Source organism: Loxodonta africana, unplaced genomic scaffold (assembly GCF_030014295.1).
Source record: "Loxodonta africana isolate mLoxAfr1 unplaced genomic scaffold, mLoxAfr1.hap2 scaffold_272, whole genome shotgun sequence".
Taxonomy (NCBI): domain Eukaryota; kingdom Metazoa; phylum Chordata; class Mammalia; order Proboscidea; family Elephantidae; genus Loxodonta; species Loxodonta africana.
In genome coordinates this window covers 75801-147889 of record NW_026974995.1, presented here as the reverse complement: position 1 = coordinate 147889, position 72089 = coordinate 75801, and the positions used below count along the sequence as shown (strand labels likewise).

Sequence of the window (72089 nt, the reverse complement as noted above, 5' to 3'; positions counted from 1 at the left end):
CTTCCTTGACATTTATGGATGCTTTCTCTCACAGAAGGTTATGGAGAGTGGGGAGTTTATGGGGACAGGGAACTCTGCATAGGGAGACTTTACCTGGTTTCTCCTCAGAAGCAGTAGCTTAGACAAAACAAGTGGGTCGATGATACATGTGGAGCGGTGCAGTTAAAAAAAAATAGCAAAAGTTTATTAATCTGGTGCTTGACAACACTTTTATATATATATATATATATAAAAAACTATTTTGGCACACTGAAAGAGAAATGCCTCTGAGGCCAGTCCCCTTATTACAGGTTCTTTTTGGAAAACATGAGTTAATGTTTCTCTTTTTACCGCATTGAGTATTTATAGTAATTCACATAAAAATTTCCAGAAGCCTATGACAGGCTTTCAGCCTCAGGAGCTCCAAAGAAACCATTTCTCCCAGCCTAGTCCCTAAAGATGGTCCAGTGAGCTACCCAGCTCAGAGAGTCCTAGAGCGAAAGCAAACCTTGGGGCCAATTAGTTAAACTCCAACTCACTGTGAATGCATGTGAGAAAACCTCAATCCCTTCTCCATAGAATTGTGTAAACCCATCTCTTCTAGTAGCATGGAAGTCTTGAAGCCAATTAAAGGCTCAGAGAAGTGAAATATGTGTGGTAGACATGAATTCTGGCTTCACCACTTATGTGTTCTGTGAATTTAAACAAGTTTCCTAACTTCTTTAATTTCAATTTCTTCTTTTGTAAGTGGTAACTGGTAATTATTATTTATTAATTTTAACATTATTACTAATGTTACATTCTCCTGTTTCTAACTCCACCTGTGTTTAAGTTGGTTCATAAAAAAGAAGGGAGAGAGAAAGAAAAGGGAAAGGAAATATTGAATGCTTATGTGTTTTCTTTTCATTTTTGAAAATGTATGCTTTTCAACTCATAGGGAAGAAAGTTGGATTTTTGCTTTTTTAATGGGGTTGGAAGTTATTAAAAATGGGACAGATTGCATTGCAAAATTACTTTCCTATTTGGAAGACCATGTTACTACCCAGAACTCTGACCTCAGAATTGGCTAGTGTCTGTCAGGTACCTTCAATGAGGATGACATGAGAAGTCTGTAGTGGGGAAAAGGGAAAGAGATGAGAGATAGAAACGAAGGCAGGATGCCATTAACATACATTGCAACATGCTTTCCAATTTTGCTGAAAGGCCTAGTGGCAACCAGCATGCCCAATCTCGGAGAAAGGCAAGCCCAACATCTGGATTTTTTTGTTATAAAGGGACAGACTCATGAGGAAGGTATTTGGTGAGTTATTTAGGGCACACAAGCCTCAGATTCCCCATCAATTAAATGGGAACAAGCAGATTGAAGTTAAAAAAGTTTCTGTAAAAAGTAAAAGATATATGAAAAGAAAGCATCCTGACTCAGAAAAGTGCAGAAGAAACGTGCATGTGTTCTTATTAATCCTCCCTAAATTTGTAGACCTCAGGCCCAGAGAAGGGACATAGCTCACATAAGGTCACAGTTAGTTAGTGACAGTACTGAGTCTAGAATCCAAGTCTCTTAATTACAAATCTAAAACTGTTTTCTTGTAATAAGTTCTGTACAGTAATGCCATAAACATTCTTGGCCTGGGAAATGACACTAGCCAATGGAGGAGCCCCTGAGTGGCACAAATGGTTAAGCAGCAGCCTACTAATTGGAAGGTTGGTGGTTTGAACCCACCCAGAGGCCTGGGAAGGAATGCCTGGCAAGATGCTTTCAAAAAGCCCCAGCCTTGAAAATCCTCGTTGCTGTTCTTGTTAGGTGGCGTTGAGTGGGTTCCCACTCATAGTGGCCCCAAGTACAAGAGAACCAAGAATTACCTGTGCCATTCTCACAATTTTTGTGCTTGAATCCATTGTTGCGGCCACTGTGTCAATTCATCTCCCTAAGCATCTTCCTCTTTGTCACTGACCCTCTATTTTACCAAGCATGACGTCCTTCTCCAGGGAGTGATCCCCCCTGATAACATGTCCAAAGTATATGAGAGGTAGTCTCTCCATCCTTGCTTCTAAGGAGCTTTCTGGCTGTATTTCTTCCAAGACAGATTTGTTTGTTCTTCTGGGAGTCCACAGCATATTCAATATTCTTTGCCAACAGCATAATTCAAAGGTGTCAATTCTTCTTCGGTCTTCTTTATTCATTGTCCAGCTTTCACATGTATATGAGGTGATTGAAAACAACAGACTCGGTTAAAAGTCCTATGGAGTGCTATTCTACTCTGTACACATGCGAACACCAGAAGTCAAAATCCACTAGATATCAAACAAAAAAATAAAAAGTTTCAAAGGAGACCATTAAACTGCCAAAAGGTGAGAAGATTGGTAAACGATACCTTAATGTTCTTTTAAGATCTGAGGTAAACTTACCATGAGTGTTCGTTAAATATTCATTGTAGACTGAATGACTGGTTTATCTAACTGGACTTCAGTTTCTGCCTTAACAATGCCAGGGTGCTATTGAATCCAGTTGATCATGGGCAAGTTCACTTATGGGAGGTGAGAAGAGATGACAACCGAGGTATTTTGGGTTTTGATCCAAGTGTTTCTCAAGTGTAGTTTTAGGATGAATTAGTGTCCTAGTTTAAACCTTATTCATTTTCGTCTTATTAAGAGGAGGTTTCAAGTGAAAAATTCAGAAACTCCAGCAAGATTTGAACCAGATTAATAAAATGGAAAATTGCTTTCAGAATAAAATTCAAATCATTAATAAAAGTATTAATTTTGTAAGGGATTGGAGAATGAGAAAAAGAGTAGGTAGAGGATAATACCTTTATATACTAGCTTAATTTTTATATACATATGGGAAAATAACTAGAATACAGAAATTTTTTTGAAATATTCTTCTCTGTGTTATATTAAACTATGATCTGTGGTTATTTTCAAGATCAAGGAACTAATCTCAGCAATAACTACATTCATTTGCCAAACTCAACGTTCTAATGTATTAATAATGTAAATACATTTAAATATGTTTTTAACCCAAAAACCCACTGCTGTCGAGTCAAATCGGACTCATACTGACCCTATAGGACAGCATAGAACTGCCCCACAGGGTTTCCAAGGAGCACCTGCGGGATTCAAACTGCTGACCTTTTGGTTAGCAGCTGTCACTCTTAACCACTATGCCACCAGGGTTTCCTAAATATGTTGTTACGTCAGATTTATTGCCATCCAGTCAATTCCAACTCATGTGGTTGTTGTTGTTAGGTGCCATCATGTCAGTTCCAACTCATAGGGACACTGTATACAACAGAATGAAACATTGCCTGGTCCTACTTCATCCTCGCATTCGTTGTTATGTTGCAGCCACTATGTCAGTCCATCTTGACAAGAGTCTTCCTCTTTTTCACTGACCCCCTACTTTACCAAGCATGTTGTCTTTCTCCAGGGACTGAATTCTCCTGATAACATGTCCGAAGTATGTGAGACATAGTCTCACCATCCTTGCTGCTAAGGAGCATTCTGGTTTCATTCTTCCAAGACAGATTTGTTCCTTCTTTTGGCAGTCCACGGTATATCAATTTTCTTCACCAACACCACAATTCAAAGGCATCAATTCTCCTTCAATCTTCATTATTCATTGTCCAGCTTTCACATGCACATGAGGCAATTGAAAGCACCATGGCTGGGTCAGGTGCACCTTAGTTTTCAAGGTGACATCTTTGCTTTTTAACACTTTAAAGCAACCCTAAAGGACAGAGTAGAACTGTACCGTAGAGTTTCCAGAACATCCTGCTGGTGTAGTGGTTAAGAGCTACAGCTGCTGATCAAGAGGTTGGCAGTTTGAATCTACCAGGCTCTCCTTGGAAATTCTATGGGGCACTTCTTCCTTGTCCTATAGGGTCGCTATGGGCTGGAATTGACTGGACTGCAATGTTTTTTGTTTTGTTTTGTTTTTTTTGGTATAGAGTTTTCTAGACTATAATCTTGATGGAAGCGGACTGCCATATCTTCCTCCAGCACAGTATCTGGTGGGTTCCAACTGCTACCCTGTCAATTAGCAGGGAAGTGCTAAACACTGTGTTGCCAGGACTCCTTAACTGGGATCAGTGTCCTAAAAATAAACTTTATTATCAATTTAAATGGTTTCAGGAAGCTCCTGTACCTAATCTCTAAGACATTTTTTGTCTTCCCTCTATGAATGTTTTTCAAAGCATAGTGTGAATAGCAATGACTTTAATAGAAAATCTGATCCCTCTCTTCTAGTGTTTTCATTATTATAATCTAAGCATGTATAAAATTCAACTCTCTTTACTTTACATATAAGTTTACTGAGCTCCATCTCTGAAATGATGAGTGACCTGAGGGTGGAAATAGCATTTCCCAATCTCCACATTAGTGTTTTACAGTTGCATTACATTACCTTCTGTTTTACAAGGTCCATCCCCTATAAAGTTCTTGGCTAAGCCCGTTTTGATTTCTTTCCTCTTGAAGTTTTATCTGGTACACAACTTCCATTTTTCTGGAGAAGGATTCCAGAGAGAGGGAATAGTGAATTTATTTACCTTCCCTATGGCAAGAAAATAACTGGTCAATAAAAGAAACAGAAAGGGGCTACATGGACAGAGGAGTCAGTGAGGGATCAGCCAGGAGAGAGGAGTTCAGAGAGGTGGGAGGGTAACAAGATTACTGTTACTTATTATTTAACATTTGCGTTGTGTCGGCTTTTGCCCTGGGTTACATGGAGAGCTATTGCAGTAGAGTAGATTTATGATATGATCCAACTTATGAGTTTAAATGGTAACAGTAGCTGCCTTGCTCAGGGTAGGCTACTGAGGAAGGGAATGCAAAGATAAAAGCAGGGAGACTAGGTAAAATTCAATTGCAATAACCTAGGTGAAAGATGACGGTGGCTAGGAATTAGGTGACAACTTTAAAAATGATAAGAAGCCTTTGAATTTGGTAAATGCATTGGAGTTAAAGCCAACATGATTTCCTGGTAGAGTGAAAGTAGGGAGTTAGAAAACCAAATAGACCAAATGCACCATCAGTCAAGTTGGAGGATGACGTGAGTGGAGTCAGTTTGGGCATGGAAGGAGAACCAGGAATACAGCTTTGGGTTTGTTCAGTTTAAGAATTCTATTTGTCATTTAGATGGAAATATCATGAAGTAGTTGGATTTTCAGGTCTTCACCTCAAGAAAGAAGTCTGGTCTGAGATACTTATTTGGAAATCTTGGTCATGTAAAGAGAGTATGTGAAGGAAGGATAGATCAACTGAGTTAAATGCAAATAATGGATTTAAAAAAATGAGAAATGAGCAATTGCTGTTAGATTTAATGATGCAGAGGCCAAAGGTGACCTTGAGAAGAGGATTTTTAGAAAGCATTAGGTATTTATGTGTAAGTGAAGGGGGTTTAAAAAGAATGGAAGGAGAGAAACGGGAGATAAGCATTATTGTGTTTTGCTGCAAAAGAGGGAGAATGAAATGGGATATTAGATAATGAAGTGGAGTCAAGGAAAAAAAAAATTTTTTAAAGATGAGAAAGTTAATGAATTGCTTCTTTGCTAATGTAACTGATCCAGTAGAGAGGAAAACACAGATGAAATAAAAGACAGAAGAGATTCTTAGGCAAGTGTCCTTTGTAAGCAGTGAAGAGATGAGTTCCCATGCAAAAGAGAGTTTAGTTGCCTTAGGTAAGGGTCACAGATACTTCATTTATAGTAGCAGTTAAGAAGGCAGCATATAAGTGAATGGAGGCTGGAATAGTAGTGAATTTTTCAAATTCTAGTACAGAGGTAATCATATAATTTGCAAGCTAATATTAGTAACAGCAAGTCATTAGTAACAGCAAGTCCTTATAACAACATTAAGATCACTATTTCTTTCAGAAGTCAGAACATCAAAAAAAAAAAGGTTAGGGGTTGAGCTGTTAAATAATATGCTTAATACTAACGACTTTCATGTGAATTAATTTGGGGATTCCATAGAACAGATAAAGAATTTGTAATAGTACAGCAGAAATGTTCAAAACAGCTCATATATGTAATAGAAGATGCAGATTCTGAGCCTACTTTTTTTTAAAAAGTGACTTAAACAAGATAGAAATTTATTCCCCTCTTTCATAAAGGAAGCCCAAGGCAAGTTGTACGGGGATAGTTTATACAGCTAAACAACATCAGGGTTATAGGCTCCTCAGTCTTGCATATTCAGCAACCTTAATACACACTCTCATGGTCCAACATGGCTGCTTGAGTTCAAACCACAATTCAACATTCAAAGAATTACCATTTACGTTACAACTTTCATTTATATTTTACTGGCCAGAATTTAGTCATGCAGTCACAGCTAGCTACACGATGTGCTGGGAAATGCAGCCTTTTAGTTAGCAGTAATGAGTTTAAAAAAAAAAAAAAATGCTACCCAGTCGATTCTGACTCATAGTGACCCTATAGGACAGAGTAGAACTGCCTCGTTGGGTTTCCAGGATTGTGATCTTTATGAAAACCAACTGCCATACCTTTCTGCTATGGCGAAGATGGTGGGTTCAAATCATTGCCCTTTTGGTTAGCAGCCAAGTTTCTTAGCCACTGCACCAACAGGGCTCTTTAGCTGGGATCAGCATCCAAAATATAAACATTTTTTCAGCTGAAAGTGTTTCAGGAAGCTCCTGCTCCTAATCACTGAGGTATTTTTGTCTTCCCTCCATGAAACTTCTTCAAAGCATGGTGTGAATGGCAATAAGTTAAGTAGATAATTTGATTTCTCTTTTTAGTGATTTCCTTTGATTATTATATTCTAAATAAGAATAAAATTCAGCTCTCTTATGTTCACTTATAAGGATACTGAGCTGCCAACTCTCAGATGATGAGTAACCTAAGGGCAGAAGTAGCATTTCCGGACCTCCATTGTAGTGTTTTATGCTGCATTACATTCCTTTCTGTCTTACAAGGACATCTTCTGTAAAGTTCTTGGCTAAGTCTATTTTTCCCCCTCTTGAAGTTTTTTTTTTTTTTTTTTTTTTGTATTATGTTTTATTTTTCATCAGAAACCACCCCCAATCTGGTCCACAATTTCCTCATGGCATTTTTCACTTCCTTATTTCTAAAAGTGTAAATCACAGGATTGAGCAGGGGAGTTAGCATTGTGTAAAATATGGCCACCATCTTGTCGAAGGTGAAAGCAGATGGAGATCGTGCATACTCAAATATACAAGGGATGAAAAACAAAACCACGACAGCAATGTGAGATCAACAGGTGGAGAGAGCTTTCCACCGACCTTCAGAGCTATGAGTTCTCAGCAAGAGCAAGATGACACAATAGGAGATAAGCAACAATGAGAAGTTTATGATGCAGAAAAACCCACTATTGGCAACCACCAAAAGGCCAAGGATGTATCAGTACAGGCAAGCTCCAATAATGGATACAAATCACACATGAAGTGATCGAAGACATTGGGGCCACAGAAGGGCAGCTGGAAAGTAAAGACAATTTGTATCACAGAATGCAGGAAGCTCCCTGCCCAGGCTACCCCCATCAGAATGCCACAGAGCCTCCAGTTCATGATAGAGGGATAGTGCAAGGGCTTGCAAATGGCCACATAGCGGTCATAGGCCATTGCAGTGAGAACAATCATCTCCACTCCACCAAAGAATTGTTCAGCAAAGACCTCGGTCATGCAGCCCTCTAAGGAGATGGGTTTCCTCTCATAAAGGGAGTCCACAATCATCTTTGGGGCTATGACGGAGGAGAAGCATGCATCCAGGAAGGACAGGAAGCCTAGAAAGAAGTACATGGGGGAGCCCAGGAGTGCCGGGCTGCTGATGATGGTCACTACAATTTGTAAATTGCCCCCAATGGTTGCAATGTAGATAAACAAAAATAAAACAAATACTATTTTTTGAACGTTTGGATTCTGTGAAAGCCCCAAGAGGATGAACTCGGTAACAAAGCTTTGGTTTTGCGTCATTTCAGAGAAAAGATGAAACCTACCACAGTGACCAAGTAGAATCTGATATTATAAGAAAAGAAATTTTCCCCAAAGCAGCTTATAGTATTAGCACAGTCTTCAACGCATTGGGGCATCAGATGTCAAGTTATTTTAAGTGCTTCTGTTGTTGTTAAGAATACAAAATTAGAAATTTGTTGAAGATGGTAGTGAGACATCGGGCAAAATTGAGGTCAAATACTTTAAAATAGTCAGAGTTTCAGTTGGGAGGTGGAATATTCTATGTGGTAGGGATGACAAATAGTGTTTATCTTAGGTGCCAACTCCGATTAGTTCACAGTGGCTAATTAGAGTGAATTGATGTGAAGAATTCTGTCACACATCCAAGCTCTGAGGAAAGGAGGACTGTAATGTATTTCTTACACCTGTCATTGACCATGGCGTGGGAATCAGAATGACTTGCATGGGAAAAGTCTCTCTCACCAGGGAACTGCCTTACCTACGAAGAGAAGAGATAGCATGCAGTTTAAGAGGCACTTGGAAATCATGCCTACTCCCTCAAATGTTTCTTTAAAAGTCTGAGCTGAATGGGGCCTTCAAGATGAATGAATTCATTCCTTAAAAAAAAGAAAGGCCTATGAAAACATCTAGCTATATGCTTAGCAAATAATAAGTATACTTATTATATTAAGTGTTGGGGGTTTTTTTTCATCATTTTAAATGAAAACAGAAGGCAATAAAAATAATAATACCTACTTGAGAGTGTTGTGTTGATAACTAAGTGAAATAATGCAAGGAAAGCAATCGCTCAGTGTCTTATGTTTAGGATACAGTCCATGCGAGGTCTCATTATCTCTATGTTACTGGTAACAAACTCATGCTTTGAGAGGTTAAGTTAAAAAAAAATCAACAGAAGATGGATCTGGGATTTTCTTGCTCCAAAACCAGAGTTTCTGCCACTGGATCAATAAGAAAAGTGGTGAGAATGTTTCTTTTCAGGGAGAACTTCAGAGCAAGGATGCCCTTTCTACAGTCTCCACCCACCTCTCAAGATTAAAACCTTCAGATTCCTTTTTTTATGTATAAATGAGACACCTCAGTGAAAGAAATTACAAATGTTTTATAATCGGAAGGTAACGGCCCAACCATATACATACATATCATATACATATAAATGACAACAACCAGATAGATTAAGGAAAAAAAGCAACATATTGAATATAAACTAGTCTTGAAGCTTTATCAATTATTAACCAATTATTTATAGGATGTGGCCCAATATGATCAAGTACAATCCTCAAGGTCCATCTGATTCAAAATTATATAGCCTTGTTGTAAGACAGTTCATACATAGCTTATCTGATCATCTCACAGGACTATGAGGGCCAATTTTGAAAACATGAAAACGTTGCTTGTGATAAAGAACTGTTGCAAGTTGTGGTTATTGTTATCCCACTTAATAAGCCAGCTGCTTTACCCATTGAAAGCATTTCCATGAGTCAACGCGGTAATTACTTCAACTTTTGACTTCATTTCCCGTAGGCAGACAGGGCTTTGAAGAATGAGGATGTCTTTCCTTACACGTATAGCAGAAATTTATCAGTCAATTTACATAAACATGTTTGCTAATAAGATAAATAAAAGAACAGTGTAGCTTATTGTGAGAATTATTAATAAACTAACTTCGTTGAATGTAACGTAGAATTTAACAAATATACAATTGTGTGTATTAATGTCTTCTGTTTGCTTTCTTTAAAAACAACCATTTCCTCTTATTCTCAGGGTTTAGGGAATCCTAAATTGTGCTATCACTGTTAACCCCATGTCCAGCTACAAGCTTTCACTCAGAAAACAAGAGTATTAACTAAACCCAGTAAGGTCCTTGGGTCTGTCAGCAACCACTTATTAAAAATTAAAGAATATCAGTATGTGATCCAACAGTAGTCAGTTTAGCCTAGAACCAAAGCAAGAGAGACAATAAAGTTAAATGAATAAGAATATCAACTCCAGGCTCATACAGGCCTGGGTTCAAATCCAAGCTTTTCTATGTAGTTATTTGTCAAAGCACAAGTTATTGAAATCCTTGGTTCCCACGTCTGGAAAGTGAGTATAATAAGAATGCTTATTGATAGAATCAGATAACACATGAAAATGTTCGATAGGAGATAAAGCCCCAGACCATTGACACAGAAAATTGTCAACATTTTTATTAATTCCTGTTTTACAATGAACAGGACTGATAAGTACTTTTACTGATAAGCTCTTTGAGTCATTCTCTTATTAAGATAAGTATGTAAATTTTTATTTGGTCACAGTGTAGGTATGCTTATTTTTTAATGCATAGCACTTTAAATGCCTTTTATAATCCCTCAGTAGCTCTCAGACCCATAGGAGTCCACTTCTACTTCAGGCAGCTTCTTTATGCAAAGAAAATCTAATAAACTCTATATTGTTCTATACTAATCTATATTAATGATTAAATTATTCTTAAACATTCCACTTTTTTTTTTTTTTTTTTTTGGAATTCTAACAGCAATACACTTTTAGAATTAAAATGCTCATTAGATACAAACAAACCAGCCCTTTCTGGTTTCAGATAAAAGGATTTTCCAAAATTAGCATTAAAATGTTGACAGTGGAGAATACAATGTCTTCAAGGTTTACGATTTTAAGTTATTTAAAAGGCAATTGTCCTGAACTGGGCCCTAGAACAGGAAAAGGGCAGTAACGGAAGAACTAGGGAATTATGAATAAAGCCTGGAGTTTCATTAATAGTAATATTCCAATGTTCATTTCACAGATTTTACAAATGTGTTCAGGGTTACATAGGATGTAACCATTAGGGGGAGCTAGGTGAGGAGTATGCAAGAACTCCCTATGCCATCTGTGCAACTTCTCTGCAAATCTAAGGTTAGGCAAAATTAAAACTTTATTTAAAAATAATAATAATTGTTCTGTTTCTGCTACCAAAAAGACAGCCATCCCAGCTTCATCACTGACTAGCCATGTGCCCTTGAGCAATCCACACAGCCTCTGTGTTCTCTCCTATAAAGTAGGGACAGTAACACTTGTTCAAGCTGCCTCACTTACAAGAGTCCAATAAGACAGTTAATATGAAAATGACTGGCAAAGCACAGAGTTTTAAAAATGTGATATGGTGAGGTTGGTATTATTTTCAAGCAGTGACTACACACAGAAAGTGAGCTGGAAAACTGAATCGCCTTAAGAACAAATTATGTTTTTAAAATTTTGTTGTTGTTGTTAAAATTATACTAATTGCTAAAATTGCAATGAAACTGTTTCCATTCATATAATCCTTTTGGAAAACACTTTAGTAAATATTTCTGTCTCATAAACACATTTGTATATTGTATGCTGGTTACCCCAACTCTAAACAATTATTCTAAAAGTGAAATGAAGTGGAGGAAGTTTTATAACAAAAGGTGATGCAGTATCATTTATAAAACATAAAATTTTAGAAATGTCTAAAATGTTTAAAAACAGTAAGATGTCTATGTAAACCAGGCTACTTCAAATTAATATTGTGAATAAAATGCTAATTAAGAACATAAAGACACAGACGATGAAGTATTTTTACAATATGTTAAACGAAAAAAAACAAAAGAAAAATTGTAATACTCTTGCCCATTTGTATAGATATTTTAATATAATTTTAAAATCTAGAAGGGAACATATGAAAATGATAGAGATTTTTTTCTTTTCTAATTTGGGTTTTAATATGTATCTTTACATAATCATATGAATATTGAAAATTTTTATTTTTAACTAAGGTTAAACCCAAAATACCAAATTCACATCAAATAAACAGTTCAGAAAAAGGAGGTGGTATTTGGGGATAATTTTATTATTTATTCAATATAATTTGTTTTTACTGATGGAATTATCATACTAACATAATATGGGTTAGACTGTTAAACTGAAAACTTAAAATTGTCTTATAGCTGCTGCCATTGAGTCGATTCTGACTCATAGCAACCCTATAGAACAGAGTAGAACTGCCCTGTAGAGTTTCCAAGGAGCACCTGGTGCATTCGAACTGCCGACCTTTTAGTCAGCAGACGTAGCTCTTAATCACTGTGCCACCAGGGTTTCCAAAAATTATCATATAACTTTCCATAAATCGCCATACCATGAGGTCCAGGTTTACCCAGCCCTTATACTCACATTGGTGCCCTGTTGGTGCAGTGGTTAAGAGCTATGGCTGCTAACCAAAAGATCAGCAGTTTGAATCCATCACCTGTTCCTTGGAAACCCTATGGGGCAGTTCTTCTCCGTTCTACAGAGTCGCTATGAGTCAGAACCGATATGATGGCACCTAACAACAACAACAACATATGCACATTGATATCAATTTTAAATTCATGTCTCCATCTTAGGAAGCAGCTTATTCTGCGCATATTTCTCCTAGAAGAGTCCATGGTCTTTCCTTTCTTGATAGCCATACACTGTACCAAGCATTGCTTAGGTTTCTCTCAAGGCAAGGTGTGAACCGTGGACTCTGAGGCATCTCCTGGGGCTGTGACCTTGCAAGTTTACCTCCCCGCCCCCCCCCACTAGCCCCCTTCCTATTAGTGTTAATAGGAAACAGCAAAATTAATTATAATGCCAATCTTTCTGAAAACAATAGAAGCTTCTGTTTCGACCTTGAAGTGTATATAACATTCAAATACATATGCAAGAAATAGTAATGTCATTATAAGTAGTGTTTTTGTTACTGTCTTTCAAGCAATGAAGATATAAATGTATATTTTAGAATAATTTATATACATATATATGTGCCTAGCAGTCACACTGGCATATGTGTATGTATTTCTATATAAATATGGTTATTATAAATTAAAAGAATAAATTTAAATCCTTTTCTTAATTACTCTCCCAGTTAAGTTCCTTTGTCCACTGCGTTTTTGATCCAGGGTTATTATTAAGATCTACTTCAACAACACTTATATTTTATTGTCTACCTAAGCATATTCCCTTCTCTGACAACCTGTGAAACCTCTTCTCTTCACATTAGATGCTTTTCACTCCCTCAATGCTGTTCTCTAAACATCTCGTCTTATAATTTTCCTATTTCTGGAATTAAAAGATAATTCCCTGTTTCCACCTGTGTCTGTCCTGTCAGATGCCTGATCTTCTTTAGTCCTCTTAACAGCTTAGCTCATTTCAGGAAAGAGACACAGGTCACCCCAAATAGCACTACAGCAGTTCAGAGCTTCAGTCATTTAAACATTCTTGAACAATTCTGAGACAGAAACCTAACACTACTTATGGCATAAAACACACTTGTGAAAACTTCAAGTCAGAAGACTCTGCTCTGTGATTTGAGTAAATCTCTCTTTCTTACTCTTAGTGCCCTACCTTGTAAAATTTGTAGAAAAATTAAAGCCTATATTATTGGCACAGTTGTTAAAAGCTACTATGAGCTGTGGCTGCTAACCAAAAAAGGTCAGCAATTTGAATCCACCAGGTGCTCCTTGGAAACCCTATAGGGCAGTCCTACTCTGTCCCATAGGGTCAATATGTGTTGAAATTGACTTGACTGCAGTGGGTGTTTTCCTGGTTGCACAGCAGTTAAAGGATCAACTGCTAACCAAGCAACACTCCAGGTACCATGCTCCTGCAGCAGTATTCTTTATAGTCTCAGAAAATTCTGCTTTTCAATCTAAAACACCAAGCTAGGGAGCGTGTTTGGGGATAAATGATAAATAAGAATATATTCAGAAAGAATAAACTAAAATGCCATACAGAGAAAAAAAAAAGTTTTGAGAGAGCTAGGACAAAATATGTACCTGTAGCACTCCTAAGTTATTTGGATTTAACTTGAAGATGACAAGCTAAAAATAGATCTAATTTCTTAATACATTAATTAATTGGTACTTGTAACCCAGAAAAAGGTTTGTGTTACTTTACCCATCCTATTGCCTCCTAGTCGACTCTGACTCATAGTGACCCTATAGGACAGGATGGAACTGCCCCATAGAGTTTCCAAGGAGTGCCTGGTGGATTCGAACTGCCAACTTTTTGGTTAGCAGCTGTAGCACTTAACCACTATGCCACCAGGGTTTCCTGTATTACATTAGCTGCTATTTATTGAGCATTTATCATGCATCGCTTCATATATTTCCACAAACCTTGCTAACATCATTATTCCTTTTAAAGATGAGGTATCTAAGAATCAGAAAGATGTCACTAGCCCAAGTGTATGCTTCATTGATCAACCCACGTATTATACATGGTAGTCTGACTTCTACACTCACCCTGTTAAGCACTACATCACACATTGACAATCCCTCAGAAAATGCAAAAATGTGACTTATAAACCTCACCATGAACGAATCCCTTGAAAATTCTGTGATGGCAACCTCCTATTCTTTATCGAGAAAACTCCATTCAGTGGCTGGATAAAATATGAATATTGTTTCCAAATCTGACTTCTACACCTCAGAGAGAGAGAAAGAGTTTTACAGACACTCAAGGTGAACAATGTTCCCACTGCTTCTCCCGTGCTGCCTTCAGAAAGTTCTCAGGAAACAAAAACGAAGAAGCAAAAGATTCCTTCTTTAGTTCCAACTGGAATTTAAAGAGGTTTCCCTGAGAGGACATGAACCTGTAGAACTGCCTCTCATTTTCCCACAGGGTTTGAATATTTCCCATCATTATAATTCTCCAAGACACGGTTTTATGTGGTTGGATTTTTTAAGTGTTTGCAAAACTTTTATAGCCCTGAACAATTAGGTTATTTTTTTCTCCTTTTTTAAATGCTTCTGAGTTTCTCTTTGGAGATGCTTTCACTTCCCTTTATGTTCAGGAATTGAACACTATGTACGCTGGGATGGAAACACCTATGTTCTTACTAAATGCAAGAGCTGAGTTCTGGGACAAGGCACAGCATCAATCCATGAGCATGGCATGTGTTGTCTTGGGCAGGGGTAGCAATTAGTGCTTATTAAAGAATATAATATTTTGTAGATATGCAAAAACATATAGATTAATCCAAATATTATTTTTTCTTTCAATACTTGATCTCAATATCCCATGACTTTGAAGCTAACAGTCTAATTTCTGTCCTTGAGTGGTACAAATGGTGAATGCACTCAGCTACTAACCAAAAAGTTGGAAGATCAAGTCCAATTCCAGGTACTTCAGAAGAAAGACCTGACCAACTACTTCCAAAAAATCAGTTCCGGAAAACCCTATGGAGCACAGTTCTACTCTGACACATATGGGGTCCCCGAGAGTCAAAGCCAACTTGATAGCAACTGTGTCTGTTTTTGAAGATCTTTTCTCTTGTCATTTATTTGAAAAGAATGAATAACAGTAGTGTTTACTCGGATGGAATGTAGCATAACGACTGCACTTTGAGGGAAAACCTGGAGGTGGCCCATCAGGCCTCTTCAGAAAGGCTCCAAACAAAACATTAGTTGCTCCATACAATCTTTAAACACTTTACTTATTTATATTGCTAGTCACACCCCACAGAAGCTGTAAAATTGAAGTGATTCATCAGAAAAGTGAATGCCCAGAAGCACCTTCATGCCAATCATCTATGGGCTTAAAGAACAAATGTTGCTTTCTTTTTATTAAAAGTTTAGATGTTTGCCCTGATCAGAAGATTTAGTTAACATGGGCCACACTCCTTGTGATCCTAGGACAGAAATCCCCAGAAAACTGCCTGGCACATGGCATGGAGCCTGTGGAAAAATTGGCTGATCTCACTGGGTACCAGCAAGAGGGACACTCAGGGTAAAGGATGCCTTCCCCCACTCTCAAAAACCTCAGGGCAGAAGTAGCACCACTGTCAGGACATGGACAGATGAGAGCTGATAAGGGCCAACACACACTCGGCCCAATGCCAAAGAGCAAAAGTGGACCATTTTTATCCCAGAGCCTTGAACCTGTGCTGTGTAACCCAAAGCCAGGGTGTCAGCACCACTCTGGTAACCCAATGTAGTGCAATCTTGTGAAAAAAAATAAAGATCCAGCCTGCTGAAACCAATTATTTGCCAAACTACTCAAGTGGAACTATGGACCTAGCCACAAGACCAGGCATAACTTCATCTGGCCTGAATGAGAGCTTCTGAAATCTTCAGGCTGACCTCATGGATGGGATAAAAAAAAAAAAAAAAATGGGATAGAGTATAAATAAAAACAACAACAACAAAAAAACCTGTTGCCGTTGAGTATATTCCGACTCACAGCGACCTTACAGGACAGAGTAGAGCTGTCCCATAGAGCTTCCAAGGAGCGCCTGGTGGATTCGAACTGCCAACATTTTGGTTAGCCGCTGTAGCACTTAACCACTGTGCCACCAGGGTTTCTGGGGTATGAATAAGCAACGTGAAAAGGAGAAATAGGGAGGGACCCTTGCAGTCAGGTCCGAGATGGTGTGCCCCACCGGGAAGTCACCATGGACTTCCCAATACCAGGAGCTAGAGAACTTAGAATATTATGCAGAAGATACTCCAAAGTGTGGAAGCTAGGACAGGGTTCTGTTTTTCCAGGTCTAAAGATAGTGCTGTCTAAAATATTAGCTCTTCAAATCTATGAACATGAAATGAGAGTTTAAGCTTTCAGGACCTTCACTTGGTGATGTGGCACACTCCAAATGAGAAGAAATATCTGCAAACAACATCTATTAATAATCAGAACGTGGGCATCGTGCTTGGTAAAGTAGAGGGTCAGTGAAAAAGAGGAAGGCCCTCAACCAGATGGGTTGACACAGTGGCTGCAATAATGGGATCAAGCATAAGAATCATCACGAGAATGGTGTAGGACCAGGCAGTGTTTTGTTCTGTTGTACATAGGGTTGTTATGAGTGGGAACCAACTCAATGGCACCTAACAACAACAAGTGCCTTTCAATATTTTGCCCATAGAAGCCTTCAAAATTGCAGCTTGAGACTTGAAATTTTTCTTCATTTCTTTCAGCTTGAGCAACGCCAAGCGCTTTCTTCCCTTTTGGTTTTCTTTGAACATTTCATTATAATGCATTATTTGTCTTCTGCTTCCTTTTTTTTTTCCACTGTCTTTTTAACAACCTTTTCCTTTCTTCATGCATGATATCCTGGATGTTGTCCCACAACTCATCTGGTCTTCAGTCATTAGTATTTAATGTGTCAAGCCTATTCTTGAGACTGTCTCCAAATTCAGGTGAGATCAGAAACCCTGGTGGCATAGTGGTTAAGTGCTACGGCTGCTAACCAAAAGGTCGGCAGTTTGAATCTGCCAGGTGCTGCTTCTAAACTCTGCAGGACAGTTCTACTCTGTCCTATAGGGTCACTATGAGTCAGAATCGACTCAACGGCAGTGGTTTTTTTTATATATATACATATACTCCAGATTGCAGTTTAAGATGTGCTTGGAAATCATGCCTACTTCCCCAAATATTTCTTCATAAATATGAGGTGAAATAGGTCCTTAACATGAATTAATTCATTCCCTATAAAGCAATAAAGGCCTTTAGAAAAGTGTCTACCTGTATGCTTAGCAAACAATAAGTATACATTAAGTGTTCGGTTGATTTTTTTTTTTAATTTATTCTTTTAAAATGAAAACAGAAGCTTATAAAAATAATAATACCTACTTCAGAGTGTTGTGCTGATGACAAAGTAAAATAGTGCAAGGAAAGCAATTGTTCAGTGGCTAGTGCCCAGGATACAGTCCATGTTAGGTCTTATTATCCCTATCTTACTACTAGCAGACTTAGGCTTTGAAACGTTGAGTTCAAAAACATCAACAAAATGTGGGTCTGGGACTTTCCTGTTCCAAACCCCAGGTCCATGCCATCTGATCAATAAGGAAATGGGTGAGAATATTTCTTTTCTAAGGAGAACGTCACAGCAAGGATGGCCTTTCTACAGTTTCTACCCACCTCTTAAGGTTAAAACTTCTGATTTTTTGTTCATGTATAAATGAGACACATCAGGGAAAGAAACTACAAATGATGTGTAATCAGAAAGGAATGACCCCATATATGCATACACATACCCAATTTTTGACAACAACCGTATAGGTAAGGAATAGAAACAACATGTTGGATATAAGCCAGTCTTAAGGCTTTTTTAATTGTTAACCTATTATTTAGACAATGTGACCCAGTGTGATCCTGTGCAGCTCCTTGAGGTATATCAGTTTCAAAATTATATAACTTTATTGTAAAATAATTCATACATAGCTTTGCTGATCATCTCACAGGATTGTGATGAGGGCCAATTTTGAAACTGTGAAAATGTTGCTTATGATAAGGAACTGTTGCAAATTGTGGTTATTACTATCCCACTTAATAAGCCAGCTGCTTGACCCATTGAAAGCATTTCCATGAGTCAACCAGATAATTAATCCAACTTTTGACTTCATTTTCCATAAGTAGACACAGCATTGAAGGATGAGTGTGTCCTCACCTGTATCTGTAACAGAAATTAATCACTGAAATTGTTTACATAATAATGTTTGCTAAAGAGATGAATAAGAGAAAAGTAGGGCTTATTGTGAAAATTATCAATAAACTGACTTTGTTGAATGCAATTTAGAATCAACAAATAAAACTAACAAATATACAATTGTATAAATTAATACCTTCTGTTTGCTCACTTTAAAACAACTATTTTCTTATGTTCCCAGGGGCCTAAGCAATCCTAAATTGTGCCACCACTATTAACTTCATATCCAGCTACAAGCTGTCACCCAGGAAACAAGAGTATACAATACACTTAATAAGGTCCTTGGGCCTGTCAACAACCATTTGTTAAAAATAAAAGAATGGGATTTCCAGCCAACACGGCACCATAGACAGAAGCACCACGCCGTCCCTCCACAGCAAAGATCCGAAAAAGCTAAACAAAACGGAGGCAAACGTCAGTCCTGAAACCTGAAGTGTCAGATGAAGAGATAAAGAACTCAGCCAAGCACCAAATGAAATAAGAAATAGAATAGAGCGAGGACAGATGTGTGCGGAGAACCCCTACCAGCTAACACAGCACAGATTCACCATCTTGGACTCCTATCAGGGACCAGCAGACAGGGAGCACAGGAAAGCAGCCTCATGGAGCCCCCAGCAGGAGACAGAGCACCTGGTAACCAGCAATATACTCATTCCTGCCCCCATTCTCTCCCTGCTACTCTACCTCCATGCTTCCCGGCTGGCAGCTGTGGCTCAGCCAGCCAGGAAGTGCAGCATCCATGTCACTTGGATTTGCCCCACCCAAATCAGAGATGCGTGGGCAAGGAGTACAGGAAAGCAGCTTCACAAATTTCCCAGCAGGAGACAGAACACCTGGTAACCAGCGATGTAAGTTTTCCTAATTCCTACCCTTCTTCCACCCTCCTGGCCTTCTCTGCTTCCTGTCAGCTGTATTCTCTTGGCCTGGAGGCAACTGCTTCAGCCCTAGGCCACTTGAGTGCCATTTGTCTGTTGCGGATGCTACTTTTTCCATTTCTTTTGGTTTCTTCTCTGCCTCCCATTACCTCCCCCTGTTTTCTCGCAAGCAGCTGGCTCTGCGTGCCATCTTTGCTTCCTCTTGAAAGGCTTTGAAACAGTACTTGACTGGGGAACCACTCCCCCAACCCGCAGCACCATGCTGGTGGAATCCCCAAGGCTTTTGTTGTTGTCATTGTTGTTGTGCTTTGTTTTGCTTTGTCCTGTTTGTTTATTTGTTTTCTTTTTCTTTTTGCAGCTTGGAAGCCCCTTCTGCCTAGGCTGCACTGCACAGCTTAGGAGCTAGTCCCCCAATCTGCACTGCTGCATAGGTGGGATTCCTGGGGGCATTTCTTTTTTCCTTTTTCTCTTTTTTCCTTTCTATCTTTCTTCATTTCTCAGTTCTCATCTCTATATACTTACCTTCTTTTCCTGTCTCCTGAGTAACACCTGGTGCTGTGTAACATCTGCATCCCCCCAAGCCAGGCTATATGGTGAACCTGGGAGCCACTTTCCCAGTTTTTGCAGCCATGCCAGTGGGACCCTGGGGCTTTTCATTTCTTTCTTCCAAATCTTTATCTAGTTATTTTTTTCTTTTTCCCTTTTTTTTCATTTTGTTTTTGTCCATCTCTTAGTTTCTCATCTCTCCACTCTAACGGCAAGCTCCCTTAGCCCTCTTTTCTTATTTCTTTGCCTGTTTTTGGCTTCTATTTCTCTCTCCCATCTCTCCTCTTCCCCAAACCCATATTAGCTCCACACATCACAACCTCCCCCCTTCTTCCTGCCTACCAACATTGCGCACTGAACATCACACCCTTGAGCAGCACAGACATGGCCTACCACAACCTGACCAGCACTGATTCTGACCCACCCTGTGGGCCCTAGTATGTGACACAAACAACCCTTCCCAGCCCCTTCCCTTCAGCTGGACCTGCCTTGCTGCACCATAGCTGAGTGACTGACCCTACCCATTGGACAAGGAAGTAAAAAGTATCGTGACCACAGACAAGTAAACAACAAAGAATGCACAGCCCACCTGCTTAGACATAACAAAATAAAACAAAAAGCAGGATTAAAAAAACAGATCTACAATCAATAAATGAAAAAAATACCTACCGAATGTCCCAAAGACAGCATACAATTTCAAAACATATTAAAAAAAGGCATCTAAAAAAAAAAAACACCAGATTACTTTTCAGTAGAAGAAAAGACACTAGAACTACCTAATAAGGAATTTAAATCTCTAACATTCAGAGCTGTTGAAGAGTTAAAACAAAAAGCAGACAAAAATGAGGAAAAAATAGACAAATTCATGGAAAAGGCAGACAAATTCATGGAAAATACAGACAAAAAAATGGAAGAGTTCAGGAAAATAAAACAGGAAAAAAATTTCAAAATAAATTCACAGCAAGAAGTCATACAAAAACAACAGTTAGAAATCCAAAAGGTAAAAAACAAGATTTTAAAAATGGACAATGTCATAGAAGGGCTGAGGAACAGGTTTGAAATGATGGAAGACCGTATCAGCAAAATTGAAAACAATGCTTGGCTACAACTGTGTTTGAGGAAAAATCAAAAAACAATGAAGAAACTGAAAATTGTGTGGGATACAATCAAAAGCAAAAATTTGCAAGGGATCGGAGTTCCAGAACAGGGGAAAAAACGGAAAACACAGAAAAGATCATTGAAGAACTGCTAACAGAAAACTTCCCTAATAAGAAAGATAAAAAGCTGACCATCCAAGAAGCTCAACATACCCCATCTAGGATAGACCCCAAAAGAAAATCACCAAGGCATATCATAATCACACGCACAAAAACCAAAGACAAGGAAAAATCCTGAGAGCAGCTTGAGAAAAACAAAAGGTCACATACAAAGGAGAAACAATAAGACTAAACTCTGATTATTCAGCAGAAACCATGCAGGCAAGGAGACAATGGGATGACATAAATAGAACCTTGAAAGAAAAAGAATTGCCAACCAAGAATACTATACCTTGCAAAACTCTCATTCAAATATGATGATGAAATTAGAACGGTCCCAGATAAGCAGAAATTAAGGAAATATGTAAAAACCAAAACAAACTTACAGGAATTATTAAAGAGAGTCCTTCTGTCTGAGAACAAACAACATCAGGCCACAACCTGAATGTGGGATACAAGGTTGTACCAGCCAGATACCAAATTAGGAAATGAACTCTCAAGGAACATACAAAACCAAAAGAATTACAACAGGGAACAAGAGAGGTTAATTTGTAAATGACAACATCAGAACGATAAAAGAGGAATAAGCGGGATAGGTATAGAACTTTCTACTGGAGAGGAAGGCAAGCTGATACCAAGTAATAATAGACTGGTTCAAACCTATGGAGATAATGGTAAATTTCAAGGTAACAACAATGAAAGTTTTGAAGATCATTCAAAAATGGCTGCAGCAGTATATTGACAAGCCACTGCTAGAAATTCAGGCTGGTTTCAGAAGAGGACATGGAACCAGGGGTATCATTGCTGATGTTGGATGGATCCTGGCTGAAAGCAGAGAATACCAGAAGGATGTTTACCTGTGTTTTATTGACTATGCAAAGGCATTCAACTGTGTGGATCATAACAAACTATGGATAACACTGCGAAGAATGGGAATTCCAGAACAATTAATTGTGCTCATGAGGAACCTTAGTTGTTCAGACAGAACAAGGGGATACTGATTTGTTTAAAGTCAGGAAAGGTGTGCGTCAAGGCTGTATTCTTTCACCATACCTATTTAATTTGTATGATGAGCAAATAATCCAAGAAGCTGGACTACATGAAGAAGAGCGGGTCATCAGGATTGGAGGAAGACTCATTAACAACCTGTGTTATGCAGATGACATAACACTGCTTGCTGAAAATGAAGAGGACTTGAAGCACTTACTAATAAAGATCAAAGACCACAGCCTTCAGTATGGATTGCACCCCAACATAAAGAAAACAAAAACTCTCACAACTGGACCAATGAGCAACATCATGATAAATGGAGAAAAGATTGAAGTTGTCAAGGATTTCGTTTTACTTGGATCCACAATCAACAGCCATGGAAGCAGCAGTCAAGAAATCAAAAGACGCATTGCATTGGGCAAAAATCTGCTGCAAAGGACCTCTTCAAAGTGTTGAAGAGCAAAGACGTCACCTTGAAGACTAAGGTGTGCCTGACCCAAAACATGGTATTTTCAATCACTGCATATGCATGTGAAAGCTGGACAATGAACAAGGAAGATCGAAGGAGAATTGACGCCTTCGAATTGTGGTGTAGGCAAAGAATATTGAATATACCATGGACTGCAAAAAGGACAAACAAATCTGTCTTAGAAGTACAACCAGAATGCTCCTTAGAAGCACAGATGGCGAGACTGCATCTTACATACTTTGGACATGTTGTCAGGAGGCATCAGTCCCTGGAGAAGGACGTCATGCTTGGCAGAGTACAGGGGTCAGCAGAAAAGAGGAAGACCCTCAATGAGGTGGATTGACACAGTGGCTGCAACAATGGGCTCAAGCATAACAATGATTGTAAGGATGGCTCCGGACCAGGCAGTGTTTCCTTCTGTTGTTCATGGGGTCGCTACGAGTCGGAACCGACTCGATGGCACCTAACAACAACAACAAGGGTAGTGCTGTCTAAAATATCAATTTCTTTAAATTTATGCACATAAAGTGCATAAATTAAGCCATTTGGAGAGTTGGGGAAGGAAACGTGCTCCACACAAAGGGAACGTACAGCCTATGAATGTACAGGCCCTATGGCAAAAGTGTACCTCATCGGTAAGTGGAACAGAAAGGGACCACATGGACTGGAGAATCTGTGAGGGTCAGCCACGAGAGAGGAGTTTAGAGAGGCAGGAGGGTAACAAGATTACTGCTGCCTGATCTTTAGCAAATGTAAAGTTTTAACTTTTACCCTGAGAGACATGGAGTGCCATCGTGGTAGAGTCATGATATGACCTTACTTATTATGGGTTTAAAGGTACAGTGGTTAAGAGTCTGGCTGCTAACCAGAAGGCCGGCAGTTCAAATCCACCAGCCACTCCTTGGAAACCCTACGGAGCAGTTCTACTCTGTCCTATAGGGACGTTATAAGCTGGAATCAACTCGATGGCAATGGTTTTGGTTTTGGTTCCAGTTGCTGTGCTGAGGATAGACTACTGGAGTAGAGTATAATAGGTAAAAGCACCGAGACTATGTGAGAGACAATTCTAATTATCCAGGTGAAAGATGGTGGTGGCTAGGAATTAGGTGACAGCTCCAAAAATGACAAGAAATTCTTGAATTTGGGATATATGTTAAAGTTAAAGCCAACAGGATTTTCGAATAGAGTTGATGTAGGGAATGAGAAAAAAAATAAACCAAATGTGCCATCAGTCAAGATGGAGGATGATGTGAGTGGAGTCAATTTGGGGATGAGAGCAGAACCAGGCATCCAGCTTTGGATTTGTTCAGTATATCTATTTGTAATTTAGTTGACAATACCATGGAAGCAATTGGAATTCCAGGTTTCAATCTCAAGGAAGCAGTCTGAGTGGAGATATTTGGGAATTTTTGTCCTGTAGAGAGTTTAGGAAGGAAAGAGAGGGGTAGATCAGTTAGGTTAAATTCTGGTAATGGATTTAATAAGATGAGAAATGAATAACTAATTTAAATTGAACGATTCAGAGGCCTGTGGTGATCTTGAGAAGAGGATTTTTAGAAAGTATTAAGTGTTGAAGTGTAACTGAAGGGGATTAAAGAGAATAGAACGAGAGAAATAGAAGACACATTATGGCAATCTTTTGAGTTTTGCTGCTAAAAAAGGGAGAATGGAATGGGATATTATTAGATGTTGAAAGAAGTAGAGTCAAGGAAAGATTTTTTTGTTTTTGTTTTTTTAACAATGAGAGAGGTAACAGATTCCTCTCTTTAGTGATTTCTTTTGATTACCATAGTCTAAAAAAAAAAATTTTTTTTTTTTTAAGCAAGCATAAAATTCAACTCTCTTTAATTTATGTGTAAGAATACTGAGCTGCCAGTTCTGAGATGGTGAGTGATGTGAGGGTGGAAATAGCATATCCTGATCTAACCTCCATGTTAGTATTTTCTTGTTTCATTAAATACCTTTCTGTTTTGAAAGGTCCATTCCCTGTAAAGTTCTTGTTTAACTTCAATATATTTCTTCTTGAAGTTTTTTTTTTTTTTTTTTAAGTTCAATGTTTTATTTTTCTTCAGTAATCACCACCAACCTGGTCCATGAATTCCTTATGACTTTTTCACTTTCTTATTCCTGGAAGTGTAAATCATAGGATTGGGGAGGGCAGTTGCTGTTGTCCTTAGGTGCTGTCAGGTCATTTCCAACTCTTAATAACCCTACGTACAAATGAATGAAACACTACATGGTCCTGCACCATCCTCACAATAGTCACTATGTTTGAGCCCATTGTTGCAGCAACTGTGTCAATTGATCTTGTCATCAAGGGTCTTCATCTTTTTTGATGACCCACTACCTTGTGAAGCATAAAGTCCTTATACAGGGACTGGCTGTTCTTGATAACATGTCCACAAGATGAAGTACACGAGACGAAGTCTCACCATCCTCCTTTCGAAGGAGCACTCTGACTTACTTCTTCCAAGACAGACTTCTTCATTCTTCTGGAAGTCCATGGTATATTCAATATTCTTCACCAACACCAGAATTCAAATGCTTCCATTCTTCCTCAGTCTTCCTTATTCATTATCCAGCTTTCACCTGCATATAAGGCAACTGAAAACACCATGGTTTGGGTTAGGCACACCGTAGTCCTCGAAGTGAAATCGTTGCTTTATAACACTTTAAAGATGTCTTTTGCAGCAGATTTGCCCAATGAAATATGTTATTTGGTTTCTCGACTTTTGCTTCCACGGTCACTGATTTTGTATCCAAGGAAAATGAAATCCTGGACAACTTCAACATTTTCTCCGTTTATCACAATTTTGCTTATTTGTCCAGTTGTGAGGGTTTCTGTTGTCTTTCTGTTGAAGTGCAATCCATAGGGAAGGCTGTAGCCTTTGATCTTCATCAGTAAGAGCTTCAAGTCCTCTTCACTTTCAGCATGTGAAGTTGTGTCATCTGTATATCACAGGTTGTTAATGAATCTTCCTCCAATGCTGATGCTGCATTCTTCTTCTTATACTCCAACTTCTTGAATTATATGCCCAGCCTACAGGTTAAAAGAGTACGGTCAAAGCATGCATGTCTGACATACATCTTTCCTGACTTTACACCACCACAGTATGCCCTTGTTATGTTTGAAGAACTGCCTCTTGGTCCATGTACAGGTTATGCATGATCAAAATTCAGTACTCTGAAGTTTCCATTCTTCATGGGGCAGTTAGGATGGTGTAAAACATGGCCACCATCTTGTTGAATGAGAAAGCTGATGAAGGTCATGTGTACACAAGTATGCATAGGACAAGGAACAAAACCATGATGGTATTGTGAGATCCACAGGTGAAGAGAAATTTCCTCTGACCTTCAGAGCTATGAGCTCACAGCAAAAGCAAGATAACACAATAGGAGATAAGCAACAAGGAGAAGTTTATGATGCAGATAAACCCATTATTGACAACCACCAAAAGGGAAAAAAAAAAAAAAAAACATGAGCTTCAGAGCAGACAAGCTCAAATAATGCATACAAATCACATATAAAGTGATCAGTGACATTGGGGCCACAGAAGGGCAGGTTGAAAATAAAGAGAATTTGTATAACAAAATACAAGAAGCCCCCTGTCCAGGCTACTCCCATCAGAATGCCACAGAGCCTCCAGCTCATGATAGAAGGGTAGTGCAATGGTTTGCAAATGACCATATAGTGGTCATAGGCCATAGTAGTGAGGATAATCACCTTCACTCCCCATCTACCGCAGAGACTGAAAGATAATGACATAAACAGATATACACACATTGCTTCTTTATTAACAATAGCAAATAAATGGAAATAACAGAAGTGACCATCAATAGATCAATGGAAAAACAAATTGTGATACATAAATACAATGGAATACTATGCAGCAATAAAGAACAATGATGAGTCTGCAAAATATAACATGGATGGACCTGGAAGACATAATGCTAAGTGAGATGAGTCAAAAGCATAAGGACAAATATTGGAGGATCCCTCATTTTTAAGATAAGACTAGATACATAAAGAAAGAACAATGTTCATTATTGATTACCAGGGACAGGATGGGGAAGGGAGCATGCTTCATAATGTAGAAATTTGTTGTTTATTTTTGGTGATGGGAAAAGTGGCACCAAATGTGCATGTAGTGAGCACGGCACAACCAAAGTAAAACGAGTGTTTGAGCACATATGGTTGTGTATAAGCATATTGTTATGTGGGCTGGTACAGGTATGTACATAAGTGAGAACAAAGGAAAGAGTAGAACTGTCCCATACAGGTTCCAGTGAGCACCTGGTGGATTTGAACTGCCAGCCCTTTGGTTAGCAGTCATAGTTCTTAACTATTACACCACCAGGGTTTCCCAGGTACCTATAGGTATTTGTAAATACAAATATGTGGAGGCAGGCACATATATTCATAAAGACACAAATACTGATACTCTTCAGTGTTGTAGAGAAACAATTTTCACGAACACCTTCTGCAACAAAGAGATTTTTGTTGTGATGTATCAGAAAACAAAGATAGGAAACTGACTGCAAGCACTCAGGGTACAAACAGACCAAAATCCTAAGAAGTACAATCTATAAGTGCTTTTTATACAATTTTGGCAGGTGCTGATTTATTATGAGTAAATGACTTATAGACTATGATTGGTTAAAGTAAAGACAAATAATTAAAATCATGGTTGGGTGACCTTGTTTTTCTTTTCTAACAATTTGTTTTCTTGGCTCAGAGGTTCCGAGTCTGTCATGTGATTTTTGGTTTTGTTTTGAATTTGTTATGTGGGTTTCGTATGATATTGGGTAGATCTTCAACTAGCTTCCTAGGGTAAACTGTTTAGTTTTTGTACCCATGTCCACTGACCATTGATCCAGTTAGAGAACTCTGTCCCACTTTTTTGATGCAGTTTACCCCTATTGTTCTAAGCTTTTCAGATTCTGAGAAACAAGCTGGCCTTTTGTGGTTATCAATCAATCCCACCTTTTCATCACTGATTACTGTAAGTACATCAATGATCACAAGATGATGCTTGGACTTTGCTGGGCTCCTGGAAGTCCACCATGGCAGGTGGTTTAAACTCAAAGTCTGGTTTTCATCAGATACCATCTGGTTCTTCACCAGGGTCATTAAGTGAGGATTACATCTCTGTTGATCATATAGCGAATGTGGGCAGAATCAATATACATTACTGGTATAGGAATTGGACATGCTCTAGGGTGCTGGCATTTATTAATTTCAGTGACCACACATTTGAACAAATTTTAGATCAAGCCAATTAATATTATTATTAAATGTCTTGCAGCAGTGAGTGAGCCCAAGATCCTATCCTTTGGGATAGCCACCCGAATAAATCTGAGGTTTCACCAAACCTATTAAATCTGTATACTGAGCAAATAATCCAAGAAGCTAGGCTATATGAAGAAGAATGGGGCATCAGGATTGGAGGAAAACTCATTAACAACCTGTGTTATGCAGATGACACAACCTTGCTTGCTGAAAGTGAAGAGGACTTGAAGCACTTACTGATGAAGATCAAAGACCACAGCCTTCAGTATAGATTACACCTCAACATAAAGAAAACAAAAATCCTCACAACTGGATCAATAAGCAACATCGTGATGAATGGGAAAAAGATTGAAGTTGTTTTCAGGATTTCATTTTACCTGGATCCACAATTAACACCCATGGAAGCAGCAGTCAAGAAATTAAAAGACACATTGCATTGGACAAATCTGCTGCAAAAGATCTCTTTAAAGTGTTGAAAAGCAAAGATGTCACCTTGAAGACTAAGGTGTGCCTGACCGAAGCCATGTTATTTTCAATCACCTCATATACATGGGAAAGCTGGACAATGAATAAAGTAGACAGAAGAACAATTGACACATTTGAATTGTGGTATTGGCAAAGAATACTAAATGTGCCATGGACTGCCAAAGGAACAAACAAATCTGTCTTGGAAGAAGTACAACCAGAATGTTCCTTAGAAGGAAGGATGGCAAGACTACATCTCACATACTGTGGACATGTTATCAGGAAAGACTTGTCCCAGGAGAAGGACATCCTGCTTGGTAAAGTAGAGGGTCAGCAAAAAAGAGGAAGACCCTCAATGAGATGAATTGACACAATGGCTGCAACAAGAGATAAAAGGAAAGGGAAGCAAGCAGAGAGTTGGAGACCTCATACCACCAAGAAAGCAGTACCAGGAACAGAGCATGTCCTTTGGACCCGGGGGTCCCTGCGCCTGAGAAGCTCCTTGACCAGGGGAAGATTGAAGACAAGGACCTTCCTCTAGAGCCAACAGAGAGAGAAAGCCTTTCCCTGGAGCCGATGCCCTGAATTTGGACTTGTAACCTACTAGACTGTGAGAAACTAAATTTCTCTTTGTTAAAGCCATACACTTGTGGTATTTCTGTTAAAGCAGCAGTAGATGACTAATACAGCATCTAACAACAATGACGACAAAGGAGGAAAAGAGTGCAGTCAAACAGCCTGCTGTCTAATTTTAATGATATCTTGTTCTACTATTCCAGAGGTATTTATCCACGAGCAACAGGATATATTGACTATCACACATACCCCTCCCTGTGCCAATAAGAAGTCTAACACAATCTGAGTGTCCAGGACCACATTTGTCAGAGAGGTTAATGATTTTTCTGAGGTGACATTTCATCAGCAACATTATCAACTATTTTTGCCATTGTGGCGGACAGGTTTTGTAAAAATTGTTCTAATTCTACTATGCCGTATTAGGGAATTAATGCTCTTAAGAATGGTCAACCCCAGCCTGGTTGTTCTGCTATGAGATTTTCATATACTTCTCTTTTGGCTATTGAAAATATTTTGATATCACTCATCCAAAGTTGGCTAGCATTTTTGAATAAATGTCAAAGGAGACACCCATTGATCCTAAGGTAGTTTGCCTTTGCATTCTCCACTCATCTACACACAGAATTGCCCATGCATAAAGGCATGCCTAGGAAAGAGACTGCTTAAACTACTGTAATTAAATCCCCCATGTATGAGCACATAACCATAAGGGGCACAATGACAGTATTGGTACCAGTCTCAGGAACAGAAAAATTTACACACATTGTTCATGTCTCAATAAGATTGTTATTACATGTTTTAAGTCTTCCAAACTTAAGTTCTAAGTATAATTCCAGGAATAGAGATTGTCATAAATAGGATTATTGTATTTGTCATATTTAAGGTATACTTCATTTAAGGTTGTTAAACAATCCTGAAAACAATCATCATCATAATACCTAGGTGATTCAGGACAGTATTCAATCAGATAGGGTCCTAATTCTCCTCCTTACACAGGGATCTTGGGGGTTAACTGCCTTTGCTCCTTTATAATCTATATAACTGTGATTGAAGCAAGGAATATTTGGATGAAATGGCATGTTAGGGGATGCTGCAATTTAACCTTTATTGTTCATTTTAGGGCAGAGCCAAAATTTATTGTTGGTGAAGGGATAACATGATAGTTTAATATTGGGAAAACTAAAGGGTTTGAATTGTCTTGTACAGATTTAAGATTTTGATGACATTAAAATCAGTTAAATTCCCTGCACATGCAACTGATTGAGCCAATTTTGTCAATGTGTTTTCTTCCCAGGCAAAGGTGATACATATGGAGAATATTAGAGATATCTTAATTAAACCCATAATAATATAGATGAATAACAGGCAATGGATAAAATATAGCAACTATCAAAATTATTGCTCTGATTAAACAGACTAAACCACAGACTTCAATCTAATGTATTTAACACTCCCATTTTCAATATACAATTATTACTGCAGAAAATAAGGTAAGTTCGTGTAAGTCCTGTTAATTCAGGTAAGTAGATTTTATGATCCTGTACTTTCTGGTATAGGTTGGAGGAAAGGTTCAGCCTTTGGTGGTGGATGATTAGTGGTGGTGTGCAGGCACCATTTAAACTTCAGTTTTGCTCCTCCTGCTGGTTCAATAAACCTTTTAGAAACTTTGGTTTTCTTTAGCTGGGATAGTTGTATTCATGACTTTCCTTCCTATAATTTAGCGGCATGATCATTAGTTAATAGAACTAAGTATGTCCTTTCCCTGAAGGTTCAATGTAGTCCTTAATTTGGTGACATTTCCAATACACCTAATCTCCTGGTTCAGGTTTATAATTTGAAGAATTGGAAACAGGTGTGCATATTTGACATGCACGCTGCAATTGGTAAGCATGATCTTTATTATTGAACTAATTCTTGACAATATTTTAACAGATTAGTAGAAAGGAGATTTGACTCAATACTGCTAACCCCATAAGATAAAGCCATAGGGCGGCCAGTTATAATTTCAAAAGGAGTTAGCTTGTGAGAATCAAAGAGAGTTGACCTTAAATTCATTAACACCTAGGGAAGAGCTTGAGGCCAAGCCAATCCCAATGGATAAGTAAATTTAGTTAATTGTTTCTTTATAAAGCCATTGGTTCTTTCTACCAGTCCTGAGAGTTGGGAATGATATGGGTAGTGCAAGTGCTGTAGGATGGGAAAAATTTTGCATATAGCAGTTACTACTTGACCAGTAAAATGAGTTCCTTAATCACTATAGAGAATTCCTGGAGTACCCCAAATAGGAATTATATTTTCTTAAAGTTTCTTAGCTACCAAGCTGGCAGTGGCATTCCTGCAAGGAAAAAAATCTACGCAATGAGAATATTAACAAATTATGACTAATATATATTTGTATCCTCATGAGGGAGTTAACTGAATAAAATCCATTTGCTATTTGGACATAGGTCCAGTAGGAAAAGGTTTCTTCCAACAGGGTGTCTGAGTACTTTCACTGGATTAAATTCAGCACAGGTTGGGCATTATCTGGCTACCCTATCTGCAACCTTTCAAAAGTGACCCCAATAATGTTTCTTCATTCCTTGTACTGTCTTTTCTCATCCTAAATGTTCTCTTAAATGAAAACTAGTACCTACTGGATGTCTAAATCCTTAAGAAGTACATATTGATTATTTGGTCCCATCCACAACCCTGTTTGCTGGTTTATCTTAACATCCTTCAGCTTTCCATTGATCTTTTTTGGGGGGGAAGGGGCAGTTTTTTAATGCAATGACAGGCTACGCCACTTTTCTTCCCCCTCTTTTCCTGAATCCTCAATCTGAGGTTCATGTAAGGGAGTATTTGGTCCATTATAATAAATCTGGCATTGGTGTTATCCAAAAAAACATACAGGGGGTGAGGGGTGATACCTTTTATTTTCAGTTCCTCCAGCCATTGGCATGCATCTAAATTCTGACATCAGTCCACTTCCTACCTCATATAGATAACGAGCTGCTTCCTTAAAATTTCCCCAGAAACTGTGATCTAAAAAGGCAAGAAAACCTTCCTCCCATATAGATTTGATTTCAAACAGACAAGTTAATAATAATGTAAAGTGGAGGCCTTGAATTATTACTGGTCTGATTCCAGGCCTCACCCATAACTGGGTGGTGGCATCTAGATAACACTCTCTTGAGACCCAACTAAGTACTTCTTCTGGAGCTAACTTCTGGCATTGTTTTATTATTTGAAAATATGAGAACTCTATGAATGGTGATTGAAAGTTAACAGTTTGAGGAGAAAGACCTCTAATTCTTCATTCTTGAACTTTCAGAGAGCCTGTGCTAATTGCCTTAAAATGAGTTGAGCTCTTATTTTGCTCAGTTTGAGACTAAATATTCCTAAATGGAGGTCTGAGCAGCCAGTTGAGCAGCTTTGTCAGCCAATCTATTCCCCTTTACTTCCTCTGTTTGGTAGCTCTCTTTGGACTGATGAGCTTGTATTTTTATTACTGCAATTTCAGAAGGTAGTAAAAGATCTTCAAGAAATTCAGCCACTAAGGTGCCATTCTTTGTGGGGTGTCCTGAGAAAGTTAAAAATCCCCTCTGTTTCCACAACATTCTGAAATCATAAATTGTTCTATAGCTGTAATATGACTCAGTGTCTATACTGACTGACTGGTCTTGTTTCAACCCACGTGCTCTTGTTAACGCTATAAGCTCGACTCGTTGTGCTGAGGTTACCTCAGACAAGGGTTCACTTTCAAATGCCTCTACTGCAACAGTGACAGCATATCCTCCTTGAAACCTAGAACTAGAAGTTTCAGGTTTTAGGTAGGAGCCATCTTCAAACAGCACAAGTGAAGGGTTGGAAAGCGAGTTTCTTGCAGATCTATTCCTGGAGATAAAAGTTGATCCGTTAAATCAAAACAATCATGATCAGTGTCATTATCATTGGGATTAGGTGTGAAGGTAGCTGGATTTAAGGCCGCTACTGTGTGTAATCTAAGGTTGGGGGCAGCTAGAAGAGCTTCATATGAAGTTAGTCAGCTAGCAGAAAAGTGTTCGATTATAGTATAATTTCAGATAGCAGAAACAGCACGTAAAACACATATCTAGATTAGTTCCCAGTACTATATCAGTGGTTGTCTCTACTAATTTGGCAGCATCTGCAACCACTCAAAGACATGAGGATAAGTTCTGGCTATTGTATCTAATTGTACACTTTAGCACAGGTTTCTGTCTGTCTTCATGCTTCTGAGTTAAGACAACAAAGGCATTCACTTTTGTTTCAAAAACAGAAAGAGAGAAATCTAAAGAATAGTTAGGGAATCCAAGAGCTGGAGTGTGAGTTAGAAATTCTTTTAATTTAGTTATGGCTTGCACAGCTTCCATAGATGGCTTGAAAAAAAGGTTCAGAGATATTACCCTTAAGACATACATACAGAGGTGGTGCTAAAAAAAAGATATTTGATATCCAGACTCTATAATATCCACACAATCATAAAAATACCTTTGTTTCTTTGTTGTAGGTATAGGATAGGAAAAGATTACTTCTTTTCATTTGGGGTCAGTTGAGATTCCTTCTGATGAGATTAAACGACCAAGGTATTTTACTAGTGGAAGGGCAAGCTGTAATTTTTTTCCTGGATACCATATGCCCTCTATCAGACAGATGATGTAATAACAGAGGACTATCCTGTATATTACTTGCTTGGTATATTAACATACTAAGTAAGAGATCATCAACATACTCGAGTAACACAGATTTATGTCAAGCTGTAAAGACAATGAGTCAGCATGTAAAATCTGGGAAAAGTAGATGGGGCTCTCAGTGAACCCCTGGAGCATGACAGCCCAAGAATATTGCTGATTATCCCATGTAAAGACAAAAAAAAAAAGGCTGCCTGAATGAACCTGAATACTGAAAAAGCACTACAGAGGTCAATGACTGTAAACCATGCAGCATATGGTGGAATTTGGGCTAATAGTAAATGTGGGTTTTGAACAGCAGGGGTTCAAGGGATAATAATGTGGTTAATAGCACTAAGACTTGCACAAATCACCAATCACAGTTATTATGTTTTCTAACAGGAAATACTGGGGTATTACAAGGGCTAGTACATGGAACAATTAATTCCTTCTCTAAAAAGTCTTGGGTGATCGGTTTCAGTTCTTCCTTTGCTTCTGGTTTTAAAAGGTATTGAGATACCGTAGGTAAGCATTTAGTGGGGTCTATTTGGACTTTAATAGGATCAGCTGATAGAATGGAGCAGATACCAGTTGGTGAGGAAGCCCATAATTCTGATGGTATTTCATGAGGAATTTGAGTCTTCTTTTTCTAAGGGCAAGGTGCTGTCATCCTCCAATACCAAAAGACCTTGTAATAAACAAAGGGTTTATTCTATCTCAGGCATCTGGGTCTTACCTCCATTTTCAGCATCAGGGAAATTGAGTGATATATCCTTGCTTCTGTAAACAGAATGTGGCATTTCCATTTGGAAAGAAAGTCATGGCCCAACAAATTTACAGGAACACTATCAGTAAAAATGGGTGGAAGTCTTCTACTTTGTTGTTGCTGTTAGGTGCCCTTGAGTCAACTCCTACTCATAGTGACCCTGTGTGCAACAGAACAAAACACTGCCTGGTCCTGAACCATCCCCACAATCATTGTTATGCTTGAGCCCATTGTTGTAGCCACCATGTCAGTCCATCTTGTTGAGGGTCTTCGTCTTTTTCGCTGACACTCTACCAAACACAATGTTCTTCTCCAGGGACTGGTCCCTTCTGATAACATGTCCAAAGTATGTGAGATGAAGTCTCATCATCCTTGCTTTCTAGGGTGCATTCTGGTTGTGCTGCTTCCAAGACAGATTTTTTCACATTTCCGGCATTCCATGGTATATTCAATATTCTTCACCAACACCACAATTCAAAGGTGTCAATTCTTCTTCAGTCTTCCTTATTCATTGTCCAGCTTTCACATGCGTATGATGCAATTGAAAATACCACGGCTTGGGTCAGGCACACCTTAGTCTTCAAGGTGACATCTTTGCTTTTCAACAGTGTAAAGAGGTCCTTTGCAGCAGATTTGCCTAATACTATGTGTGTTTTGATTTCTTGACTGCTGCTTCCATGGCTGTTGATTGTGGATCCAAGTAAAATGAAATCCTTGACAACTTCAATCTTTCCTCTGCTTATCATGATGTTGTTTATTGATCCAGTTGTGAGGATTTTTGTTTTCTTTATGTTGAGGTGTAACCCATACTGAAGGCTGTGGTCTTTGATCTTCGTCAGTAAGTGCTTCAAGTCCTCTTCACTTTCAGCAAGGAAGGTTGTGTTATCCGCATAAAGCGGAATGTTAATGAGTCTTCCTCCAATCCTGATGGCCCGTTCTTCTTCATATGGTCCAGCTTCTTGGATTATTTGTTTACCATACAGATAGAATATGTATGGTGAAAGGGTACAACACTCACACACACCTTTCCTGACTTTAAACCACTCAGTTTCTCCTTGTTCTGTCTGAACAACTGCCTCTTGAAGTATGTACAGGTTACTTATAAGCACAATTAAGTGTTCTGGAACTCCCTTTCTTCTCAATGTTATCCATAATTTGGTATGATCCACACAGTCAAATGTTTTTGTATACTCAGTAAAACACAGGTAAACATCCTTCTGGTATTCTCTGCTTTCAGCCAGGATCCATCTGACATCAGCAATGATATCCCTGGTTCCAAGTCTTCCTCTGAATCTGCCTTGAATTTTTGGCAGTTCCCTGTCAACACACTGTTACTGCAAAACGTGGATTCAAGCTGCCTGCTGCAAAGCCAATAGTGAGATAGAAGGAGGTAAGCAGCAAGAAGGCTTTATTGAACACTGGTGTCCAAGAGACAGAGGGGGTTAAATTTCTCCCAAATTCTGTCTAACTCTAAAGGACTAATGGGAGGGTCTTATAGGGGGAAGGTCAGGGTTACCTAATGTTTTTAAGCACATAGCCCACAGATGGTCCTATACATCACAAAACAACTACAAGAAACTCTATATTAAACTGAAGATATACATGTCACACATCTGGACTCTAATCTGTATGTATGTAACAGGCTGAAAAAAACTTACACAAGAATCTCTCAGTTAGTGGAACTTCTCTGCCAAGTCCACTGTGACTGAGATAAGGAGCAAGAAAGAAAGTTGTAGATCAAAAGTGCCAGGCAGGATTCCTAGCTGCCATCTTGTAGGCTGAAGGCCATTTCTCAAGAGAACAAAGAAGAGAAGAGAGGCCAAGGCCACAGGAGCAAAGAGAGCTCTGCACCCCTTTGGAAAAGACCAGTGCAGCTAGTGCAATAAAAAATGCATAGAGATTACTTAGAGCATCATTATGGGATGATGTCCCATAATGTCAAGCTCTCAATCACTCATTTTGAATAGGAGAAAACACGTTGTAAGGTATTAGTGTCACAGGACATTTTTCAATTTTGAGATGCCAGTAGGTTTAATTGGGGGGAGTTTCAGAACTAAAATTAAGCACTCTATAATCAAATTAAACTTGCTCAAATTATTTCTACTCTCATAATAACATTTGACTACTGTTGAAGTTTACCATTTGCAAAACAAAGCTCAGTCATGTTTGTTATGTTAAGAGTCCAACAGGGTGCTCACCCATATCTTGAACAGAATCTGCGCCATTTTTCAAAGACTAGAGATTAATTATAGCTTATACAGCTATACTAAAACAAACTAGAAAATACATTCCCTATACTTTAATATTAAAACACTGAAGAAAATGTATTTTCTCTACTTCAGTACTGCTGCAGCTGCTTTTGAAAGATCGTCAGCGAAATTTTGCTTGCATGTGATATTAATGATATCATTTGATAATTTGCACATTCAGTTGAATCACCTTTTTTGGGAATAGGCATAAATATGGATCTTTTCCAGTCGGTTGGCTAGGAACCTGTCTTCCATATTTCTTGGCATAGATGAGTGAGCACTTCCAGTGCTGCATCCATTTGTTGAAACATTTCAACAGATACTCTGTGAATTCTCGGAGCCTTGTTTTTTGCCATTGCCTTCAGTTCAGCTTGGACTTCTTCCTTCAGTACCATCAGTTCCTGGTCATATGCTACCTCTTGAAATGGTTGAATGTCAACTAATTCTTTTTGGTATAATGACTCTGTATATTCCATCTTCTTTTGATTTTTGCTGGCCCTGAAGAAATTGGTATGAGAAAAGAATGGTCTAATTTTTTTCCTCATTGGAAATCTCTCTGACACAAGAAGTCTGAGTGCTGCAGGGAAAAGGCCTTTGCAAACTTGTAGGGTTAATTGCTAACAGTGTTACACCCATGTTCGTAAGGGAGGTATGGTGCTCCTCATTTACTTGGAGCATTGTTTCTCTGCATTTGGAGAAAGGAACTGCTGTCAAAGCCTCTGTAAGCTCCCCAGAGCATTGTCACATTGATTTTTCTAAAGATGGTGCAGAAGGAGTCACCTTTTGTTTATTCTTAAGCTTAAAACATTCCATTTTAAAGTGACCAGGTTTCTTACAATAGTTACAGATCATGGGAGCAGCATTATTGGTGACAGAATTCCCTTACTTTGGCTTTGCTCCCATAGGCTTCTGTAATTGCTGCATTTGGAGAGCCATTAACTATTCTTTATTTTCTTTGTTTTGTTTTGTTTTGTTTTATTTTTCACTCAGACTTTTTGCCTTTCCATATTTGGTTTAATTTATAGGCTAAAGTGGATAATTCAGAAGTATCATTTTAACTGATTTTTTTTTTTCTTATCATTTGGGCTAATTCAGGACTTAATTCACATACAAATATTGAATTAAAGGCAACCATACCCCCTTCATGAGTAATTTTTAAACCTGAATATTCTATAATCATTGTAGTTAACCTATTGGAGTCCTGGTGGCACAGGCATGCAAAGCCACTAACCAAAAGGTTGACAGTTTGAATCTACCAGCTGCTCCTTGGAAACCCTATGGGACAGTTCTACTCTGTCCTACAGGGTAGCTATGGGTTGGAATCAACTCGAAAGCAATTTTTTTTTAATCTCATAGATAGATTCTTTTTTTTTTTCTTGATTGCAAGCTTGTAATTTTGTCCAGTTGATTTTGGGGGGCGGAAAACTTTGAAGAAACAGCCTTTAAGTTCTCCCATTAATTTCTCGGTTTCTGTTCTGACAGTTATACCTGAGGCACATCTAGGAACACTTAAAGTGTTTTCAGAATCTACCACCAATGGGCATGACAGGAACCTAACAATATGTTTATTAAATTATATATATCAGCAGCACTGGGCTCATATATTTCAGCTAATATCCTAAATTCAAGACTAAATTTGTGAGGATTTTCTCTTGGAGCAGAGGACTCTTTTATGATGGGCCTAAGTTCAGCCTTAGACCATGGGTAGAAGAAGACCTCAGGGTTCCTACCTTTGGCCTATTGCTTAACTATTAAGGGCATGGTGGGTCCAATATCTCCTGATCTTTTAAATGGCATTTCAGGTAAAGTAAAATTCTCTAAGTCTGCACAGAGATAGGAAGGCAATGATTTGACTGAGTCCAATGTTGTACTGCCTTCCAACTTTTTTGTGTGTGTGCAATATTTGGATTTGTTTGGCTTGCTTAGATACTGTCATGATGTTTACATCTCGAAGCCTCAAAATGCCAACTATGAAAAAAAATCCCACTGTGGTTGCTTTACACAAGACTTTCTAGTTTACAGTTCAAATATAATATTTTAGCCGAATTAAAACTTCCTCCTAGGGGCCACTGTTCAGCCTCACAGTCCTTAGTGAGATTGTGCCATTTTTTCTAAATACCAACCAGCAGTGGCACCAAAGTTTTAAATTATACAGGCAACAGGGTTCCCAGATGAGGGGTTTTTGTCACTCTTGTTATTATTATTTCCCATTTTCTTTTGTTAGCTAACACAGAAAAGAACAGGAGACAAAATACAGAAATAGAAAAACAACCACAAAATCAAGAACAGCAGTTTTACCAAAAGACCTCCAAATGGAGCTCTCAAACAAAACTCTCATAATGAAGCTTCAAACAAAAAGTTTCCAAACCAGTGTTTATAACAAAAAACAACAACAAATGTGTCACAAGAATATTTCCTATTATGCAGAAAGGCAATAGAGTTCCTACTTTGATAGTGCTTACCTGAGATGGAGGATCTTTGAAGGGGACACAGAGTGCAAGAACCTGAATATAATGGGTCCCCTGTGACATCAACAAGCAGTTCAATCCTTCTGTAGATATGACAAGGAATTTGCTAGTGAAGACTCTGCTCATGCTCTGCCAAAGCCTTGTGCAATAAAGAGATTTTTTGTTGCAATATATCAGAAAATAAAGATGGGAAAATGGCTGAAAGCACTTCGTCTATAAACAGACTATGATTCAAAGAAGTACATTCTATAAGTGCTTTTTATATGATTTTGACAGGTGCTGATTCTTTATGAGTAAATGACTTACAGACTGTGATTGGTTAAAGTAAAGACAAAGAACTAAGATCATGATTGGGTGACCTTGTTTTTCTTTTCTAAAACTTTGTTCTTTAGGCTCAGGTGTCCCCGGTCCGTCATTTGGTAGTTGTTTTTTTTTTGTTACCTGGGCTACATATGATATGGGATAGATCTCTACCTCGTTTACTGGTATAAATTGATATTTAGTTTTTGTAGGTACATCCACTGTCATTGAACCGGTTCGAGCACACTGTCCACTTCTTTGATGTAGTTTTATCATATTTTTCTAAGCTTTTCAGATTCAGACAAACAAGTTGGCCTTTTGTGGTTTTGGCCTGCCACAGTTAGGTTAACCCTTTATCATTAGATGTAACCAAACTCCTTCCAAAATTATTTTTCTGGGTTTGAAAGCTGTAGTCTCTTTAGGACTGTAGTCTCATGGGACAACATAGTCAATTGGCATGACATAGTTCCCCAAAACATGATCTGCATCCTAGTGAAGTGAGTAGCGTCTGGGATGTTAAAAGCTTAAGAGCAACCATCTAAGACACAACTACTGGTATCTAGTTGCTGAGAGCAAAACAGTAAGAAGGTAACCAAAAGCTCAAAGAACAAACAAGTCTACATGAGCCACATCTACCCTGAGACCAGAATTAGATGGTGACTCACTACCAGCACTGACCGCTCTGATTGGGGTCATAAAAGATAGTCCCAATAGAAAGGGAGAAAAATGTGGAGAACTCACATTATTAGAATAAAAAAGCCACACAAACTGGAACAGTAGAGAATAGAGGGCTTCTTGAGACTATCCTTTAAACCTAGAACCAAACCTAACCCCTTAGAACACCTTTTAGCGAAATAGAAGAGTGGCACATAAAATAAAATATGTTACCCATAAGATCTGTGTTCTACTTACAAACCATGTGTATGAGACCAAAAAGTCAATAAATTATTCAAAAGCAAAGATAAGAAGATAAGGAGGCAAGGCAACTAGAGTACTGGAAATGGAACAAACAGAAAACAATTAAAGAGCATGTTGACACATTATGATAAACGCAACTAATGTTACTAAACAATTTGTGTGAAAAATGTCCAATGGGAGCCTAACTTGCTGTGTAAAGTTTCACCAAAAACTCAATAAAATATTTAAAATATGTAAATATATGCACTTTTCCACTAAATAGAGAGCAATATGATATATTTTGGCTAAAACATACCCAATAAAGGGCTAATCTCTAAAATCTACAAGATACTGCAACATCTCAACAACAAAAAGACAAGTAATCCAATTAAAAAATGGGCAAAGGATATGAACGGACACCACAAAAGAAGGCATTCAGGCTGCTAACACACAGCTGAGGAAATGCACATGATCATTAGCCATTAAAACCCCAAACCAAACCTGTTGCCGTCGAGTCAATTCTGACTCATAGCGACCCTGTAGGACAGAGTAGAACTGCCCCATAGAGAGTTTCCAAGGAGATCCTGGTGGATTTGTACTGCTGACCTTTTGGTTAGCAGCAGTAGGACTTAACCACGATACCACCAGGGTTTCCCATTAGCCTTTAGAGAAATGCAAATCAAAACTACATTGAGATATCATCTCACCCCAACAATGCTGGCACTAATCCAAAAAACACAAAACAACAAATGTTGGAGAGGTTTAGGGAGATTGGGACTCTTCTGCACTGCTGGTTTAAATGTAAAATGGTATAGCCACTTAAAAAACTAGAAATAGAAATATCATAAGATCCAGCAATTCCACTCCCAGGAATATACTCTAGAGAAATAAGAGCCACCACACGAATAGACATATGCACACTCATGTTCGTTGCAGTACTATTCACAATAGCAAAAAGATGGAAACAACCTAAGTGCCTATCAACAGATGAATGCATAAGCAAATTATGGCACATACACACAGTGGAATAAAGAAAATGATGAATCTGCAAAACATCTCACAACATAACTGAATCCGGAGGGCATTATGCTGAATGAAATAAGTAAGTTATAAAAGGACAAATATTGTTTAAGTCCACTATTACAAGACTAAACAAATGATTTACACACACAGAAAAGGATTCTTTGATGGTTACAAGGGTGGGGGAGAGGGAAAATCACTAACTATGTAATAGACAAGTGTCAACTTCAGTAAAGGGAAGAAGAACACACAATACATACAATACACGAGAAGTCAGCACAACTGGACCAAAGCAAAAGCATGAAAGTTTCCCAAACATCCAAATACTTTGAGGGACCAAGTAGCTAGGGTCTGGGTCCATAGTCTCAGGTGACTATGTCAAACAGAACTCATGAACCATATAAAGGAAACTACCCATGCAGTTCTGGAGGCAGGCAAGTCCCAAATTCGTGGGTCAGGCATAGGCTTTTCCCTGGCCCTCAACCTCTGCCCAACAGCACTCAGCTTTCTCACTCTGTGGGCCAGGAAGCCAGCTGTGCCATTTCCTGCAGGCCTCACCTGCAGGTCTCTCCTGCAGGTCTCTCCTTCCTTTGTGGTGGTGGGCTCTTTATTCTGCTCTGGAATTGGCTCTCTTTTAAGGCAAAACTGATCAATCCTCTGGTGGGCCACAATTATCTTATTTGCACATCTCCGCCCAGTCACCTGAGTGGAAGTTACAACACCATGGTGAGAAAGGCCATCCTAAGTAATTCATCACAGTGCAGGTGTGAACTGTTATAACATAAAATGTTTTTTAATTCCAAAGTTTTTTTTATTCCAAAGTGTTCAGCCTGGGCAGCAGGAAGAACAGATTTCCCTGGGGAAAACTATAGATAGAGTATGTTTGGGCAAGAAGATTCCTACTAGATATGCAAAGATATATGTCAAGTAAGTTGTTGAATAAAAAGGCTGACATTCAGTTAGGAGGCCTAGAGTAGAGATAAATATGAGATTCATCAATATAAAGATGGTATTTAAAGTCACAAGAATCCTTGATTTTCATTTTGTTGTTAGGTCCCATCCAGTCACTTTCGACTCGCAGCAACACTATGTAAAAAGAAGGAAACACTGCCTGGTCCTGTGCCTTCCTCATAATCCTCACAGTACATATGTCCAGAGGAATCTCAGCAAATCTGAATGAAAAAAACAAAAGTTTTCTGTTCATCAATGTCCTTCCACAAGCACTTATGTTCAGTGAAGATTCCTAAAATAAAATACAAGGTGAAAAGTTTTTCCCCTTCATTATCTCATCTTCATTTGCCCATTTTCTCTTTTCTCCAGTCCTGAGTCTTCTCTTCTGTTTCAGGAAAGGCTAACCTATAGTTATGAACAGCAATGCTAAACTTGTGGCAAGGCAAGTGACTTGTTGATATTTTATGATACAAACTGGGAAACTCCTGCCTCACTGTCTACAAAATTTAGAATTTGAGAGATTTCCAGTAAAGAATGTAGTGTTTCAATAATTCCTCCAAATTTTAGTATCAGAGTTGAGTTAACCTCCAAGGATAACTCATGGAAAGGCTCTCAATGTTCAAAGTGAGATTACTTTAAAGAGTTATATGTGCAATATCTATATCTATCTGTCTGTCTGTCATCTATCTATCTATCATCTATCTATCTATCTATCTATCATCTATCTATCTATCTATCTGTCTGTCTGTCTATCATCTATCACCTATCTATTACCTATATCATCTGTCTATCATCTATCATCTATCTACATACACATATATACACATATGTTGTTGTTAGGTGCTGGGATCTTTAAGATTGTGTGTCAAGTTGACTGGGTAGCTATGATGTAGTTTAGGGGTCCTATGATGATGTAATCATCCCCATGATGAGATTTGATATAATGTGATCATCTCCATGATGGGATCTGCTGTGATTAGCCAGTCAGTTGAAAGGGATTTTACTTATGGGTGTGGCCTGCATTGAGTATAAGTGGACTTTATGACCAGGCTCATGGGATTTTGCTTGCACAGGATGCTAAAAGTGGTTCCTGTTCTTCTGACTTCCGATTCTTGGGACTCGAGCTAGCAGCTTACTTGCTGTCTTTCCTGTTGAGCTTGAAATTCATCGATCTTTGCAGCCTGTGACCAAGAGCCCTGCTATTTGACCTACCAATCTTGGGTTCACCAGCCCCTGTGACTATGTCAATCAGAAGCCCCTATCCTGACCCACAGACTTGGAACATTCCAGCCTCTACAATCACATAAGCCATTTCCTTGATATAAATCTCTCTATATATGTATATTTATACCCTTTGCTGGTTTTCCTTCTCTAGAAAATCTAGCCTAACACATTTGGTACCAAGAGACTGGTTGATTGGTCCTACTTTTGCTAGAAAAAGTGGTGAAAGACAGAAATGAGCTCAGGGCTTCAAAATCAAAACTCAAGCACCACATAAACAACCTAAATATTTCCACTTGTGCCTTGAAAGAAAACCTTATTTCCTGTAGCAACAGAGCTGATAGTGTCAAAAACCAGACCCAGAGTATTATACTAAGAGTGGATGAATTAATCTCAAGAGCACTCTGAAGTTAAAAATGAGGGTATTGATTGGGAAGAAATGGGATCCTGAAACTTGAGTTGGGGACATATGGACAGATAATCAGGAAGCCTGGGACACAGAGCCCCTAAATTCCATATATCACTCCTGTCGACAGAACCAGCACTCTCACTTCCATCTGGAGATATTATTCCATCTGTGTCTGCTAAGGCACCCTTACCTGTAAAACCATTAGCTCCTCCACCCTCATCTGATGAGATTAACCCAGCTGTGTTTGGAGAGCATTTGTCTGAATCATTGCCTGGGGCATCACCTGAGGCAGAGGCCTTATAGGGCAGTGCTGAATGTTCTAAAAACACATCCCCACCACCAACTTTGACTTTTAAACCTATAAGTAGATTTAAGTCCCAGAAAGCCCCAACAGGTGAAGTACAAAGTGTGACCCAAGAGGAGGTATGGCACCTTCCAGAAGAACTGGTCGGCTTTTCTAACACGTACAAACAGAAATCTGGGGAATATGTGTGAGAATGACTACTAACGGTATGTGATAATGGTACAAGGAATATATAGATGAATCAGTCTGAGTTTATTGATATGGGCCCACTAAGCACAGATTCTTCATTCAGTATTCCAGCTTGAGAGGTTAGGAAATAATCTAATAGTTTATGTTGTTGGGTCACTGAAGCATAGATTACACAGTGACCTATGCTAAATCACGTTGAAGTAGCAGACCTGCCTTGATATACTACTGAAGAAGGAATACAAAGTTCTCAGGGAAATTGACATTTTAGAGTGGGTTTATCAGGTTAGAGCCATAGACCCACACATGAAGTACCCAGAGGACAAATCTTTCACTACAATAGTGAGGAACAAATTTGTGAAGGGAGCCCCACTATCTTTGAAGGCTGCTGCTATTGCTATTTTATGAAAGTCAGATTTGACAGTGTGAACTGCCCTAACTTAATTAAGACACCAAACTACAATAGGGCTGATTGGGCCCTGTGGTGGCAGGAGCCAAGTGGTGGCACTCAATCAGCAAAGACAAGGTGAGCGTGGTTACCATATTGGGAAGCAGACTCAAAGCAGTAATCAGAATAATCTGACTCGTATGGACTTATGGTGTTGGTTACTTAGTCATGGTGTCCCTAGGAGTGAAATAGACAGGAAATCTACTAAGTATTTACTTGATCTGTACAAATGAAGAATTCTAGACCAAGTGAACTGCAGTGTAACTCAAATCACCAGAATAGAGAGTCACAGTCTCTCAATTAATTCCCAGACTTGAGCTGGTTTAAAGACTCAAAACCCCTTGAATGAAGGGGAGGCTGGATCTCCTTAAGGAAGGACCTCACCACACTACCAAAAATTTATACTGTTAATCTTTCTCCTGGCTTTCTGCGAAGGGATCTACAGTCATTTAAGAGAGTGATGGTTCATTGGGGAAAAGGAAATAATCAGATTTTTTAGGGATTACTGAATACTGGCTCTGAACTGACATTAATTCCAGGGGAGCCAAAAAGTCACTGTGGCCCACCATTCAGAGTTGGGTGTGTATGGAGTTCAGGTTATTAATGGAGTCTTAGCTCATGCCCATCTCACAGTAGTTCCAGAGTCCCTGGAATCATCCTGTAGTGATTTCCCCAGTTCCAGAATGTGTAATAGGAATACATATGCTTAGCAACTGGCAGAACCTTCCCACTGGATCCTTGACAAATGTAATAAAGGTTATTATGTTAGGAAAGCCAAGTGGAAGCCATTAGAACATATTCTACCTAGGAAAATAGTAAACCAAAGGCAATACTGCATTCCTGGAAGGATTGTGGAGATTATTGCCACCATCAAGTACGAGAGGGATGTAGGAGTGGTGATTCCCACCACATCCCCATTCAACTGGCCTATTTGGCTGTGCAAAAAACAGGTGGGTCTTAGACAATGACAATGGATTATCCAAAACTTAACCAGGTGGTAAATCCAATTGCTGCTGTTGTTCCAGGTATAGTTCCACTGCTTGAGGAAATTAATGTATCTCCTGGTACCTGGTATGCAGCTATTGATCTGGTTAATTAATATATATTTATTCTCCATACCTGTTTTGAAGATCCACCAGAAACAGTTTGCCTTCAGCTGGCAATGCCAACAATATACCTTCAGTGTACTACCGGAGGGTTTTATCAACTCTCCAGCCCTATGTCATAATTTAGTCCACAGAGACATTGATCACCTTTCCCTTCCACAAAACTTCATACTGGTCCATTACATTGATGACATGATGCTGTTTGAGCCTAGTAAGGAAGAAGGGTCAATGACTCTGGACTTATTGGTAAAACACTTGCATGCTAGAGGGTGGGAAATTAATCCCACAAAAATTCAGGTGCCTTCCACCTCAGTGAAATTCCCAGGTGACCAATGGTGTAGGGCAGGTTGAGATATTCCTTCTAAAGTGAAGGATAAGTTATTGCATCTGGCCCCTCCCACAACTAAAAAGGAATACAAAGCCTAGAGGACCTCCTTAGATTTTGGAGGTAACAGATCACTCATTTGGGTGTGCTCCTCCAGCCTATTTATCAAGTGACTCCAAAAGCTGCTAGTTTTAAGTGGGGCCCAGACCAAGAGAGACTCTGCAACAGACTCAGGCTCCCATGCAAGCGGCTCTGCCACTGTGGCCATATGATTCAGCTAATCCAATGGTGCTTGAAGTATCAGTGGTAGATACAGATGCGGTATAGAGTTTATGGCAGGTCCCTATTGCTGAATTACTGTGCAGACCCTTAGGAGTTTGGAGCAAAGCACCTGCCATTCTCTGCAGATAACCTACTCTCCTTTTGAAACACAGCTTTTGGCTTGATACTGGGCCTTAGTAGAGACTGAATGTTAAACATGGTGTTGTCTTACCCACAAAGCCATAAAGCTGGAGGTGCACAGCAGCTGTCCATCATTAAGTGGAAGTAGTATATATGAAATGGGTACTAGGCAGGACCTGAAGGCACAAGTAAGTTGCATGAGGAAGTGGCCCAAATACTCATGGTCCCCACTCCTGTCACATTGCCTTCCATCTCCCAGTCTGCGCCTATAACTTTATAGAGAGTTCCTTCAAATCAATTGACTGAGGAAGTGAATACTCCTGCCTGGTTTACAGATGGTTCTGTGTGATACGCAGGCACCACTCAAAAATGGACAGCTGTAGCACTAAAGCCCCTTTCTGGGACCCCCCTGAAGTACACTGGTGAAAGGAAATACTCCCAGCAGGCAGAACTTCGAGCGGTGTACCTGGTTATTTGCTTTCTTTGGAAAGAGAAATGGCCAGATGTACAACTGTATACTAATTCATGGGCTGTGGTCAATGATTTGGCTGGATGACCAGGGACTTGGAAGGAACATATTGAAAAATTGGAGACATGAGGAACACAAGTACACACACCACTTATGTTGCTGAAAGAAGTTATTCACAATAAGTCATTGTTCTTGCAAAATTCTATTATGTGATCCAGTATCATTTCTAACACCAGAGCTATATTGTCCAACCACCAATACTTCTTCCTTTCCATCTTTTGCATTCCAATCACCAGTAATTATCAATGCATCTTGATTGCATGTTTGATCACTTTCAGACTGCAAAAGGTGGTAAAAAATCTTCAGTTTCCTCATCTTTGACATTAATGGTTGATGAGAAATTTGAATAATATTATTAACTAATCTTCCATGTAGGCATATGTATATTATCCTATTCCTGATAGGATAGATCTTGAAATATTATTTGTCATTTCTGGTGTAGAAGACCATATGATTGTCTTATTTAAAATTGCCCATGCCAGTTCATTTCAGCTCACTAATGCCTAGGAAATGAATCTTGTTATGTTCCATTTCATTTTGGATGACTTCCAATTTTCCTATATTCATATTTGTACATTTCATGTTTCGATTATTAATGGATGTTTGTAGCTATTTCATCTCATTTTAAGTCATACCACATCAGCAATGAAGGTCTCAAAAACTTGACTACATCAATGTCATTAAGATCAACTCTACTTTGAGGAGGTAGCTTTTCCACAGTTGTATTTTGAGCACCTTCTAACCTGAGGGGCTCATCTTCCAGCATTATATCAGACAATATTCATCTGATAAAATTTTCACTAGTCATTTTTTTCAGAAGTAAACCATCATTTCCTTCTTCTTAGCCCACTATAATCTGAAAGCTTCACCGAAAGCTTCACTGAAAAATGTCCATCATGAGTGACTCCACTGGTATTTAAAATACCAGTGGCATAGTTTCCAACATAACAGCAACACACAAGCCACCACAGTAGAACAAACTGACAGACAGGTGGTGTTACATATATATTTATTAAAATATTTTTACTTGTATAAATATTTAGATAGCTAGATAGATAGACAGACCTAGGTAGATAGGTAGAAAGATAGATAGCTTCCATGGAGTCAACTCTGACTCATGGCAATTTTGTGCACAACAGAACAAAACACTGCCTGGTCCTGCACTATCTTCCTGATTTCTGGAATGTTCAAATTTGTCCTTGATCAATAACATGGAGAAGATAAATTCAAATTAGAATACTGTACAAATGAGTGAGGTGAAGCTCTATATACAACAGGATCTGGCTCATATACTGCAAAACACCAACAGTATCAATGCAGAGAGCAGAGGTGGGGAGTGGGCTAGCACTCCCACAAATATCAGTGTACTTTATGTTATGTTACTTTATGTGACATGGGCTTAAAATAAAATGGGCCTGTGCTTACTCTACCAATGTCCTCAAACAGATTTCTAGGAGAGGATTCTATTGTCCACATCAGGATAAGAACATTTTCTATTCTCTATCAATCCAATTTCATTTAAATTGCTAAAGAATCAGCAATTGGTGTTTTCTGTTCTTTGCCATTTAAACTCATAGCTTGTTGCACCATTACTTTCTCATGGCATTTTTAACATCTGCGTTCCTCAGAGTGTAAATTAGAGGGTTGAGCAAGGGTGTCCTAATAGTGTAAAACACAGCCACCTTCTTGTCCACTGGAAATGTGATAGGCGGGTGACTGTATGTGAATATACACGGAACAAAGAATAAGATGACAACAATAATGTGGGAGGTGCAGGTAGAGAGGGCTTTCTTTCCTCCTTCTGCACTCTTGTTACTCAGAGAGTGTAATATGAAAACATAGGCGATTATCAGGACTACAAAACTCACAATACATATGGCCCCACTATTAAATACTCTGAGTAGATTTATGACATAAGTATCCATGCAGGCAAGTTTTAACAAAGGTTGCATATCACAGAAATAGTGGTCAATAACATTGAAACCATAGAACGGTACTTTCAAAACCAAAAAAACCTGTACTAATGCAAGATCCCACCCAAGCCAGATTCAACAATGCACCGCAGACACGCTGGTTCATGATGGTTGTGTACCGCAGGGGTTTGCAAATGGCCACATAGTGATCAAAACACATGAGTATGAGCACAAAGATCTCCATGCACCCAAAAAAATGACCTGCAAAAATCTGAGCCATGCACTCATTGTAGGAGATGACTTCCTTCTTAGATACAGTATCTATAATCAATCTGGGAGCTGTGGTTGTTGAGTAGGAGGCATCAGCAAAGGACAAGTAGAAAAGGAAGAAGTACATGGGGCCCCCTAACATCCGACTGTATCTGATGGTCATAACAATAAATAAGTTAGCGAACAGAGTTGCAAGGTAGAGAAACAAGAAGATCACAAACACTAATTTCTCCTTCAGAACGTCCTGTGTTATCCCGAACAGAATGAACTCAGTCACACTGCTGTTCAACTCCGTGGTTACAGATGATGTCAAAAGGATGCAGCTAAGAAATGGTTTCTCTGAAAAGAAAAGTGTGTAACTGTTGACTTGGCAATGGCAGCAGACTTGGACTCTGAACTACAACTTTATAGTTCTAATTCCATGATGGTTCAGTGGTAGAATTTCCCTCCAATGTAGGAGACTTGATTGATTCCCAGCGAATGTGCCACATGTGCAGCCACCACCTATGTCAGTGGAGGCTTGCATGTTGCAATGATGCTGAGCAGGTTTTAGCAGAGTTTTCAGACTCAGACAGATTGGGAAGAAAAGCCTGGTGATCTAATTCTGAAAATCAGTCCATAAAAACTCTATGAATTACGATGGAGAGATCCCGTGTTGTGCATGAGGTTACCACGAGTCAGGGGCAACTTGACGGCAGCTAATAACAACAAAGGAATCACTTGGGATTTTTTTTTTTTACTGCTGATGTCCATTCTTTAACTACAGCCATTGACTCAAAGTCTTCCTGTGGAATCAAGTCATTTTGGGCAAGAAAAAAAACTCACAGGTAATTGTGCAATCTGACAATGTCTGGGAGCTGCTTATTCTTCTGTATGACCTGAACAAGTCACTTCAATATCTTGAAACTTTTTATTCCTATAAAACTTAGATTCTAATAGACACATTGTAAGTGTACATAGGTAGCCCTGGTGGTGCAGTGGTTAAGCATTAGCCTGCTAACTGAAAGGTTGGTGGTAGGAAACTTCTAGCTGCTCCTCAGGAGAAAGATGTGACAGTCTACTTCCCTAAAGATTACAGACTTGGAAACCAGTAGTACTCTGTCCTATAGAGTCGCTATGAATCGGAATTGATGTGATAGCAATGGATTTGAGTTTTTTTTTCTAATGTAAACATGTATGAAATATATGTCTATATGCATCTCAATATATGAAAAGCAAATATTCCCATATAATTCAAATACTAAATTTAGAGGTTCACTATCAGGAACAACATTCCTTAATTTGTACACGACTTTCTGCAAATTATTCTGACCACTTTAGTACCTTGGTTGGTTTAGGCTTTAAGAAGAATTCATTTCTCCAACTTTTGACTCTGGGTTTCACCTTCATTGTCAGTCAGGGCACACAAGAATAAGTCATTGAGGTTAGTATTATTGTGCATAATCACTCTATTATGTGAAATCATTCATTACTCATGTTAGATACACGGTATTGAGTTTCACATTCTATGGGTGCAAGAATGGGAATTCCAGTACACTTACTTGTGCTCATGAAGAACCTGTACATAGATCAAGAGGCAGTCTTTTAACTGAACAAGGGGATACTGTGTGGTTTAAGTCAGGAATGGTGTGTGTCAGGGTTGTATCCTTTCATCATACCTATTCAATCTGTACGCTGAGCAAATAATTCAAGAAGCTGGACTCTATGAAGAAGAACAGGGCATCAGGATTGGAGAGAGATTCATTAACAGCCTGCGTTATGCAGATGACACAACTTTTCTTGCTGAAAGTGAAAATGACTTGAAGCACTTACTGATGAAGATCAAAGACCACAGCCGTCAGTATGGATTACATCTCAACATAAAAAAAAAAAAAAAAAATCCTCACAATTGGACCCGTAAGCAACTTTATGATAAGCAGGTAAAAGATTCAAGTTGTCAAGGATTTCATTTTACCTGGATCCAAAATCAATACCTATAGAAGCAGTAGTCAAGAAATCAAAAGACACATTGCATTGGGCCATTTGGCTGCAACAGACCTCTTTAAAGTACTGAAAAGCAAAGATATCACCTTGAAGACTGAGCCTGACCAAAGCCAGGGTGTTTTCAGTTGCCTCCTATGCACATGAAAGCTGGACAATGAATAAAGAAGACCAAAGAAGAATTGACACCTTTGAATTATGGTGTTGAAGAAGAATATTGAGTATACCATGGACTTCCAAAAGGACAAACAAATCTGTCTTGGAAGAAGTACAACCAGAATGCTCCCTAGAAGCAAGGATGGTGAGACTACTTTGGACATGTTGTCAGGAGGGATCAGTCCCTGGAGAATGACATCATGCTTGGTAAAGAAGAGGGTCAGTGAAAAAGAGGAAGACTCCCAATGAGATGAATTGACACAGTGGCTTCTATAATGGGGTTAAGTATGGTAATAGGTGTCAGGCCTGCCAATTTTTGTTCTCTTAAAGCATAATTGAAAAAATATTTCATAATTTCACCATGGAAATATCTTCCCCATTCTCCTACTCTATATTTTGCTTATAAACATATATATCTATAGAATTGCAATCACTCTATAATATTTTAAATGTTCTGATTTTCATTTTGCATTGTTAAAAGTCTTTTCCTATGTAGAGTACCTATAATGTATTTATTAATTTTAGCAGTTATAAATTATTGTATCAAAAATTCATAATATGTTTTTAAAACTTTTTTATCATTTGTTTTCAAATTTTCATTCTCATAAAAAACTTTTAATTGAACCTCTTTTTATTTGTAGTCATTTCGGATATTAAATTTCCAGGGGATTATTGAGGCAAAAGTTATTATTTTCATAATTACTGGCAATTATTATTAAGTGAACTTCCAATTTTTTTGTACCAATGTTTATTAGAAATACTTTAATTATCAATGATTACATGTACATATTAAAATATCCAACACTTTCAATAGATTACAGGTTAAAAATGAAAAATATCCTTCTAAAATTCATAACTTCCCAATCCCACTTTACAGAGGTAATATAAATAAAAAGTTTCTTTGTAGTCCAGCTGAAATATTCTTCCAGGTTTTTTCCAGAGTTATATATCTCCATAATTTGTTTAAATATCCCTTTTCATGTAAGAATTGGGTTTTTTCCCATATCTTTCTAAAATTGCAGAAATATGGAACAGATTTCTAATGAAAATCTAACTTAGAGCATTATCTTATTTGCTTGATGAGAGTAACTGAAACTATGATATACATTTCCTTGATTACTGGTGATAGTATAATTTTTTATATTTTTTACTTCTTATAATTTTTCTTTCTCAATATATATATCTTTGTCAGTTAATTTTTAATATCTTTAAAGTTTGAGTTCTTTCCTTTTTTTCACATTTATGTAATTCACTCTTCAATTTGGGGACTTATATCTTTATCTCGTCATATTTTTTCTCTACTTTTTAATATTAACCTCAAAGGATCTAGAATTTATTTTATAATGATTTTGTCTGATTAATCACCAATCCGTCAATGAACCAATAACACATTCAAGTCAGCCATCATAGGTACTAAGAACCTAATCAGCTCTGTGGTAGCTACAGTGGGATATAGAAATATGTTTTCAAACTCTATACAATTAAATTGGAGGGATAACATACCTCTGAACAAGATAACTAATTACTTAAGATTTACATACCACCATATATGATAATATCTAATGACTTTTGGTTCCAAAAGTAGAGAGAACCCTAGAGAACAAATTGAGGAATGGTGAAGTTTCAAAAGCAAGAAAGAAATGGAGTTACAGATTTCAGTGTGTGAAAATGAAGTTTCCAAATAGGCTGTCTGGAACTGAGGTATTGAATAAGCTAACACTGCATTTCCCTAAGTAGAAGCAGTATTTGAAAATTAATAACTCAAATTGTCTCTCTAATAAAGCTCTGTAATATTAATAAAACTTTGTTTCTTTGTAGTACAGCTGAAATATTAGCTAAGTGTGATGTAAGTAATATCTAGAAGCTCAGACTGGAAGTTCGAATTATCTCCGACAAATATAAAGTGAATTAATTATTACTCGGTTTCAATACACTAAGCCCCTAAAAAAAAGGGGGGGGGCTAAAAACAAAAAAGAAAAACTGTCATTTGCTGTGAGGAGAGGAGCGGTTAGGTTACCAAGTGAGTAAGACGCACTGCTTCCGGTAAACATAGACATGACCGTCATAAAAACTGTACTCTCATCAAATCAAAAAGTTATAAAAGATAAGTTTGTGAGCTGATAATGGACAGCTGGAAACCTTTGTGAGTTTCCTGTAGGGTCGCTATGAGTAGGAATCAACTCTAGGGCAATGTTTTGTTTTGTTCCTGGCTAATGGAGAGCTGTGAAAGCCAGGTGATGCAATTCTAGTTGGTGTTGTTTCAACTGAGCAAAGAGAGTATTTGAAACCTGAAGACAGGCAAACAGCACTTTACTAAGGTGTATGCATTAGTTCAGATCAAGAGTACCCCAGAGTTCTGCTACTGAGTTCAACCATTATTTCCTAATACTCCTAAACTATCTATCCTATCTACCTGATATTGAGGGACACCACAGTAGTGGAGCCTGCTATTTGCTCTTCTATAAACTAAACCAAACCAAACTCTTTTGCCATCGAGTTGATTCCGACTCATAGTGACCATAAAGGACAGAGCAGAATTGCTCCATAGGGTTTCCAAGGAGTAGTCGGTGGATTTGAACTGCCGATCTTTTGGTTAGCAGCCAAACACTTAACCACTGTGCCACCAGGGCTCCTGCTCTTCTATAGTATCCTTAATTTTTACTTTACCTGTTGAAATATAAACAATTCAAAATATACCTTGTCCCGAAACTCTCTCTCTAGCCCCAGAATCTTCCCTTCTCTTTCCAGACAAATAGACATCTAACTCTATCCCCTATGCTCTTATAATACTATGGTACTTTTTAAAATATGTGTTGAATCGAATAAGGTAGTCCTAGATTACCTATTATTTTTGTGTGACTTTAAGAAGGTTTTCACTTTTGTTGTTTCATTTGATGTGCACAATTTTTTGGTGAGGTGACTGTAGCCATTTGTCTGGTGTTCTTTATGTGCACAGATTGATCTATAATAGTTTTGCTGAGTACAATCAGGCTATAATGAATATTATATGCTGCTAGACAGCCTCTCTCTCTAACATCTAACAACAAGTTATATAAATCATCAAATCCCAACTAATCATGTAGAATATACCCAAGAAAAGTCACTAGCCAGCAGAGAAGGATGCCAACTAATACCTTAAGTTTCTGTCCTGATGCCAAAATCAACCATGGTTAACTTCATGGTAGGACAAATATCAAAGCAGAAAACTAAGTATATAATAAATAATAGTGAAGGGAAGGAAAGGGCAAAGACTGGATGAAGTTGACACAGGACAGAGGATAGTGGCAGTGAGCAAATGTCAGGGAAAGAAGAAGAGCAAGGGGTTGTGATATAGAAAGACATGGAGGGAGGCGAACAAAGAATTTTATTGAAGGTAGTGTGACCAAGATTTCATCACAGAGTTCAACTTTTTTCTCCCTGGCCCACTGCATTGCCACTTGCCCCAAAACCTGAGAGGGGGGTGCCATTTCAGGTCATGATCAAGGGTTGCCATAGGTCTTGAAAATCCAGGACAAGTGTGTAAAAGTACAGCTCTCTTTCAAACTGAGAAACATGACCAATGAACTTCAAGCTCTTTAAATGAGAGGATCCCCCCCCAAAAAAGAAATTTCTTCCAGGTTGGCTTCAATCCCATGGTGTAGTTTATTTCCCCTTGTATGAGCAGGAAGTCCTTTGACAGATAGTGTACTTTGCTCTGAGGCCAGGGAAGACTCAGGAATCCTGGACCACCTTCACCCTTCATTGGTGGAAATACTCCCTGGGAGCTCCATCTTTTTCAGAATATGCACTGAGTGTATATTCCATCAGAGTGCAGATGCCACCAGACCAGTTTTGAAGACTTATTGTGAAGGAACTATTTCAGATAGACTAGAAAAGCTTACCTCTTTCCTTATAAACAGATATACGACTTCCAATAAAGTATATTTTTCATATTTTCAGCTTTAATTTACTTAGAAGATGAATTATATGAAGCCCAGGTGGAACATGAAAAGGATACTTGGTTGACATTTATTGATGTTTTCTATCACAGGAGGTTATGGAGAGTGGAAAGTTTATGGAGAGAGGGGACTCTGAATATGCAGACTTTACATGGCTTTTTTCCAGAAGCAATTGCTTAGACAAAAGAAATAGTTAAAAAAAATAGCAAAAGTTTATCAATCTGGTTCCTGAAAATGTGTTTACAGAAGAAACTATTAAGGTATGCTGACAGATAAACAAGCCTGAGGCAATATCTCTACCTACAGGTTCTTTTGGGAAAACATGATTTAATGTTTCTGTTTTTACTGCACTGAATATTTATTATAATTCCCCAAAAAGTTTACAAAAGCCTATGGCAGGCTTTCAGCCCCAGGAGCTCAAAAGAAACCATTACTTCCAGCCCAGTCCCTAAGGATGGTCCAATGAGTTACCCAGCTCAGATAGCCCAAGAGCAAAAGGAAACCTGGGGGCCAATTAGTTAAACCCCAACTTATTCTAAACGCATATGAGGAAACCTCAATCCCGTCTCCATAGGATTGCTTAAGCCCACTTCTTCTACAAAAAACCAAAACCAAATCCATTGCCGTCAATTCAATTCTGACTCATAGTGGCCCTGTAGGACAGAGTAGAACTGCCCCATAGAGTTTCCAAGGAGTACCTGGTGGATTCGAACTGCTGACCCTTTGGTTAGCAGCCGTAGTACTTAATCACTACGCCACCAGGGTTTCTCCATCTCTTCCAGGAGTGTGAAATTATTGAAACGAGTTAAAGCCTCAGATAAGTGAAATATATGTGGTAGACATGAATTCTGGCTTCACCACTTATGTTTTATATGATTTTAAACAAGCTTCTTAACCTCTTTAATATTCAATTTCCCTTTTTGCAAAAGGTAGCTGGTAATAATTATTATTTATTACACTTAACATTATGAATATTATTAATATTGCACTATCCCATTTCTAACCCCATGTATGTTTTAAGTAAGTGCAGAAATGAAGAAAGGAGACAGATGGAAAAAGGAAAGGAATTACTGAGTATTTGTCTTACGTGTTTTATTTTTAAAGATACATGCTTTTCTCTTCATATGGAAGAAAGCTGGATTTTTGCTTTTTTAACGTGGTTGCAAGTTATTAAAGATGGGACAGATTACATGGCAAAATTACTACCCAGAACTCAAATCTCAAAATTGCCTGCTAGGAACTCCATTATCTTAAAAGAAAATGGATTGGGAGGTCCGAGGTAGGGGTGAGAGAGAGCTGGGAGACAGAAATGGAGGCAGGAGAATGCCATGAATATACATGGCAACACGCTTTGCACTTTCGTTGAAGGGCCTCATGGCAACCAGCAGTCCCAAACTTCTTGGAGAAAATCATGACCAACTTCTGGACTTTTTTTGTTACAAACAGAGGGGCAGAATCATGAGGAAGGTTTCTGGTGAGTCATTTGAAGCCTATGAGCCTCAGCTTTCTCATCAAATAAATGGGAACAAGAAGGCCTAAATTTAAAAAGTTTCTGTCAAAATTAAAAGACATAATATATGAAAAGAAAGATGCCCTGGCTCAGAAAAGAGCAGGAGAAATATTTATGTGTTTTTATTAATCCTCCCTAAATATGTAGTCCCCCAATTGTCTGTCGGTTTGTTGTGTCGTGAGGGCTTGTGTGTTGCTGTGATGCTATGCCACTGGTATTCAAATTCCAACAGGGTCACCCATGGCAGACGGGTTTCAGCTGAGCTTCCAGACTAAGACAGACTAGGAAGAAGAATCCAGCAGTCTATTTCTGAAAAGAATTAGCCAGTGAAAACCTTATGAATATAGCAGCAGAACATTGTTTGATAGCATGCTGGAAGATAAACCCATCAGGTTGGAAGGCAGTCAAAATATGAATGGGGAAGAGCTGCCTCCTCAAAGTAGAATCGACCTTAATGACCTGGGTGGAGTCAAGCTCTTGAGGCCTTTATTTGCTAATGTGACATGACTCAAAATGAAGAGAAACAGCTGCAAACATCCATTAAGAATTAGAGCCTGGAATGTATGAAGTATGAATCTAGGAAAATTACAAATCGTCAAAAGTGAAATGGAACATAAAGATCGATATCCTAGGCGTTAGTGAGCTGAAATGGACTGGTATTGGCCATTTTGAATCGGACAATCATATTGCCTACTATGCTGGGAATGACAACTTGAAGAGAAGTGGCGTTGGATTTATTGTCAAAAAGAACATTTCAAGATCTATCCTAAAGTACAATGCTGTCAGTGAAAGGATAATATCCATGCACTTGCAAGGAAGACCAGTTAATAAAACTATTATTCAAATTTATGCACCAACCACTAAAGCCAAAGATGAAGAAATTGAAGATTTTTACCAACTTCTGCAGTCTGATATTGATCAAACATGCAATCAGGATGCACTGATAATTACTGGTGATTGAAATGCGAAAGTTAGAAACAAAGAAGAAGAATCAGAGTTGGAAAATATGGCTTCAGTGATTGAAACAATGCCAGAGATCCCACGACAGAATTTTGCAAGACCAATGACTTCTTCTTTGCAAATACTTTTTTTCGCCAACATAAACAGCAAATATACACGTGGACCTCAGTAGATGGAGTACACAGGAATCATATGGACTACGTTTGTGGAAAGGGACAGTGGAAAAGCTCACTATCACCAGTCAGAGCAAGGCCAGGAGTCAACTGCAGATCAGAATCAACTACTTATAAGTAAGTTCAAGTTGAAACTGAAGAAAATTATAACAAGTCAACAAGAGCTGAAATATGACCTTGATTATATCCCACCTGAATTTAGAGACTGTCTCAAGAATAGATTTGACACACTGACCACTAATGACCAGACACCAGATGAGTTGTGGAATGACATCAAGGACATTATACATGAAGAAAGCAAGAGGTTATTGAAAAGACAGTAGAGTAAAAAAAGACCTAAATGGATATCAGAAGAGACTGTGAAAGTTGCTCTTGAACATTGAGTACCTAAAGCAAAGGAAAAAATGACGAAGTAAATGAGCTGAACAGAAGATCTCAAAGAGCAACTCGAGCATACAAAGTATTACGATGACGTGCAGACACAGAAAACCAAAATGGAAAAACATGCTCAGCATTTCTCAAGTTGAAAGAACTGAAGAAACAATTTAAGCCTTGAGTTGCAATATTAAAGGATTCAATATTAATGACCCAGGAAGCATGAAAAGAAGATGGAAGGAATACACAGAGTTATTATACCAAAAAGAATTGATTGACTTTCTACCATCAGGAGGTAACACATGATCAGGAAGCAATGGTACTGAAGGAAGAAGTCCAAGCAGCACTACGTTTACTACATTGGCGATAAACAAGGCTCCAGGAATTGATGTAATACCAATTGACATGTTTCAACAAACTGAAAGGGCCCACTCATCTATGCCAAGAAATTTGGGAGACAGCTACCTGGCCAGCTGACTGGAAGAGAACCATGTTTATGCCTATTCCCAAGAAAGGTGATCCAACCAAATGTGGAAATTATTGAACAATATTGTTAATATCACATGCAACAAAATTTTGCTGAAGATCATTCAAAATTGGCTGCAGCATTGTATCGACAGGGAATTGCCAGAAATTAAAGCCAGATTTAGAAGAGGAAGTGGAACCAGGGATATCATTGGTTATGTCGGATGGATTCTGGCTGAAAACAGAGAACACCAGGAAGAGGTTTACCTTTGTTTTATTGACTGTGCTAAAGCATTGACTGTGTGGACCATAACAAATTATCAATAACCTTATGGAGAATGGGAATTTCAGAACACTTAATTGAGTTCATAAATAACCTGTACATGAACGAAGAGGCAGTCCTTTGAACAGAATAAGCAGATACCACATGGCTTAATGTCAGGAAAGGTGTGCATCAGGGTTGTATCCTTTCACCATACCTATTCAATCTGTATGCTGAGCAAATAGTCCAATAAGCTGGACTATATGAAGAAGAAAAGGGCATTGGGATTGTAGGAAGACTCATTAACAATCTGCGCTACACAGATGATACAACTTTGCTTGCTGAAATTGAGGAGGATTTTTAGCCTTTATTGATGCAGATCAAAGACCACAGCCTTCAGTATGGATTACAATTCAACATAAAGAAAACAAAAGTCCTCAAAACTGGACCAATAAGCAACATCATGATAAATGTAGAAAAGACTGAAGTTGTCAAGGATTTCATTTTACTTGGATCAACAATCAACACCCATGGAAGCAGCAGTCAAGAAATCAAAAGGCACATTGCATTGACCAAATCCGCTGCAAAAGGTCTTTTTAAAGTGTTAAAAAGCAAGTTATGTTACCTTGAGGACTACGGTGCACCTAACCCAAGTCATGGTGTTTTCAATATCCTCATATATAAAAAAAAAAAAAAAAAAATATGGGAATATGACTAGAGTAGGGAATTTATTTGAAACATTCTTTGTGTTATGTTAAAATATGATCCATGGTTATTTTCAAGATCAAGGGACTAATCTCAGCAATGATTACGTTCATTCACCAAACTTAAAGTTTTGTTGTTGTTAGGTGCCCTTCAGTTGGTTCCAACCCATATTGACCCTATGTACAACAGAACAAAACACTTCCTGGTCCTGCACCACCCTCACAATAGTTGTTATGCTTGAGCCTATTGTTGCAGCCACTGGGTCAATCCATCTCTTTTGAGTATCTTTTTCTTTTTCGCTGACTACCTAGTATGATATCTTTTTTTCCGCTCTCTACCTAGTATGATATCTTTCTCCAGGGACTGATCTCCCCTTATAACATGTCCAAAGTATATGAGAAAAAGTCTTGCCATCCTTGCTTTTAAGGAGAATTCTGGCTGTACTTCTTCCAAGACAGATTTTTTGGTTCTTCTAGCAGTCCATGACGTATTCAATATTCTTCCCCACCAACAAAATTCAAAGGCATCAAATCTTCTTGGCCTCCTTATTCATTGTTTAACTTTCACATGCCTATGAGGCTATTGAAAAATCCATGGTTTGAGTCAGGTGCACGTATATCCTCAAGGTGACATTTTTGCTTTTCAACAAAAAGGCCTTTTGCAACAGATTTGCCCAAAGCAATGCTTCCTAATTTTTTTTTTAAATTATGCTTTAGGTGACTGTTTATAGCTCAAGTTAGTTTCTCATGTGAAAATTTATACACTCATTGTTATGTGACCCTAGTTGCTATCCCTTATAATGTGACTGCACATTGTTCCTTCCCACTCCAGATTGTCCATTTGCATTCAACCAGATCCTTTCCCTTTTTGTCTGTGGACAGAAGCTGCACATTTATCTTGGGTATCTACTTGAACTCAGAAGCACAATCTTCAAAAGTATCATTTTATGTTATAGCCCAGTCTATTTTTTGTCTGAAGAGTTGGCTTCGGGAATGGTTTTAGTTCTGGGTTAACAGAGAGTCCAGGATCTATGTCTTCTGGAGTTCCTCCAGTTTCAGTCAGACCATTAAGTCTGGTCTTTTTACTAGAATTCGAGTTCTGCACCCCACTTTTCTCGTGCTCCATCAGGGATACTCTGTTGTGTTCCCTGTCAGGGTGGTCATTGGTGGTAGCTGGGCACCATCTAGTTCTTCTGGTCTCAGGCTGATGGAGTCTCTGGTTTACGTGGCCCCTTTTGTCTCCTGGGCTAATATTTTCCTTGTGTCTTTGGTGTTCTTGATTCTTCTTTGCTCCAGGTGGGTTGTGATCAACTGAGGTATGATAAATGGCCACTCGCTACCGTTTAAGACCTCAGACACCACTCACCAAAGTGGGATGCAGAACATTTTCTTAATAAACTTTGTTATGACAATTAACCTAGATGTCCCCTGAAACCATGGTCCCTAGAACCCTGCCCCTGCTACACTGTCCCTCAAAGTGTTTGGTTGTATTCAGGAAATTTCTTAGCATTTGGTTTAGTCCAGTGGTGCTGATGACCCCCGTATTGTGTGCTGTCCTTCCCTTCATCTAATTCTTGTCTACTATCTAGTTAGTTAATGCTGCTTTCCCTCCATCCCCACCCTCATAACTATCAAAGAATGTTTTCTTCTGTATTTAAACCTTTTTTTAAATAAATTTTATTTTGCTGTAAGTGAAAGTTTACAAATCAAGTCAGTCTGTCACATATAAGCTTATATACACCTTACTACATACTCCCATTTACTCTCCCCCTAATAAGTCAGCCCGCTCCCTCCTTCCACTCTGTCCTTTCGGGACCCTTTTGCCAGTTTCTAACCCTCTCTACCCTCCCATCTCCCCTCCAGACAGGAGATGCCAACACAGTCTCAAGTGTCCACCTGATACAAGTAGCTCACTCTTCATCAGCATCTCTCTCCAACCCATTGTCCAGTCCCTTCCATGGCTGATGAGTAGTCCTCAGGAATGGTTCCTGTCCTGGGCCAAGAGAAGGTTTGGGGACCATGACTGCCAGGATTCTTCTAGTCTCAGTCAGACCATTAAGTCTGGTCTTTTTATGAGAATTTGGGGTCTGCATCCCACTGTTCTCCTGGTCCCTCAGGGGTTCTCTGTTGTGCTCCCTGTCAGGGCAGTCATCGGTTGTGGCCGGGCACCATCTAGTTCTTCTGGTCTCAGGATGATGTAAGTCTCTGGTTCATGTAGCCCTTTTTGTCTCTTGGGCTCATAGTTATCGCGTGACCTTGGTGTTCTTCATTCTCCTTTGCTCCAGGTGGGTTGAGACCAATTGAGACATCTTAGATGGCCGCTTGTTAGCATTTAAGACCCCAGATGCCACACTTCAAAGTGGGATGCAGAATGTCTTCATAATAGACTTTATTATGCCAATTGACTTAGAAGTCCCCTTAAGCCATAGTCCCCAAACCCCTGCCCTTGCTCCGCTGACCTTCGAAGCATTCAGTTTATCCCGGAAACTTCTTTGCTTTTGGTCCAGTCCAGTTGAGCTGACCTTCCCTGTATTGAGTATTGTCCTTCCCTTCACCTAAAGTAGTTCTTATCTACTAACTAATCCATAAATAAAGTTCTTCCACCCTCCCTCCCTCCCCCCTCTCGTAACCATGAAAGAATGTGTTCTTCTCAGTTTATACTATTTCTCAAGAACTTATAATAGTGGTCTTATACAGTATTTGCTCCTTTGCATCTGACTAATTTCACTAAGCATAATGCCTGACAGGCTCCTCCATGTTATGAAATGTTTCACAGATTCGTCACTGTTCTTTATCGATGAGTAGTATTCCATTGTATGAATATACCATAATTTATTTAACCATTCCTCTGTTGATGGACACCTTGGTTGCTTCCAGCTCTTTGCTGTTGTAAACAGTGCTTCAATAAACATGGGCGTGCATATATCTGTTTGTGTAAAGGCTCTTATTTCTCTAGGATATATTCCGAGGAGTGGGATTTCTGGGTTGTACGATAGTTCTATTTCTAACTTTTTAAGAAAACACCAGATAGATTTCCAAAGTGGTTGTACCATTTGACATTCCCACCAGCAGTGTATAAGAGTCCTAATCTCTCCACAGCCTCTCCAACGTTTATTATTTTGTGTTTTTTGGATTAACGCCAGCCTTGTCGGAGTGAGATGGAATCTCATTGTAGTTTTGTATTCTGTTTATGCCTTGTATTAGGGCTCCTAGGGTTGTCCCTATTTTCTCTTCCATGGTCTTTATCGTTTTAGTCTTTATGTTTAGGTCTTTGATCCACTTGGAGTTAGTTTTTGTGCATGGTGTGAGGTATGGGTCGTGTTTCTTTTTTTTTGCAAATGCATATCCAGTTATGCCAGCACCATTTCTTAAAAAGACTATCTTTTCCCCAGTTAACTGACACTGGGCCTTTGTCAAATATCAGCTGCGCATATGTGGATGGATTTATATCTGGGTTCTCAATTCTGTTCCATTGGTCTGTGTGCCTGTTTTTGTACCAGTACCAGGCTGTTTTGACTACTGTGGCTGTATAATAGTTTCTAAAATCAGGTAGAGTGAGGCCTTGCACTTTCTTCTTCTTTTTCAGTAATGCTTTATTTATCCGGGGCTTCTTTCCCTTCCGTATGAAGTTGGTGATTTGTTTCTCCATCACATTAAAAAATGACATTGGAATTTGGATCGGAAGTGCATTGTATGTATAGAGGGCTTTTGGTAGAATAGACATTTTTGCTATGTTAAGTCTTCCTATCCACGAGCAATGTATGTTTTTCCACTTATGTAGGTCCCTTTTAGTTTCTTGCACTAGCACTTTGTAGTTTTCTTTGTATAGGTCTTTTACATCTTTGGTAAGATTTATTCCTAAGTATTTTATCTTCTTGGGGGCTATTGTGAATGGTATTGATTTGGTGATTTCCCCTTCGATGTTCTTTTTGTTGATGTAGAGGAATCCAAGTGATTTTTGTATGTTGATCTTATAACCTGAGACTCTGCCGAACTCTTCTATTAGTTTCAGTAGTTTTCTGGAGGATTCCTTAGGGTTTTCTGTGTATAAGATCATGTCATCTGCAAATAGAGATAATTTGACTTCTTTCTTGCCGATCCAGATGCCCTTTATTTGTTTGTCTAGCCTAATTGCTCCGGCTAGGACCTCTAGCACAATGTTGCATAAGAGCAGTGATAAAGGACATCCTTGTCTGGTTCCCGTTCTCAAGGGGAAATGCTTTCAGGCTCTCTCCATTTACAATGATGCTGGCTGTTGGCTTTGTATAGATGCCCTTTATTATGTTGGGGAATTTTCCTTCAATTCTTATTTTGCTGAGAGTTTTTATCATGAATGCGTGTTGGACTTTGTCAAATGCCTTTTCTGCATCAATTGATAAGATCATGTAGTTTTTGTCTTTTGTTTTATTTATATGGTGGATTCTAAACTTATTGCCCATTAATGGTTTTTCTAATACTAAACCAGCCTTGCATACCTGGTATAAATCCCACTTGGTCATGGTGGATTATTTTTTTGATATGTTGTTGAATTCTATTGGCTAGAATTTTGTTGAGGATTTTTGCATCGATGTTCATGAGGGATATAGGTCTGTAATTTTCTGTTTTTGTGGTGTCTTTACCTGGTTTTGGTATCAAGGATATGGTGGCTTCATAGAATGAGTTAGGTAGTATTCCATCCTTTTCTATGCTTTGAAATACCTTTAGTAATAGTGAAGTTAACTCTTCTCTGAAAGTTTCGTAGAACTCTGCAGTGAAGCCATCCGGGCCAGGGCTGTTTTTTTGTTGGGAGTTTTTTGATTACCTTTTCACTCTCTTTTTTTTATTATGGGTCCATTTAGTTGTTCTACTTCTGATTGTGTTAGTTTAGGTAGGTAGTGTTTTTCTAGGAATTCACCCACTTCTTCTAGGTTTGCAAATTTGTTAGAGTACAATTTTTTGTAATAATCTGATATGATTCTGTTAATTTCATTTGAGTCTGTTGTGATATGGCCCATCTCGTCTCTTATTCGGGTTATTTGTTTCCTTTCCTGTATTTCTTTAGTCAGTCTGGCTAATGGTTTATCAATTTTGTTAATTCTTTCAAAGAACCAGCTCTTGGCTTTGTTAATTCTTTCAATTGTTTTCCTGTTCTCTATTTCATTTAGTTCAGCTCTAATTTTTATTATTTGTTTTCTTCTGATGCCTGACGGATTCTTTAGTTGCTCGCTTTGTATTTGTTCACGTTGTAGGGACAGTTCTCTGATTTTGGCTCTTTCTTCTTTATGTATGTGTGCATTTATCAATATAAATTGACCTCTGAGCACTGCTTTTGCTGTGTCCCAGAGGTTTTGATAGGAAGTGTTTTCATTCTCATTGTATTCTATGAGTTTCTTTATTCCCTCCTTAATGTCTTCTATAACCCAGTCTTTTTTGAGCAGGGTATTGTTCAGTTTCCAAGTATTTGATTTGTTTTCCCTGATTCTTCTCTTATTGATTTCTACTTTTATGGCCTTGTGGTCTGAGAAGATGCCTTGTAATATATTGAAGTTTTGGATTCTGCAAAGTTTTGTTTTTGACCTAATATGTGATCTATTCTAGAGAATGTTCCATGTGCACTAGAAAAAAAAGTATACTTTGCAGCTGTCGGATGGATCGTTTTGTATAGGTCTATGAGGTCAAGTTGGTTCATTGTAGCAATTAGGTCTTCTGTGTCTCTGTTGAGCTTCTTACCAGAAGTCCTATCCTTCTCAGAAAGTGGTGTGTTGAAGTCTCCTGCTATAATTGTGGAGGTGTCTATCTCACTTTTCAGTTCTGTTAAAATTTGTTTTATGTATCTTGCAGCCCTGTCTTGGTTACATCTTCCTGGTCAATTGCCCCTTTAATCATTATGTAGTGTCCTTCTTTATCTTTTGTGGTGGATTTAACTTTAAAGTCTATTTTGTCAGAAATTAATATTGCTACTCCTGCTCTTTTTTGCTTGTTGTTTGCTTGATATATTTTTTTCCATCTTTTGAGTTTTAGTTTGTTTGCGTCTTTAAGTCTAAGGTGTGTCTCTTGTAGGCAGCATATAGACAGATCGTGTCTCTTTATTTGTGCATTTAGTTCATTTACATTCAGTGTAATATGTGTTTAGTGCTATCATTTCGATGCCTTTTTGTGTGTGTTGTTGACAATTTCATTTTTCCACTTACCTTTTTGTGCTGAGTTGTTTTTCTTTGTAAATTGTGTGTTCCTCATTATCATAGTAGTTGAATTTACGTTTACTGAGTCTTTATGTTCTCCTTGGTTTTTGAGTTACGGAATTGTTATACCTCTTTGTGGTTACCTTAATATTTACCCCTATTTTTCTATGTAAAAACCTAACTTGTGGTATATTGCCTTGTTTTTCTCTCCATATGGCAGTTCTATGCCTCCTGTATTTAGTCCCTCTTTTTGATTATTGTGATCTTTTACATATCGACTTCAATGATTCCCTGTTTTGAGCATTTTTTTCTTTTTAAAAATTAATCTTAATTTGTTCTTGTGATTTCCCTATTTCAGTTGATATCAGGATGTTCTGTTCTGTGACGTTGTGTTGGTATCTGATATTATTGATTCTCTGATCAAACAATTTCCTTCAGTATTTCTTGTAGCTTTGGTTTGGTTTTTGCAAATTCTCTAAGCTTGTGTTTATCTATAAATGTTTTAATTTCACCTTCATATTTGAGAGAGAGTTTTGCTGGATATATGATCCTTGGCTGGCAGTTTTTCTCCTTCAGTGTTCTGTATATGTCATCCCATTGCCTTCTTGACTACATGGTTTCTGCTGAGTAGTCTGAACTTATTCTCATTGATTCTCCTTTGTAGGAGACTTTTCTTTTATCCCAGGCTGCTTTTAAAATTTTCTCTTTATTTTTGGTTTTGGCAAGATTGTTGATAATATGTCTTGGTGATTTTCTTTTTGGATCAATCTTATTAAATGGGGTTCGATGAGCATCTTGGGTAGATATCCTTCCATCTTTCATGATGTCAGGGAAGTTTTCTGCCAACAGATCTTCAACTTTTCTCTCTGTATTTTCTGTTATCCCTCCCTGTTCTGGGACTCCAATCACATGGAAGTTATTCTTCTTGATAGAGTAGCACGTGATTCTTAGGGTTTCTTCATTTTTTTTTTGATTCTTTTATCTGATTTTTTAAAATCTATATCAATTCCCTTATCCTCCAGGTTCTCCACTCTGCATTCCAATTGCTCTATTCTGCTCCTCTGAATTCCTATTGAGTAATAATCTAATTCTGTAATTTTACTATTAATCTTTTGGATTTCTGAATGCTGTCTATGGATTATTGCAGCTTATTAATTTTTCCACTATGTTCTTGAATAATCTTTTTGATTTCTTCAACTGTTTTATCAGTGTGTTCCTTAGCTTTTTCTGTAAATTGGCTTATTTCATTTCTGAAGTCATCCCTGATGTCTTGAAGCATTCTGTAAATTAGTTTTCTATATTCTGCAACTGGCAATTCCAGGATTGTATCTTCATTTGGGAAAGATTTTGATTCTTTAATTTGGGGAGTTGTAGAATCAATCACGGTCTGCTTCTTTATGTGGTTTGATATTGACTGCTGTTTCCAAGCCATCTCTAAGATATCGTATTGGTTTATTTTATATTTGCTCACTGAGTCTTATCTTCTTTTGTTTTCTTTCAATATAAGTAGATGGGCTACTAAATTGTGCTGACTTGATTGTTGTAGCCCTTGAATCATTTATGTCCTATTATCAGCTGGATTGAGCTGTTACCAGATATATTAGCCTAAGAGTCCATTCACTATTCTTGAGTAGAATCTGATTTTGGGTCACCAAGTGTGTGGTGCAGACTGTCACCTATCCACCTAGAGGAGTGGTGGTGCTAGCTGTGTGCACCAGATTCTAGTAGCAGCAGGCGGTCACACTCCAGGGGAGGCAGGATGCTGACAGGCTTCCCCCAATTGCCAGTGAGGTAGGTGTGTCTCTATTCCTTAAGCACTTTGGTGGGTGGGCTCTGCAGCTGTACCTTAGGCATCCAATGCATGTACCTCTACACATTGGTAGATATCACTATCCTCAGACCCCTAAGGCAGGAGGCTATGTGGTCCGGTGGGAGCTTCAGCCCTCAGTTCCCTGTTGTGGGTCAGTGAGGGCTCTGTTGAATATGCAGAGATATCAGACCTGGGAAACTTGTCTTTCCAGTAATCTCCTTAAACAATTACAGTCAGATCCCTATCAGAATTGCCTTTGCATTATAATAGCCACCTTGTTCCCTGTAGGGATGAAAGCCCAAGAATGTGGATCTCATATGATTGGCTAGAGCTGGTTTTGTTTTTTTAGTCCAATTTTGGGAAGTCTGGGAAGGATTTTTGGTCCCTGGGTTTTTTGTAGCTGCTTAAAAAAAAAAAAAAAAATTCTCTCAGGCCAGGAGAATGGGTTAGAAAAAGACCAAAAAAACAAAACAAAAACTGCAGAGCACTTCACTCTCTGGTTCAGGAAATTCCAATGTTAATGAAGTCTCCTGGGAAAGGGAGGGGAGGGATCGGATAGATAGGAGAGAGTAGTAACCCAGAATATAGACAAAGCTACTTATCTTGTTTGGTTATGACTGTTTTATCTAAGATTCCCGAGGGGTGTGTAGCCTGTGTGTGTTGGCTGGGTCCAGATTATCCCCGAGGGTCAGGCCCGTGTCCTTTACTTGTGCTGTCTCAGAAGCCCTGGTCAGTTTCTCCTCTCCCAGTCCAAAGCCCAGGGCCAAGGTTCCCTGGCTGGGAAGTCACACTCCAGGTTCCAAAACCAGTCACTGCCTCCCGGTGACTTCTCATCCTGTCAGCCATGTCACTGTGCTGCCTGCTTGCACTGGATAGGCTTACCCCGAAGTCACTTCTGGGGGCTAGGGCTATGCCCTGTGTTTGTGCCATCTCAGGATGCCGTGCTCAGCTCTCTGTGCCCAGTCCAAAGCCCGGCACTAAGGTTTTATGACTGGGATGCTGGATCCAGGCTTCGCAAACAGTCGTTGCTTCCCCATGCTTGCTAGTTCTCAGTCTCTGTCACTCAGATCAACTCTTTAGATCTGTGTATGATGGTCAGGGTTCGTATATTTTCATGTATGTGATCGACTCACTTGTTTTTCTGAGTGTTTGTTGCAAGAGGGATCCAAGGTAGCTTCTACCTAGTCAGCCATCTTGGCCCCGCCCTTGTGGTAATTTTTAAAGCAGATATCTTTCTTCAAATTGAAGTATCCATCAATTCCTACTTTGCTAAACCTCAGAATCATGAACAGTTGAGAATTTTTCAAATTCTAATACAGAGGTAATCATACAAATTTTCAGTTAGTAATAGTAACAACAAGTCTCCATAACAAAACAGTATGAACAAGATTTCTTTCAGATGCCAAGATGTCAAAAAAAAAAAAAAAGTCAAACATTGAGCTGTCAAAAAACATGCTTAATGGGTAAAGGCTATTTAATGTGAACTAATTCAGAGATCCTATAGAACTAAGAAATTTGTGAGAATAAATTAACAGGGAATATTACAGCATTAATGAACAGAATAGCTCATAAATGTAATAGATGACATAGGTTCTGATATTAATTTTTTAGCAGTGACTTAAACAAGTTGGAAATTTATTTACCTCTTACATATAGGAAGTCTGAGCCAAGTAGTATGGAGTTGCTATTACAACTCTACAACATTAGGGTTTTAGGATCCTTTAGTCTTGCTTTTCCACTAACCTTAACACACATCCTCAAAGTCCAAGATGGCTGTCTGAATTCCCGTCACAATTCCACATTTACAGATTTACCATTTATATACCACTTTCATTTACATTTTACTCACCATAATTTGTTCACATGGTCACACCTAATTACATTGGATGCCGGGAAGTGTCTTTTAGCTAGGGAGCAATGTTTCTTAAAAAACAACAGCAGCAACAAAAAACAAACAAAAAAAAACCATTGCCATCTCCTGAATTTGGACTCAAAAGTTTCCAGATTTTTGATCTTTATAAGGAAAGGAGACTGCCACATCTTACTGCTGTAGAGCAGGTGGTGGTTTCAAACCACCACACTTCATGTCAGTAGCCGAGGGCTTACCTGCTGTGCCACCAGGTCTGCTTGACTGGGATCAAGACCCTGAAAGTAAACTTTTTTTTAAGTTAAAATAGTTTCAGGAAGTTCCTATTAATGATATCTAAGATTTTTTTTTTCTTTCCATAAAGGTTTTTCAAAGTATGGCGTCAATGGCAAAAAGTTTAATGGATAATCTGAATCCTCTTTTTTAGTGATTTCTTTTCATTACTATATTCTAGGCAAGCATAAAATTCAATTCTCCTTAGATTACCTAAAAGGATACTGAGCTGCCAGCTCCAAGAAATGAGCTATCCGAGGGTGGTAATAGCATTTCCTGACCTACTCGTTAATATTTTTCTGTGGCATTACACTACATTCTGCCTTACAAGTTTCAGCCCCCATAAAGTATTTGGTTAAGTGCATTTTGATTCCTTTCCACTTGAAATTTGAATTTTTAAGTTTAGTGTTTTATTTTTCACCAGAAACCCAGCAATCTGGTCCATAATTTCCTCATGGCATTTTTCACTTCCTTATTTCTGAAAGTATAAATCAAAGGATTGAGCAAGGGAGTTATGAAAGTGCAAACTATGGCCACCATCTTATCGAAGGAGAAAGCAGATGGAGGTCGGGCATACATAATTATACACGGAATAAAAAACAAAACCACGACAGCAACGTGAGTTCCACAGGTGGAGAGAGCTTTCAGCCGTCCTTCAGAGCTATGAGTTCTTAGGGAGAGCAAGATGACACAATAGGAGATGAAGAACAAAGAGAAGATTATGATGCAGATAAACCCACTATTGGCAACCACCAAAAGGCTAAGGATCTGAGTGTCAGTTCAGGTAAGCTTCAATAATGGGTACAAATCACATAGGAAGTGATCGATAACATTGGGGCCACAGAAGGACAGCTGGAAAGCAAAGACAATTTGTATCACAGAATGCAAGAAGCCCCCTGTCCAGGCTACCCCCATCAGGATACCACAGAGCCTCCAGTTCATGATAGAGGGGTAGTGCAATGGCTTGCAAATGGCCACATAGCGGTCATAGGCCACGGCGGTCAGGACAGTCACCTCCACTCCAGCAAAGAAGTGGTCAGCAAAGACCTGGGTCGTATAGCCCTTGAAGGAGATGGTTTTCTTCTCATAGAGGGAGTCCACAATCATCTTTGGCGCAAATGCAGAGGAATAGCAGGCATCCAGGAAGGACAGGAAGGCCAGAAAGAAGTACATCGGGGATCCCAGGACTGTCGGGCTGCTGACAATGGTCACCACAACTAGCAAATTGCCCCCAACAGTGGCCATGTAAGAGAACAAAAATACAACAAATTCTATTTTTTGAACACTTGGATTCCATGAAAGACCCAAGAGGATGAACTCAGTTACAAAGCTTTGGTTTTGCATATTTCAGAGGAAAAGGTGGAAGCTACCACAGTGACCACGTAGAATCTGAAATTAGGAGAAATATATTTGTCTTAAGCCAGTTTATTATATTAGTGTAGTCATCAAAATTATTGGTGCATCCATAAGCAAAATTATTTTAAGTCCTTCTGTTGTTGTTAAGAATACAAAATTAGAAATTTCTTGAGCCATCAGTCAGAACTGAGGTTAAAATCTTAAAACAGTCAGAGTTTCAACATGGGCGAAGGGAACCATTCACATGTGGTAGGGATGACAAATGGTTTTTAAAGTGGGTGCCAGCTTTGACTTGTTAGGAGTGGCCACCTAGAGTGACATGTTGAGGAGGATTCTGAAGCACATCCAAGCTCTGAGGAAAGGAGGACTGTAATGTATTAGTTATGCCTCCCCTTGACATGGCATGGGAACCAGAATGACTTGCATGAGAAATACATCTCTCTCAGGAGACTGCCTTACCTACAAATAAAAGAATAGCTGACATGCATTTTAACAGGCAATTGGAAATCATGCCTATTCCCCCAAGTTTTTCTTTAAAATTTTGAGTTGAACTGGGCCTTCAAGATGAATTAATTCATTTCTTATCAAAAATAAAGGCCAATGGAACATTGCCTAACTGTATGCTTAACAAAAATAAGGATGCATTAAGTTTTGGGTTGTCTTTGTTTTTGTTTTAGTCATCATTTTAAAATGTAAACACAAGTTGACAAAAATAATAATACCTACTTCAAAGTGTTCTGCTAATGACTGAGTGAAATAATGCAAGGAAAAAAGCAATTGCTCAGTGCGTAGTGTCTCGGATACGGTCCATATGAGGTCTTATTATCCCTAGT

General features: G+C 38.6%; 3 pseudogenes; all 3 read right to left on the bottom strand.

Moving 5' to 3' along the window:
• Nucleotides 1–6992: 6992 nt before the first annotated feature.
• Nucleotides 6993–8030, bottom strand: LOC100658265 (olfactory receptor 4C15-like; annotated as a pseudogene).
• Nucleotides 8031–32212: 24182 nt separating this feature from the next.
• On the bottom strand, nucleotides 32213–50655 carry LOC111748902 (olfactory receptor 4C11-like; annotated as a pseudogene).
• Nucleotides 50656–69372: 18717 nt separating this feature from the next.
• Nucleotides 69373–71253, bottom strand: LOC111748901 (olfactory receptor 4C15-like; annotated as a pseudogene).
• Nucleotides 71254–72089: the final 836 nt, after the last annotated feature.